We start from the raw sequence: 72,089 nt of genomic DNA, 5'->3' as shown, positions 1-72,089 counted from the left end.
CATGAACCCGCACATTTGGAAGCCCCTTGCCCTCTCAAGGTACAGTGGAGGAGTGAAAAGCAGAATGCCTGACGGGATTTTCAGCTTCACAGTGGAACTGTCTTCCTTTTGTAAAGAAACTCCTATAATAGTGTTTCAGTAGATCTTTTGAGTTGTTTACTTTCTTTTAGCCTATCACAGTGTTAAATGTAGACATTATTTTTAATCTAATACACCAGACTGAAAAGTACATATACTGTATGTCTTTGAGGTCAGATCAATAATGATCTGTCTGTAAATGTACTTTTAAGGGCTTTTAAAATGTAGACCAGGGGTCGGCAACCTATGGCACGCATGCCAGAGGCAGCACGTGAGCTGATTTTCATTGGCGCTCTGCTGCCGGCCTGAGGTTCTGTCCGCTGGACCTGCTCAGCCCACTGCCTGCCTGGATGGATGGAACCCCAGGCCAGCAGCGGCTGAGCGGGGCCAGTGGCTGGGACCCCGGCTGGCAGGGACTGGTGGACGGAACCCCAGACTAGCAGCGGGCTGAGCAGCTCAGCCTGCTGCCGGTCTGGGGTTCTGTCCAGCGCCCCTTCCCTCCGCCCCCGCTGCTGGTCTGGGGTTCTGTCCAGCACCCCTTCCCCCCCGCCCCCGCTGCTGGTCTGGGGTTCTGTCCAGCGCCCCTTCCCCCCCGCCCCCGCTGCTGGTCTGGGGTTCCATTCACCGGCCCCAGCCAGCCGGGGTCCTGGCCTTCAGCCCCACTCAGCCCGCTGCCAGTCTGGAGTTCTGTCCACCGGCCCCTGTAAATGTAAAATGTGTTAGTGGCACACGAAACCTTAAATTATAGTGAATAAATGAAGACTTGGCACACGACTTCTGAAAGGTTGCCGACCCCTGATGTAGACCATTGCCCTATTATATTCCATTAATATATCAGGGTGAAATTTTGCTCCCAGCTCTATTTTAGGGATGTGTAAGGTATCATGGAATTTATGCACCAGCTACAAAATTAAAAGTTGTATCTAAATTGTCCATGAAGCTGTCTTGTCTCCTCCATGCTCTGATTCAGATGCTAATATTTAAATACTTCTATTCTTCCTTCCTCATCTGTCCGTGGGGAATGATATTGATTAGATCCACACAATGGCTCTCAACTCTGATATTCTGCTGTTCCTACATGTGCAGAACTGCTGTGACTACTGGCAGGAGTGGGAGTTCTACACATTTAGGGTGGTGGTGGAGGGAGGGGAGACAGCTAGAATACTGGGGTTGGGAATGCGTGAATTTATTTAATCTAACTTCAAACAAAGTGAAAGATGGATCAGAGGTGGAGGAAAAACTAATGGAACTTATCAAACTAGTATTTAATGATAAAATCCATAATACTTTGCCTCTATTGATCTCAAAGAAAAGCTGCTTTCCAAAGGTGGGTATTATCACCATTTCATGGGTGGGGAAACTGAGGCACAAGGCAGTTTAGTGACTTGCTCAATTTCACACAGCAAGTCAAAGCAATGGACAGAAGGGAAGCTAGTTCTTTTGGACAAGTGCCCTATCCATTGGACAGTGCTGCTCCCCAAACATGTAGAATGTAAACAAAGAAACAGATGTGGTGAAAGAAAAATGCTAATGGAATACCATATATAGCCCATTCACTTTTGTTAGCCTTTTTCTTCTTGCAGGAGAAGGAGGTTTTCCTGTTCTCAGGGACATTTATCAGCATAACTAAACTGGAATAATTATCCTACTTGCAAATCAGTATAAATTAAACCAGAAAAGGCATTCTTATCCTGGAACAGGAGCATCCAGCAGGGAGTGTGACTCCAGTCCTATAGTTATGCCAGTAAATTTCCCCTTGTAGATGAGCACTTTAGCCATAGGTTGTTAGCACAGGTTTCCCTTTAACTGGTTAAATGTATTTTAAAGCACTGCATCAACTTGGGTGAGGAAGGGGGAATGGATTTAAATTACAAGGAAAATTTGCAAAGTCAGATAGATTGGCAATTAAAAAAGCAACAGTTGGAGAGGTTTGCAGAACCTTGAACACTAAAAGCTTTTCCCATCCCTGACAGCAGACATTTGCCCATCATATTTAAATGTGGATTTTTGATGAGATTAAGTGACCCATGGTACCTGTATGTGCATTATTGTATGTGTGTTTTATTTTTGCATTTTAAATCCATCGTATAAAATGCATGACCTATTTTAAAATAAAAAAAATATTTACTTTGAATGCACACTAAGTGCTTTTTAAACCCTACTACTTTGGGACAGCCAATATTTTTATACCTAGATAGTCTGATTCAGAATGTGCTGGTCTGCAAATCTCAGTTTGAAACCAGAAGCTGTTTAGGGCCCAGATTCTCAGCTGGTGTAAATCAGCATAGCGGCACTTGCTTCAATGTTGCTGTGCTGTTTGACACCTGCTGTGGGTGTGGCCATTTGAATTTGTAAAATCCAGTTTGCCTTCCACCCCAAAGTGAACGATAAACTCTTTAAAAATTTCTGTTTAATAGAAATGCTGAGAATCTTTTCTCTATTATTGACAAACAAATCGGTAAATAGTTATGATGTCCTGCTGTTGAAGGAAGCTTTTTGGGATGGAGTGGATGTGAACACGTCAGGCAGATGCCTGATCACTGCTAACTGAATTAGATCCCCATCCTGCAAGCTGTTCTGCATGGTGCAGGCCTCAGGGCCTGTGCAGAGTCATGGACTTCAGTGGGGCTCCATACAGGTGCAGGACACTGACCGTGCAGAGCAGCTGGAGGACTGGGCTCTTTAAAGTTTAGCCTGGTGAGTTCATTATCCACTGGATCAGGCCCACGGTTCTTGCACTTGTGTCCAAGCCCAGCATGGGGAAGTTTGCATCCTCCTCTCAGTACTAGTGCAGGGCCAGGTACAATCTGGCCTTTAATATTGAAATGTTAGCTATTTGATTTAAATATTGGAATTTCCTTTCCAATTGTTAAACTTTTCTTAAAGCAGGCTTGGAAACCAATTCACAGACCTTCCCCCCCGAGCTCTCACATTGCTAGTGGCACAAGGGGCTTTGTGCCAGAGAAAGATGGCTACTTCCAGTACCAGGCTGAGAGATTCCAGTGGTAATAAAACACTTTTTAAAAAATGCATTTCACAGTTTATTCTTAGTGCGAATTGCTTCGTACATTGTGAACTTTCATACTGAAGGGCTAAGCTCTATGGAGGCAGTTTTCCTTTAGGGCCTTCTTCCTCTGTGGAATGAATAAGGTCTCACAACAGAGCTAGGCAGACTTTTTCTCTGAACTACGGAGAATGTGAAAATGGAGTTCTAATCAGGATGCCTGTCCTGTGACAGCTTTCTAAACAGAATAACAAACTGGCCCTACTCTTGTTGATCATATACCCTTAGTTTATGCTAATGTGGTGTGTTTTGCACTTCCTTTTTAAATGCACCTGGTGAAAAGGCTCATTTGCTTTTGTGACGGATAGGCCCAGTGTTAGACTTGCTTACGGCAGCAGGCCAGCCGCTGTGCCACATCGCTGTTTGGAGGTGGATTCTTTTCCACACACATCTCCAACTCAGCTAATGAGTACCAGTAAATTAGGGCACCAGTCTTACATCAGCTAAGAGGACCATAGGTTTAGTAAGCCTGTGAAGTACTGCAGGGAGTTTGATGGGTTATGTAAATCCCACACTAGGTAACATGGGATTAATGAACTAATATGGGTTGAGGTGATTGCCCTGATACACCTGTGAGAGATGTCAGAATTGGAGAGAGACATTTGAAGGGAAAACACAGTTCAGTTGAAGGCAGAACAGGCAGGAGAGCTAACCTTCGGTCCTCCTCTCCTGGAGAGAGGGCTGACTAAAGGCAGGAGCTCCTCAAACGGCTGCTGCCCGATGGCCCATCCCATTTGGACGGGAGGGCCAGATGTTAACACACATTGAGAAGGGTCTGTTCCTTTCTCTTTACTTGTGAACTCAGTTTAGGGCCACAGCCTGATGAGCATCCTCGGAAGAAAGAGAGCCTCAACCAGCCTTGGGTTATTTGTGTTACCGTATTTCCCCTTCTTTCTGTTCATTGACAACCTGGAAAGGGCAGATGCTCTGGGGCCCAGTCAGAGGGCTGAGCCTTCTAAGTCTGGAACTGGAGCAGGAAAACCTGGGTATTGCAGAGCACTGACCTGGCTTGGTGTTAAGGCCATACCTAGAGCCCTGAGGGTATCGTGGGGAAGGAACTTCTGGTGACAGGGAGTAAGTGTTAACATCCCTGTCTTAGAGTGGGAAGCTAAGACCAACATTTGCAAACTTTGACTAGCTATGGGAATATTCACAGTGAACTCCTGGGAAACAATCTAAAGACCAAAACTTAGTTGCTGAAGAATCATTTAGAAAAGGAAATGAATCGGAGAGAGGCATGATCTGCTTGTGAAAAATTCACACACAGAAGAGTAAATATGTCAAATAAAATTGTTCATTGCAAATTACTCAGCTGTAGTTATAAACAACTGGACTCTGGGTGTGTGTGCGTTATAATGAAAATATATCAACCTTTGCTACATCTGCTGCAGATCACAGAGGATCTGTCTAAATGCTATCTAATGATGTGTGTCAACTGAACACCAGAAATATCACATACATTTATTCTCTTATTGAGGGCTGAATCTACGCCTTTTACTTCTCTTGCCACATCTCACTGGCTGGACAATCTTAATGCTATTCTTCCCCTCTGTGTGCCTAAGTAATAGGAGAGGAGTGGGTGTTGGGGTGAGGGGTAATGCTTCTCCCTCTCTCCTTTAAGAAATAGTTTTGTCTTTTAAAAAAAAAATCTTAACTCCAGGTACATGGAAAAATCAGAACTTGTCAGGAAAGGAAGAATCCACTCTGAATAGGAGTAGAAAAAATACATCAGTAACAGATGGTACAAATGTAAATAAAGTAAGTAAACTAACTGATGTTGTTGCTTGCCACTTTCACCTCTCCACAGTGGTGAGTAGTGTTTGTTTTGTTTTGTTTTTTGCTTTACTTGGTCAGGAATAACAAGCTGTTGGGTTTTTAGACTGATTGTCAAGCAGGTGGCTATTCCTCATTTATGTCGTATATTTCAGTGTTCGCTAAGGGGTTGGAGACTAGCGGGGTGAGGGGATAGGTAATGGGTTATGAATGCTTTCACATCAGTTAATTTGTATTACAATAGGCCTTAGAAGCACCAACCAAAATCAGGGCTCTTTTGTGTTATGCACTGCACAAACACTGGCCTAGGTCCTGCCAGTGTATGTGTATGTATAAACCCTGTCCCCATGTGGAACCCCATTGACTTCACAGAGACTCCATGCCAGCACATGGGTTGTGCTGTGTGGAGTTGATTTCAAGATTACTCACAGGATGTGACCATCTGTGCTGTAAATAGTTTAGTCTAAACACAAAACAGAAAAAAGATGAGAGAATGTGACAGAGCTGAGAATTGAACCTAGGTGTCCACAGTCCTAGTTCAGTGCCTTAATCGTCAAAACATCCTTCTTCTATGGCACTGGATTGAATCTAACCCAGGCCGTTTGGAAGTTGTTACCATCTAAGGCTGTTAGTCATGAAAGCAAGGTCCAATAAGCTAATATTTGGATTCATCAGGTACTTATGTTTGGGAGACTTCTTATTAAGGAATATATGGTCTTTGATTACAGACATTTCTGACTCCAATTATGGGTGCCTCTTACTGTAGTAACAATGCGCCTCATATACACTAATGCATTTACCCTCCTAACAGCTATGAGGGTTAGAGAACTATTATTACCACTCCCATTGTACAGATAGGAAACTGAAGTCTTGTGGTTTACACAATGTTAAGAAGCTCTGGGTTCAGTTCCCAGCTTGACCAGAGACTCTGTGTAACCTTGGCTTTGAAATTGTCACTTCGTTTCTCTGAGCCAGGAGTCGCTTCTGATCCAAAAGCTAGAGGATCTGATGTCACCAGAACTGGGAAGGCCAGGGGCTATGACCCCCCACTTTTAAAAATGGGAGGGACATGCCCCCCACTTTTTAACAAAAGAAAACAAATTCATGTCCCCCACAGATTTTTTTTTTTTTTGCTGCAGAGTAATAGATTCTGCCAGGGAGGTGCTGCAATTACACCTTTCACCCCCCAGGGGCTGCTGTGGCATGAGAAGAGAGGGCAGCCGGCTCACTGCTGGGAGCAGCCAGCTGTGAAGAGGGAGGGGGCACTTAGGCCTTAACCCCTCCACTTCTACAAAGGTTCTGGCGCCCTTGTCTCAATCTTCTTTTTGTTTATCTAGGAAGGGGCAGCTGATCTACCCAGTACCTGGTAATGCCCTGCTTCCAGCACCAGACTTTTACTGTCTTTACTAGATTTCATTGTGTGCCTGTCAATGCTCAGCTATGCTGCCAAAGTTGCACTAGTCTCTTCCACCGTTGCTGTAGCCTCCTGGTGGCTCACTCAGCACATCCCTTGCATACTTTTCCCATGTTTTGATGCATAGTTGGTGCTGGAATTCATAGAATCATTAGAGTTGGAAGAGACGTCATGAGGTCATCTAGTCCAACCCCTCTCCACACAAAGAAGCAGGTCCTTAAACTTGGGTTCTATAGAAAACCATAAGAGAGAAAGTGAGCACGCAGCCTTGTTGCAAAGCTGTGTAATTTGTGCTCTTTAAAAGAGTTTTGCCACAAGGTTTTACAGATTTGCCCTCTGTGTATTTGTAAAAGAAGCAGCCTCCCCAGGGCCTGGCTCTGGCTCCTTTAGCAAGTGTGACGTAGAAGTCTGGAGTACATGAGTACATCACACAGTGATGATTTGACTCCTCGCTTCTGCACTGTCACTTAACTCAGGTGTTCTGCCTCCTAAGGGCTATAGTATCTTAATCAAGCCCCCTGGTGTCCTGCTCTGTGGAGAAGTGATACAGAATGCTTTTCTTTCAAGCAAGCATGAGGTCCCCTCTGCCTCTCAAGCAATCATGGAGCTCCTGACTGAGTGAAAAAAACAAAACTGGTATTGTTCATACTTACCTGGTGGTTGTGCCTCAATCAGTGGGGTTGGTGATGGTTTGACTGAGTCTACTGTGCAGTGTAAGAAACCTGGGAGGGAAATGGGCAGGGAGTAAAGTCACAACCAACCACATGGACCTGACTTAGGGCAGTGACTAGATGACACTATATGCTGCAAAGTGGGCTTGTCTGTTTCCTGTTCCATTTATGTTTCTTGGCCAAATGTTTTAAAGTCAGAGTTCTCATTTCTGCATGTAGACTGGACCACTCGTGGAGGCCTGGGTGACTGTAGCTAGCAAACGTTCAGTTAATAGTGATTGAAACTTTAATGAAGCCTCTGTTACATGGGAAAATATAAACAATTCTACAATAAGCAATTCTACAATGTGAACTATATTTTATCTCAGAGCTTACTGCTACTGTAGGTTTTAAAAGCCACTGAGAGGAACTTAAATTCAGCTAGAAGTCCATAGGGTTAAAACTATAACTAGATAACATAACTGTGCTTGTTATAATAATTATATGATATGAAAATACTGGAAAAGTAAAGGGATTTAGTTAGCCTATAAATGTCACTGATGTGATTTGTGCTACTGATGAAGACTCGAGGAAAAATTCTAGCAGTAAGCAGAGGCAGAAACCCTCAGATAACAGATGGACAGACAAGATTCACACACCTACTGTACGTATGTAAAAGTATTACCATTCCATTTAAAAGACAGCACCTTTTTTTTTATTGTGGGTGAGCACATCTTACTTATTGTTTGGCACATTTATGGGAACGTGAATTCTGTTTGCACTAAGCATCGAGTGGACAACATCCTGCTGAGGCTTGTGGGAGTTGAGGAGGAGCAGAGTGGGTGCCAGTTATGTGTTCAGCAAAAAAGCTATCCTGCCAGCATGGGCTGGCATAGCTCTGGTTGGGCCAGGGGATGAAGAAGCAGCCAGATGCGCTGAACTGAAAGAACACTGTATGCCTCACAGCAAGCACATGCTGCAGATTGCAATCTATGCATGAACCAGCACTAACTTCTGCTCCAGCAGGCACACCATACTCCTTTAGGGACATTGAGAACTGGCAAGTGAGGAAGGCAGGTCAACTTCCTAGTGTGCTCCTTGGACATAAGGCAGAGATTCTGCTTTGCTGCATGTATAGAAACCCCCTATATCCTCTTATTGTGGCAATGCGGCACACGATGTAGCGCTAAATGTGGCCACTAAAGAACAGACTGAAGCTGAGTACCCATAACTGTATGGGTGTGTAGCCCCTGCTGATGTTACATAAGTGCTGAAGTACCAGGATTGGACTCAGTTCATTTGTGGAACAAATGTCAGAGGGCAGTTCAGGCTACACTGCTGTCACTTAATCATCACTCTGCTGCCACAGTTGCAGCCTTGCTTTGGTCCACATGCCAACTTTCCATGCTGAGCTACTGGAGGGGTCTCCCCTGGATATTCTGACTCCAGTCAGAGGGGTTGAAATCTTCTCTAATAAATCTATTATTCTGGAACAATGAGGCAGAGAGAAACAGGATTTTTTTTTTAAAACCTCCCAGGTCAGGAGACAGTACAGGTCACCCGGGGCAGAGGCAGGGGCAAGGTCAAGTACACTTTAGCACAGCTACTGTTTTGTGCTTCAGTGTGCAACACTGTTTATTCCAGAGTGGCCTTTCTTCTTTGTGGAAAAATGAATGTTTCACGATATAAATTAATCTCCTGATTTATATGCCAAATTAGTGTATAATTTCTTTTTTATTCTTCCTTTTTTTTCTTTCTTTGGTTAAATTTACACCACTTGCTGGTTTCTATGTGATTTGATGTGTTCATGGTGCCATCTAGTGTTTAACAACAGAATTATTGTTCCTGGTCTAGAATAAAATCTTTCTCTGCAGGCATGGGGGGCGGGGGGAGCAGAGAATGCAGAGACTCATTATGTGATTAAATAATAGCTCATAATCTCCTAAACACCAATTAGCATGATTGCAAAAGAGCTCAGCCCCCAACACTCACACTAAGCACTTCTGAATATCTGGCCACATCTTTAGGTGCCTAAATGAGTGCTGAGTTCTTTTGAAACCTGCCCCCAAATTTATAGCAGAGAGCTCCAGACAGTAAAAGTCAGACAACAGCAAGTCATTATTTTAAAAATCAATATATTTTTTTTAATTTTAAAATTTGCGGGGGGGAGGGGAGCCTTTACTCTGACTAAAAGGTGATACAAAAATAGTTTCCATTGATGATTTCTAAAAAATGGATACATTTGAGAAAATGCTTTTGTGAATTTCCACTTTTGAAAAATAGTGATATTGAATCGCGCGCGCGCACACACACACACACACACACAAAAACAAACTATCTATCTGGAAAATGTTATCAGAAAGGAATCCCACATTACTATTCTCTTCCCAACCATAGTTGCTCAGGTCTTCAGATCCTGGCTTCCTCCAAACATCATGGAATACTCTAAAACACCTCCTTGTTTCTAACAAATCTGTTCTTCTTCTCCTTCCCTGGCAGATGGGCAGGAGCTCCAGTCTGAGAGCCAGGAAGCCCCTCTAGAAGACAGAAGAATGTATGGCTTTCATCTGAACCTTGACTTGACTCCCAAATGACTCTATGTGAAGAAGGAACCAGACAATCCTGTGAACAATAGGCCACAGAAAATGTGGAGTAAACAGGAGTGGGGAGGGAGGTAGCAGAGCACTCGGAATTTTATTTAAGTTGCTAAAGCAGAGTGGTTGAGAGGTCTGGCTGGAATGAATTAGCTCTCCACCAGAAACAGCTCATAAAAGAATATGCAGAATATAATGTAACTGGTTATTCTATCCATATTAGCAACCTGAAATAACCTCTGCAGACACGTTTTAAACACAGCCTCTTTCTTGCCCTCTTTCTTGGAGCAAAGTGATTGCTCATAATAGCTGATCAATGTTCCTTAAATTAATAATGCTACCTTAATAGTTGCAGCGTTCCTTGTATTAGTACTTGTGCTAGGGAATACTGCACGTATGGAGATAAATGGGAAGTTTGTAAGGGAGGCCACTGAATAAAAGACAAGGAAAGATTAGAAAAGCAGAGCTGCAGAATTCAGGAATATCTGATGAAGGTTACAACTGGAGGTCAGTTGGATCATTTGTCCTTGAAATAGCTGCTCCAATAAAGAAACGTAAGGTCAAAAATAGAGGCTTAGCCATAATTGTCACTGCCTAATTACTGTAGACGTTGTAATGGTAATGGGATTAGCCAGCAATAGCAGTAGCCAGTGGAAATAGGTTCCTCTTTTTCTGTAGATCTAATAGAAGAATCTGCCCAACAGCAGTGAAGTGGCTTGTTTAGAAATAGACATGGTACAATTATGCAAGGTAGATTATAGTTTTATTGGGAAATGATTTTGTGGTACCCTCTCCTCATGACCCAGTTACATTCGATTTTGTACAACCCTTTAATGATGAGTGACTTAGAAACCTGTCTAAAAGCCAGCTACTATGTAAGAACTTATTTGACATGCACTGTGAGTTAGCAACCAGAAATTACTTGTTTATGTAGAGAAGGTTCAGGAGTTTGGGATCAGCATTCTTAATTGAAGATGGAAGGTAGATGACACTTCTTCAGTTAATGACTGAAAACACAATCCAGATGGGATTTTTTTCTCAACTATTGTGTACCTTTTTGTGTAGGGGGCAGCATTCTCATTTAATAAGAAATACTCTTGCCTTTTGTCAGAAAGATGGGTTATAGGGTGTATACTCATGTAGCCTTATCTACCCACCACTGGTTAAAGTATAGCTCTTACTGGAGGGGAAGCAAAAATAAGAGGAAAAGTTATTCGCAAGGGAGTAACTAGAATTCATTAGGGTTGCCGCTGGGAGCTTTGTCTGTAAGAGGAACAGGTAAAAAGAGTCCACTAATGGATTATTCAAAAAGTTTACTTGATGGAGTAGTCCAGAATATGTCTTAACCTTACTTCAGGTTTAGTGGACATTTCATTCAAATATGTAAACAAATTTACTTCAGTGTGTTCACAGAAATGGCAGATTTTGAGCAAATATTACAAAATGTTTGAAGAAATGAATTTCAGATTTGTAATTGTGAGTATTTGCTGTGGAAGACTAATTGTAAGTGCTACACTCAGCTACAAACAGACCATGTGACCTACATGGGAAAACCAGAGTCGGGGATGGATCACCTTGCCATGCATGTTTGTACAATGCCTAATCCAATGGGGTGGCTTGATTACAGGTTATAAGTCCCTACATGGGGAACAAGTATTTGATAATAGGCTCTTCAATCTAGCAGACAGAAGTGCAACAAAATCCCATTGGTGGCAGTTGAAGCTAGGCAAATAGACTGGAAATAAGGTGTAAATGTTTCACAGTGAGAGTAATTAACCATTAGAACAACTTCCCAAGGGTTGTGTTGGACTCTCCGGCACTGGCAATGTTTAGAATTAGATGTTTTGTGTAAAAAAAAAAAAAAAATGCTGTAGTTCAATCAGGAATTATTTTGGGGAAAGTTCTACGGTCTCTGTTATGCAGGATGTCAGGCTCGGTGAGCGAAGCTACTAAGTGAGAAAGCTTTGCAAAATTATTCTGTGAATGTTTTCAAATGATGAGAAACTGAGATTTTTGTAGCTTATTAGTTTTAAAGCATTCATCCAAATTGATCTTTAGTAGGTTGTCAATCGCAGTTAACTCAACGTGATTAACTCAAAAAAATTATTCGACATTAAAAAAAATTTTAATCGCCCTGTTAAACAATAGAATACCAATCGAAATGTATTAAATGTTTTTCTACTTTTTCATATATATTGTATTCTGTGTTGTAACTGAAGTAAAAAAGTGTACGAAAACAAAACAATGTAAAACTTCAGAGCCTACAAGTCCACTCAGGCCTCCTCCTTGTTCAGCCAATCACTAACATAAACACGTTTGTTTACATTAACAGGCGATAATGCTGCCCTCTTCTTAGAATCAGAGAAGATTAAGGTTGGAAGAGACCTCAGGAGGTCATCTAGTCCAACCCCCTGCTCAAAGCAGGATCAATCCCAACTGAATCATCCCAGCCAGGGCTTTGTCAAGCCAGGCCTTAAAAACCTCTGAGGATGGAGATTCCACCACCTCCCTAGGTAACCCATTCCAATGCTTCACCACTCTCCTAGTGAAATAGTTTTTCCTAATATCCAACCTAGACCTCCCCCCCTGCAGTTTGAGACTATTGCTCCTTGTTCTATCATCTGCCACCACTGAGAACAGCCGAGCTCCCTTCTCTTTGGAACCCCCCTTCAGGTAGTTGAAGGCTGCTATCAAATCCCCCCTCACTCTTCTCTTCTGAAGACTAAATAAGCCCAGTTCCCTCAGCCACTCCTCATAAATCATGTGCCCCAGTCCCCTAATAATTTTCGTTGCCCTCCACTGGACTCTCTCCAATTTGTCCACATCCTTTCTGTAGTAGGGGGCCCAGAACTGGATGCAGTACTTCAGATGTGGCCTCATCAGTGCCAAATACAAGGGAATAATCATTTCCCTCAATCTGCCTGCAACACTCCTACTTTTGTAGCCAGCATTGCAAGGTATTTACGTGTCAGATATGCTAAACATTAATTAGCCCCTTTGTGCTTCTGCCACCATTCCAGAGGACATGCTTCCATGCTGATGATGCTCATTAAAAAAATGCATTAATTAAATTTGTAACTCTCTACTCCTTGAGGGAGAATTGTATGTCTGCTGCTTTGTCTTACCCACATTCTGCCATATATTTCATGTTACAGCAGTCTCAGATGATGACCCAGCACAGGGATTGGCAACCTTTGGCCCGCGGCCCACCAGGGTAAGCACCCTGGCAGCTGGGCTGGTTTGTTTACCTTCTGTGTCTGCAGGTTCAGCCAATCGCAGCTCTCGCTGGCCGTGGTTTGCTGCTCCAAGCCAATGGGGGCAGCGGGAAGCGGCGGCCAGCACATCCCTCGGCCTGTGCTGCTTCCCGCAGCCCCCATTGGCCTGTAGTGGTGAACTGTGGCCAGTGGGAGCCGTGATCAGCCAAACCTGCAGACGTGGCAAGTAAACAAACCAGCCTGGCCCGCCAGAGTGCTTACCCTGGTGGGCCGCGGGCCAAAGGTTGCTGATCCCTGAGCCAGCACATGTGATTCATTTTAAGAACACTTTTTCACTGCAGATTTGATAAAACACAAAGAAGGTACCTATGTGAGATTTCTAAAGATTGCTACAGTGCTCGACCTAAGATTTAAGAATCTGAAGTGCCTTCCAAAATCTGATCAGGATGGGGTGTGGCGCATGCTTTCAGAAGTCTTAAAAGAGCAACATTCTGATGCGGAAACTACAGAACCCGAACCACCAAAAAAGAAAATCAACGTTTTGCTGATGGCATCTGACTCTCATAAGAAAAATGAACATGCATCAGTACACAGTGCTTTGGATTGTTATCGAGTAGACATGTCATCAACATGGATGAATGTCCCCTGGAATGGTAGTTGAAGCATGAAGGGACATATGAATCTTTAGTATATCTGACATGTAAATATCTTGCGATGCTGGCTACAACAGTGCCATGAGAACGCCTGTTCTCACTTTCACATGACATTGTAAACAAGAAGCGGGCAGCATTATCTCCTGCAAATGTAAACAAACCTGTTTGAGCGATTGGCTGAACAAGAAGTAGGACTGAGTGGACTTGCAGGCTCTAAAATTTTACATTTTATTTTTAATTCAGTTTATTTTGTACATAATTCTACATTTGTAAGATCAATTTTCATGGTTGAGATTGCACTACAGTACTTGTATTAGGTCAGTGGTTCCCCAACCTTTTCGGCTGGTGGGCGCCAGCCGAAGGACCACTGCGGCGGAGGAGCACCCGCCGAAATGCCGCCGAATTTCGGTGGCATTTTGGCGGTGACACCTCTCGATGACGCCGCTTGCCATCGACAAGCGACATCATCGAAAGGCGTCCCCACCGAAATTCGGGAGTGACACCTCTCGATGATGTCACTTGTTGGCGACAAGTGTCGTCATCGAGAGGCGTCCCTGCCGAAATGCTGCTGAAATTTGGCGGCATTTCGGGGGGTGCTTTCCCGGGGGCCAGGACGCAGGCGCATTAAGATGCCCCCGCGGGCGCCATGGTGCCCACGGGCACCACGTTGGGGACCACTGTATTAGGTGAATTGCATAATACTATTTATTTTGTTTTTATACAGTGCAAATACTTGTAATCAAAAATAAAATCACAACTGTATACTTTATATTCTGTGTTGTAATTGAAATCAATATATTTGAAAATGTAGAAAACATCCACAAATATTTAAATAAATGCTATTCTATTATTGTTTTAAACAATTAATTGTGACTAATTTTTTTAATCGCTTGACAGCCCTAATCTTTACTAACATTTTCTGGCTTGTGTAAGTGGATTCTTCAGTAGAACCTCAGAGTTAGGAACACCTCAGGAATGGAAGTTGTTTGTAACTCTGAACAAAAAGGTATCTTTGTTCTTTCAAAAGCTTACAACTGAACATTGACTTAATACAGCTTTGAAACTTTACTGTGCAGAAGAAACATGCTGCTTTTAAGTCTTTTAATTTAAACGAAACAAGCACAGAAGCAGTTTCCTTACCTTGTCAAATCCTTTTTTAAACTTTCCCTTTTTTTTTTCTAGTTTATGTTTAACACAGTACTGTATTGTATTTGCTTTTTTTTTCTTCTTCCTTTTTGTGTGTCTCTGCTGCTGCTTGATTGTGCACTTCCGGTTCCAAATGAGGTGTGGTTGATGGGTCAGTTTGTAACTCTGGTATCTGGAACTCTGAGGTTCTATTGTACTTCCTCTGACTAGTGAATTGTAGATGAATTAAATAAGGCTTCCTGTCTTTCAAATTGGAATTGGTTCAAATATTAGAATTATGTTTTTAATAATAATGGTAGATACCTGACTAGCATCCACATTTCCATAGTTGCCACTTAAAATATAGGCTGAGATTTTGGTGAGGAAGGAATGGTCTAGTGGTTAGGCCTAGGATTTGGGAGATAAGTGTCTTGCTCAAGGTCAGACAAGAAGTCTGTGGCAGAGAAGTCATTTAGCTCTCAGTGCCTCAGTTCCCCATCTGTAAAATGGCACTGCCCTGCCTCACAGAAGTGTTGAGAGATAAATACATTAAATATTACAAGGTGCTCAGATATAATGCTAATGAGGGTCATACACATATCTTTGGTAGGTTTTTCACAAAAGCCCACATTCTATGGGCTTTCAATAGTATTTGGGTGTCTAATGATGTTAAACATAATTTTTCTTGCTTTTTGAAAGTAGCTTCAGGTCAGAGGTCTGCACACTGTCCCCTGCATTAATTATTTAGGTCATTTCTCTAATAGCGTGTAGGGCTATGCACAAGCCTGTGCACTGGAGGAAATTTCCCCACTGCGTTCCTTTGCATGTCATACTCAGATTACTCTTCCAGTTCCCAGGTACGCCAAACTCAGGCTCATGTCTGAACTTTGGCAGCAGTCTAAAAAAGTCAGTGAATGCTTGTGCATACATGGAGCTCTTCTCTGCACAAACCATCACAACAACCTGCTCCAGTGCCAGATTGGTTGACTTTTGAACTGTATTGCTCTTAGAACTCTGCAAGACTCCACTCTCATGCCAGCAAAACGGAAGGGAGGCAATATAACATAAACGCAGGCATGCTTGTTTATATTGCACACACCATCAAACTGATCTTCTCCTTCCATGGTCTTGAAGTTTACAAGGCAAAAGGCAAAAGAGCTAGAACAGGCCATAGGGCCCAGAGAGAACAAAGAGACTCATTAAACTTGATACTTGCATGTTCAAATTTAAACCAACCTACTGCTTTTTTTCAGTGCTTTGAATTTTAATGATACATTACTGTAACTAGCGTGCATCTAATCTTGCTTTTTTGCCATTTTTAATGCAACATAGACATTTTGCAAGATTTCCTGGTATACTGAGTTGTGTCTCAATGTTTGGGTGAGACAAATTACCTCAAGAGTGATAAATGATGAAGAAACATATAGCTCCTTTTCCAAAGCATGACAAATGGCGTATTTTCTGGTCATAAAGAAAACTAACAATGTAATACTCTAAAGTGACTGACCTTAGTATTCGGCAGTGGGTTGTTCACACAGCTACATACTGGACCACATTTTCTTGTGAATATAACACCTTTATTAGTCACTGAAGAGTATATCTAAAGATACAAATGAATGCTGTTCCCATGCAGCAAAAGATAATGGTTATACTAGTCCAGTCTCCAACAAGTGCACTACATTTTGCAGAGCATTGTATTATAGTGATATTAAAATACTAGATTAATTAGAGGTGTGACAGATACCCACACTTCTGAACATGGCCATCTCTATTTGTTATATCCACACCTTTATCTCCCTCGGGAAGAGGGGGTGCACCCATACATTTTAAAATCATTCCTAGTTCCAACAGATGCGAGAGCATCAAATCTTAATGCTAAAATCTATATGGAGCATGCAATTTGCACTTTCTTACTGAGACCTTGAATGTCTTAGCTTGTGCCCTTTGAGGCTCCAGGTACCTTGGTGATGGGCACCAAATAAATGCTACTACTAATGAATAGAGTTATGGATCATAGGAAGCACCAGACAGGCCCCAGTGATTTGGTGAGGGCAGCAATGTGCTGCACAATGCATAGGTACTCATGGGCTGGGGTGCGAGTAGTTCAAGTTTTAAATTGCGAGATCTAAAAACACGACCACACGGTTTTTTCAGGTACAATGCTAAGCATCTGAAAACAACAATTTAGAAAATATGTGCAAGTAACTAAAAAGGGAGCAGTTTGCTGATTTATTCCTCACTTCGTAGTGTGTTTATTTTGGGGGTATGTCAAGTAAAGTCCCTTTGAAATTCTCCAATTTGAAATATCCCACTCAGTTCCATGGCTGGCATTATGTGTTAGAGAAAACAGAACTGTCCACAGACCTGATTGCAGCCCAAGGAAGTCTTGAAACTTATACAAAGCTTTTCATGCAGCATGTGTGATCTCCAAAAACAAACCAAAAAAACCCCAAATGGTGATTATCCCCAGTTTTTGTAATCTGGTTCCCTGTTCCTTAGTCCTCTACGTGCTCCTCCCTCCATGTCAATTGTGTCTGATACCAGATGCTGGATACAGCAGACTAACTACCTCACCATAGTGAGTGACAGGGGGATACTAGGGTGCAAGGTTAAAATGCTAACAGAAGAGGGGCCAAATTCTCAGCAGGTGTAAATGGTGTAGCATTATTGACTTCAGTTGAGACACTCATTTAAAACATTTTTACAATCTGGCCCAAGAAGTTCGCAAATAATAATAAAATTGTAATATATGCAGAACTGAACTGTGGTACTTTGGGCTACAAAATATTATTGATACAAATAGTTTAAAAGGATTCACAATGGTGTGACGGGTTGGTTCACAGAAAACGCCTTGGGAACTGCCAACTGATGTGCTGCGACTACTCCTGAGTCTGTCTTCCCTGGCAGTTTAGGACTTCAGAACCCTACGTGGTTTGAGCCAGACATGCTAGCCTGCTACAAACCCAGACCCAGGTCTGAAACCACATCCCCCAACAGCTGCAGGCTTAACTGAAAACAGCTTAAAAAGTGCTCCTGTCTTTAACGCTCAGATGCGCAGCTCCCAATGGGGACCAAACCCCAAATAAATCTGTTTTACCCGTATAAAGCTTATACAGGATAACTCCTAAATTGTTTGCCCTCTATAACACTGATAGAGAGATATGCACAGCTGTTCCCCCCCCCAAGGTATTAATACATACTCTGGGTTAATAAGTAAAAAATGATTTTATTAAATACAAAAAGTAGGATTTAAGTGGTTCCAAGTAATAACAGGCAGAACAAAGTGAATTACCAAGGAAAATAAAACAAAACACGCAAGTCTAAACCTAATACAGTAAGAAAGTGATTTACAGATGAAATCTCACCCTCAGAGATGTTCCAGTAAACTTCTTTTACAGACTAGCCTCCTTCTAGTCTGGATCCAGCAATCACTCACACTCCTGTGGTTATTGTCCTTTGTTCCAGTTTCTTTCAGGTATCCTTGGGGGTGGAGAGGCTATCCCTTGAGCCAGCTGAAGACAAAATGGAGGGGTCTCCCAGGGACTTAAATGGACTTTCTCTTGTGGGTGGAGACCTCCTCTTCTCTCCTATGAAGAATCCAGCTGCAAGCTGGAGTTTTGGAGTCACATGGGCAAGTCACATGTCCATGCATGACTCAGTATTTTACGGGTGGCAGCCATTGTTCACATGTTACCTTGAATGTCCCCAGGTAGACTTCTTATGTGGATTGGAGTCTTCCAAGGTTCCATTGTCTGTTAAATGTTTCTTGACTGGGCACTTAACTTGCAAATTCTTTTCTTAAGAAACTGACCAAATGCCTTACTAAGGCTACTTAAAATCAAACAAATACACAGCCAATATTCCTAACTTCGAATACAAAAATGATACATGCATACAAATAGGATGAATATGTTCAGTAGATCATAACCTTTACATAGATATGTTACATGGCATATCTAGCATAAAACATATTCCAGTTATGTCATATTTACTTTCATAAGCATATTTCCATAGAGCATTATGGGGTGCAACATCACAAATGGATTAGGCATTTATATGTATCACACCTGCAGCAACACTGGGTAGGATTAAAAAAAACCCTAAATTCTCACACTCAGGCCATTTCTACACTACCTCTTATGTTGGCAAAATTTATGTCACACAGGGCTGTGAATATTCCACCCCCCCCCCCTGAGGAAGATAAATCATAATGGCATAAGTGGTAGTATGCACAGCACTATGGCAATGGGATAGCTTTTCCCATTGACACAGCTACTGCCACTCATTGGGGGTGGTTTAATTATGTCAACAGGAGAGCTCTCTCCCATCAGCATAGAGTGGCTAGATGAGAGATCATACAGTGGTGCAGCTGGGCCGCTGTAAACTCACTAGTGTAGACATAGCTTTAGACTCAAGCCAACTGCTAAATGCCTCAGATTAGGTAAAACTTCCCCTTATGCATGTTATTGGATAACTGACCATTAGGGGAACGAGTGAGGGATATAAACCTTCAGAAACATGATACTTAACATATTTGGCAATTCCAATATTCCTCTATTTTCAAACTGTGTAAATACAGATCTGGGGACACTATTAGAAGCCAGGTGTGTGTATTTGGAAAAAAAATGGCGTTCTCTATGGAGAGACTTAAAATAAATATTTATTCATTATGAATTTAACATTCACATAATTGACAAGATTATGGACCTAATCCTTCACTTTCGAAGTCAATGGCCAAACTCCCATTGACTTCAACAGAAACAGGATTGGCCCCCATAAAGATTGTTTACCATTGGCTATGTAAGAATTGATTAATACTTGGATTATTGACATGGTAACATCGATAAAGAGGCATTACAATCTACTTTAGAAAGTATCCAAGATTATGAATGAACCATCATAGTCAAAACTAGTGCAGAGTGAATAAGAAAAACAATTTTCTGCGAATATTAGTTTGATTTATTTTTTTAAAGCGAATTCCCTGAGTCCAAACTCTTTGATTTCACTTTTTGTGAATATTCTGGCTTCTAGCATACACATTCACAGGCATCAATGCTTGTGGGATCCAGGGGCGGCTCTAGCAATTCCTCCACCCCAAGCACGGCGGCACTCCGTGGGGGGCGCTCTGGCGGTCGCCGGTCCCGCAGCTCCGGTAGACCTCCTGCAGACGTGCCTGCCGAGGGTCCACTGGTCCCGCGGCTCCGATGGAGCATCCGCAGGCACGCCTGCGGGAGGTCCACCGGAGCCGCCTGCCGCCCTCCCGCCGACCGGCGGAGCTTCCCCTGTGGCATGCCGCCCCAAGCACGTGCTTGGTGTGCTGGGGCCTGGAGCCGGCCCTGGTGGGATCAAACAGTGAATTTGAATGAACGTTGCAGAACATTTGTGTGCCAACAGAACAATAAGTGCTATGCGTTGAACAAATGTTACAAATTATTTGGGCAGGCCTAGTCATGGTATTTTGGAGTAAATTCTTGTTTCAGACCCTTTTGTATGAGTGGCTCCAATGGATATTTAAGGAACATTATAGATGTAAAATTTATTTCGGAAGAAAAAGAAGTGCTGAATGTGAATTTACTTACCACATAGCTTAATCAGTAATGGAAAAGCCATTAGGTAAAATATATTGGAAGAGTGTGCCACAAAAAATATTTCCCACAGCACTCAAACAGAACAGCTACAAGTTAATATGAAACAATAGCTAGCTTCCCCCCGCAAACTAATATGAGAAGATATGTTTTGAAAATGTGTTAAGATGGTATAAATTGCCATTATTTCATTTATTAAACATGCTTTGCTGCCAGCTACAAGCTGGCAAACCACTAGTAAGATGTAAAATTCATTCCCCTGCACATGAGGAGCCAGGGATATGTAGTCTATAAAGTAACACCAGAGGTGATTAGAGACTCTCAATATAGGACCATGTGAGTTAAGACTAATTGTTTTAGCAGGGAAATAAGGGCTAGTGGAGAGATGCTGCAGTGTATGGACCACAATATAGGACAGCAGTATTAACAGTAGTTATTTTATAATGCCCCCAAAGTGTGCTAGACACCTGAAAGTACTGATACAGCCCTGCCCTGCAATGTGCTGAGCAATCTGACCCTAATCAGGCAAGGCACTTAAGCATGTGCTTAATTTTAAGAATGGGAGCAATCCCATTGACTTTTGGGAGCGCTCATCTGTTTAAATTCAAAAAATTGAAATCTTGAAGATTCTCATAGCACAGTAAAACTATTTGCCAGCCAGCTCTTGTTAGAATGCTCAACCCATAATGCATAAAAGGGCTGGTCCCCAAAGATCTTGCTTAATATCACACATGTCCTTAAGGGTCAGAATTACAGCTGGTTGGGAGTTTTCCAATAAAATCTATTTTCCTCAGAAAATGCCAATTTGACAAAATCTATATTGTTCCTGGGAAAGGGTTGGTTTCAGTAAAACTGCATCAAAATTTCTTGGAGGGAAAAAAAAGTTCAAAATTGTTGAAATGAAAATTTTTATTTTTAGTTCAAAATGACTTTTAACTTTGAAATGTTAATTACTTTGTAGTTAAAAAAAAAGTTAATTTCAACCTTATTTTTATTTTTTAGCAGAATGAAACATTTCAACTGAGCCAATCCCATTTTTTTTTGGCTCATCCTTTTGAAGACATTTTGGAAACTTTGACTTTTTGTCCAGATTTTGGAAGGAAAAAAGTTTGAAATCTCAAACTCTCATGCAACGTGACAACTGTTTGCCACCCAGTTCAGTCAGAATGCTCAGCACTTTGCAGAACTGAGTCCGTACTGCAAAAATGGTCTGTTCCTCAAAGACATTGCAATCTAATTTAACACATGGTGCAATAAAGGAGACAGCAAAACAGGAGACAGTAAAACAACAGAGGAAAGAAAAGTGTTTACTCAGTGAAGGCATGTGCAGCATTGTTGAACAAAATTTACATTATCTGTCTCTTTTGTTAGTTTCTATCTATCTACCTATATAATATCTATGTAATATCTAGGTATAGAGAGAGGCATATAATATACATTTATATATAATAATGTATACATATATATACATAGAAAAATATTTAACTCATGATAAGTAGTAAGTTAAGTTCTGTTGAATTTCCTATACATGTTTTGCTTTTGTTTTCATGTATTGTTGAATGATAACTGTATAGATTTACAAGTGAATCTGAATTGAATAGCTTGTTAAAGCTATGTCCATTTAATACCAATTAGTGGGCTCATCTCCCTTTTGTGATCTGCATGCTTTCTCATTTCATTGGAGATCTTTGTTTTAGTCAGATTAACAATTTGTGGCGCAGAGTACTAAGCAATAATTTCCATATTTCCAGGAGTGAAATGAAAGCACAGTAGCCTCTTGGAGAAGTCTGCACCATGGGTAGATCAAATATTTGGGGGAAGAGAGACTTGCAGAAATCTGCATAGATTAGGTAATTTAGTCTCAGGACATCCTTCATAAAAGCACCTAGTACTTTCAGTGACATAATAAGCGTGCAAGTCAGCATGAAATTCCACATGCAGTCATGTCCTGTAGGTGCACTAGAGTATGTTAAATAATACTCCAATGTAACATTTTTCAGGTGTTTTGCAATAATACTGGTTGGGTCATGTACTCATAACAAGTGTTAACATTCCTCAGGGAAGATTCAAAGTTTGAAGTGACTTTTGCTACCATAAAACGAGGGATAATCAATGTAAAAAGGACAGCCACCGTGAAAATGGCAGTAAAATATGACACTCATGTGTTCTATAAGTGGCAGTTGCTTAACTTTTGTATATTCATAGAATTAGTAAAAGCACTACTGGAGTTTGTGTGTGTATGTGTTTATGTACCATGAGTGTATAAAACTTTTCATAATATTCCTATTTGCTTCTTAATCAGAACATGACTGTGCTTGAGTATTGCAATGGACTAGAACTGGTACTAGCTGCTTATGACACTTGAAAGCTCTGGTTAGCTCAAGATATGGTTTCCTCCTTTCTGAGTGCGGAAGGCTGGGGAGAACATTTGAGCTAGGCAAATAATTCTGATTTTTCAGTTTGCTAGTTTGGGGTTGGGGAGGGGGTAAAAGGTTCAAATCAATTTTTTTCTGAATGTTCAGCAAATCTAAAAAGTTTAAAAAATATGTTTTGGATCAAATGAAACATATTGTTTCTGGGATTTTGTAACCCTTAAAAAAATAAGGGAAATGAATGGCTTGATTTGTGGTGACACTGCTGTCACCTCTTATATTCAATAGCCCAGGGGCTAGGACACTCATTTGGGATGTGGGAAAGATAGATTTGAATCCTTGCTCAGGAGCATCTCTCTTCTTTCTGAGGTGAATGCCCTCACCAATGGGCTATATGGTATTCCAAGGTGGGTTGCTCTCAGTCTCTCCTGCTGAAGCTTTTCCATGTTGTATAAAATATTTGAACAGTCACTGCACCAGAGTGAGAATGACTCTCCAGGCATGTCGTTAGAGCATTCACCTGGGATGTAAGAGACCCAAATTCAAGTCCCTGCTCCAATGATTATTTGTACAGAGGGTTTTACAGAAGCCAAACTTCAATGGAGAACCCAATGTGTGTCACCTGCAGCATACTCCTGAGCCATCCCAGCCTTACTCAGGTCTTTCTTTCTTTCTTTGTACAGTTGGTTGGAAAGTAGCATTTTTTTCCCCACAGAAAATTTTGGCTTTTTGGCAAAATGTTTTGTCTGAAAAATGAAGTGTTTCTCATCTAACTGATGCTGTCATGCCTCATGGGAATTGTAGTTTAGGTACCTTATACTATCATTGATCTCTAAGGGCCTAGCTCTCTTTTCAGACTATACCTTCCAGGATGCACCACTTTCTCTCCTATTGGTGAGGGGGAGAGGTACATCATATGAGACCCTGGCAATGCTGAATCATGGGAGTTGTAGTCTGGCCAGAAATGCTGAAGCCTGGGGGAGGATGGAAGCAAAAGGCATCTGAATTACAATTCCCACCATTTTGAATCAAATCTTTTAGTTTTGAAGTTTTTGAAGCATTATTGAAGTTTTCTCTGGAAAAACGTTTTCATTTTACTCAAACCCCCAATTTTCTGTCAAAAAACAGTGTTGACAGAATTGTGTTGACCAGCCCCGTTTTTTATCTTCTTGTAGGGATGGAGGATCTGTGGTCTGACTTCCACTATGGTATCTTCTTAAGTCTAGGCCTCCCTCATCTCTTTCCCATCTTCCAGCTTCAGGTGGGTTACTGCTGGATAAAGCCCATTCTCTTTGCCATGCAAATCCAAAAGCGTTGGGAAGCGGAAAAAGCCAAAGTTGTAATTTATGAGAGCATAAGGCAGTGAAGAAAGTAAAATATTTATTTTCTCACTGTTGCACCTACCACCTCACAATATTTCCACCCATGTCTGGAAGTAGAAAATCAAGTAATCTACCAGATTGTTCTCATGAGCTTTTCAGCTCAATATTATGTCGAAAAGGGTGTACCTGTAAGGGGTGTGTGCATAACATATGGCTGAAGTGTAATCTTCAGTGTTTGTGGTGACACTTGGGATGTGGGACAGTGCTTGCATGGTAATCTACAGACTCTGCTTGACCCATGCAGAAGTACTATCTGTGCGTGGTTTCTTCCAGATACACTCCAGGAATTTTCTTCCTTTGCAGTGAGAAAAAGGTTGGGGTAGGTGGATGTGTTTGAGGAAGTGAGTGGGAGTTAGGTCAGATTTGTTTAGAAGGAAAGGTGGGACAGACACACAAAAACAAAAGAAATGCTGCCTTTGAAGAGTTAAAAAAAGAAAAAGAGATTGATTGACAGTCTCATGATTTTGTTTCTGCCTTTAAATAACTTGAAAGAGCAGCAGAAAAAACAGAAATGTCTGTCTTTTTTTAAACAGCTGTTGAATGGAACTCCAGGACAGCTTTATATGAAATGCATTGTACTTAGGTTTGCAGAATATACCTTCATTTACTAGACCTAGTCCTTTAGGAGATGAATGTCTTCTGCTATGGTTTACCTTTTGGTGCCCTGGGAATGTACTTATTTCATGTCTTTGGGCATTATTTCTGAAATGTTGGAAAGGACGGCCGAGTGGCCTAAGATTCAGGATTGGATTCATGTCTGATCTCAGGATGCACAGTTTGAAATCTCATCCTTCCAAGGTAGACTTATTAAGTTTCATGCAGTACCACTATGCAGTGGTCTTTTGGATCAGTCCTTAGAAACCAAGGTTCTTTTTGCTTTGTGTATATAATAAAAGCCAGCTTTTCTGAGCAAGGCCTGTTTGTGTAAGTGTAAATTTGCACCTTCACTTTTTAAGCGCTCACACCTATACATTCAAGTACACAGAAATCAGAGCTTGAAAACCATGTGCATGGGTCTTTGGTCATGCTGAGGCCCCTTTGATAATTTTTCCTGAAAGGTCCATGGCACTTTCTGGCTCATAGAATCTCAGGCTTGGAAGGAACCTCATCTAGTCCAACCCCCTGCTCAAAGCAGGACCAATCCCCAAATAAATCATCCCAGCCAGGGCTTTGTCAAGCCTGACCTTAAAAACCTCTAAGGCAGGAGATTCCACCCCTCCCTAGGTAACTCATTCCAGTGCTTCACCACTCTCCTAGTGAAAAAGTTTTTCCAATATCCAACCTAAACCTCCCCCACTGCAATTTAAGACCATTACTCCTTATTCTGTCATCTACTACCACTGAGAACAGTCTAGATCCATCCTCTTTGGAACCCCCTTTCATGTAGTTGAAAGCAGCTATCAAATCCTCCCACGTTCTTCTCTTCTGAAGACTAAACAATCCCAGTTCCCTCAGCCTCTCCTCATAAGTCATGTGCTCCAGCCCCCTAATCATTTTTGTTGCCCTCCGCTGGACTCTTTCCAATTTTTCCACATCCTTCTTGTAGTGTGGGACCCAAACTGGACACAATACTCCAGATGAAGCCTCACCAATGCCGAATAGAGGGGAATAATCATGTCCCTCAATCTGCTGGCAATGCTCCTACTTATACAGCCCAAAATGCCATTAGCTTTCTTGGCAACAAGGGCACACTGTTGACTCATATACGGCTTCTTGTCCACTGTAACCCCTAGGTCCTTTTCTGCAGAACTGCTGCCTAGCCACGTGGTCCCTAGTCTGTAGCAGTGCATGGGATTCTTCCATCCTAAATGCAGGACTCTGCACTTGTCCTTGTTGAACCTCATCAGGTTTCTTTTGGCCCAATCCTCTAATTTGTCTAGGTCCCTCTGTATCCTATCCCTACCCTCCAGCGTGTCTACCACTCCTCCCAGTTTAGTGTCATCTGCAAACTTGCTGAGGGTGCAGTCCACACCATCCTCCAGATCATTAATGAAGATATTGAACAAAACTGGCCCCAGGACCCATAGGCGCCGACTCCATGGGTGCTCCGGGTCTGGAGCACCCCAGGGCTGGAGCACCCATGGGGAATAATTGGTGGGTGCTCAGCACTCACTGGCAGCTCCCCATCCCTCCATCTCCGCTTCCTCCCATGAGCACGTTGTGTGCCCACTTTCCCCCCTAGCTCCCAGTGCTTGCTCCATGAAACAGCTGTTTCACGCGGGGAAGGAGGGAGAACGCCGCATGCTTGGGGAAGAGGTGGGGCCAGGGTGGGGATTTGGCGAAGGGATCCATTAGGGGCAGGGAGGGGGCAGGGAATTTGGGGAAGGGGTTGGAATGGGGGCAGGGCAGGGACAGGAAAAGGGAGGAGTCGGGGCGGGATGCCGGCGGGGGGGCACAAGCACCCACCAGCAGCGGGGAAAGTTGGCGCCTATGCCAGGACCGACCCTTGGGGGAATCCGCTTGATACTGTAAAATGAAGGGTTTGTCCCAGTGTCCTTGGCAAAAGCAACTGGTACACCAGTTACTGTGCATCAGTGGTCCATTTGACTGCTCTACTCCCATCCATAGTGGGAGGTCTCACAGGTCTCACAGCCAGTGCCAGGTTTCTGCTTGTTCCCACGTTTCCTTTAGCAGTGCCTCAGCTCTTCTGGATATAAATCCCCAGCAGGTCAGGTCACTCCATTTTATACAAAGATTTTACTCGTGATCCCTTGAATTGTCTTTGGTGCAGGGACTATGTCTTCTTCTGTTTTGCAAAGGACCTCATGCTCATGCATACACTTGTCATGCTATATATATGATCATCTCTAACAGCAGGTGATAGTGTACTGATAATCTGGGTTTCAGAATATATTTTATTATGGAAAATCCCACTGACACAAATCCTGTTGCAATCTAAATCGGAACGGAGCTAATTTCAGTCTACAATATGCACAGTCGAACAAGTTAACACTGATTCCAACTCTCAAAATCTTGGTTTCCTTTCTTGTATGAAATTGCATAATGGTTAGTTAGAAAAACAGCCCTCTGAATTCATTCTCTAGGTAATATGAAATGAAACTGAGATGGGGAAGACACTCTTATGGATACACTATCAACTGTGCATGAAGGGATTTAGATGGAGTCACAGATCTCCCATGAATAGGAATCATGCCATTAAATCCCTATGGATCATAAATGAACATTTATCTCTAAGTAGACAGCTAGAGAAACTCTGACAGCACAAGGGCAGCAGGATATCATTTCACAAGCTAAAAAATCCAAAGACTTGGAAGTAATTGTTCGTGCCATGAGTTACTCAAATCTGCTATTGCACTTCCTTCCTAGCTTTTCACTGTATTTCTTAGTTCTCTTTTTCTGGGGAACTTACTTTGGTTTTAAGTCATATTTTATAGTGCAGCTCTTCCTTTTGAGGCAGCAGAGGCATTTTTATAACTTTAGATTGCAAGTCTTTGGAGGATTTAATCAATTCATTAGGTTATATGACGACAGCTGTGCTACTGTGGACCCAGTCTTACTCCCACTGAAATCAACAAGTGTTTTGTGATTGATTTCAGTGGGAGCAAGATTTGGAATGAAAACAAATTTCAAAATCATGGAATTTCCCATGAAATGGAAATTTTGGTCCATACACAGTTGTACATGTGTTGAAACCCTGTTGTAACACAAAGTACCAGGAGGAGATGTGAGATTGGCACAAGGGAACCTTCCTAGAGAATTGCCTGACATTTATTTAGCCATTGATTTCATTTATAATTATAAGAGGGGGCAATTTTATAGGTTCCAATGACAGGTAGGCACCCAATTCTCAGTGAAAGTCAATGAGAGTTAGACACCTTTGTGCCTGTGCAAACATCCCACTAAGTGCCCATCTTCTGTTCTTCATTTGTGTTCAAAGTCTAAACATTAATAATCAATGTAATTGTAAGATCTGGGCTTAAATTGTAGCCAGGGAGGTTTAGGTTGGACATTAGGAAAAACTTCCTAACTGTCAGGGTGGTTAAGCACTGGAATAAATTGCCTAGGGAGGTTGTGGAATGTCCATCATTGGAGAATTTTAAGAGCAGGTTAGACAAACACCTGTCAGGAATGGTGTAGCTCTGTTGTGAAGCAGAGAAACAAAACAATGTGTGGTAGTTTTAGGGACAATACTGTTTTCTTTTTTCTTGCTCAGTTTTAGGAGAAAATGATTCTCTTTCTGAGTTCAGAGTAGCAGTCATTTAGTCTGTATCCGCAAAAAGAACAGGAGTACTTGTGGCACCTTAGAGACTAACACATTTATTTGAGCATAAGCTTTTGTGGGCTACAGCCACTTTGGGCTGTAGCCCACAAAAGCTTATGCTCAAATAAATGTGTTAGTCTCTTTCTGAGTATTTACCATTAACGCTTCTGTGTCCCATGGGAGATTTTCTGTGTACTTGAAAATTCAGAAGGCAGCATCTTGGCCCTTCAGAATTCTGGTTATGCAGCCTGAACCTTATGCTGTTCATTTAAAACACCAAAGCATAATATCTTGACAAATTACAGTAGGCTAATTTGGCTTTTACTGTACATCTAGCAGAAAAAGAACTGTTCTTTCCATGACCTGCAGTGAACATGGAATGGAGCAAATTTACAGAGAAATCGCATGAGTTTCCAAGGTTCAGATCTCTCAAGAGTCAAACAGTTATTCATTGTGAATTCATCTCTCAATGTGACAGATGTTTCTTCTTGCTGTTCCAGGAAAGCAATCCTATTCAGAAAGCTTTTGAGCACATGCGTAAGCTCCAACTGATTCATTGCTTTCCTGATTTGAAGTCTCTGGGACTAATCTCCCACTGTGTCCCTGGAGTAAATTTGAGACATTAGGGGCAGATTTCTTAGAGGTAAAACTGTTTAGTAAAAAGCTGCTGTTATTGGGTTTTTTTAAAATTGAAAACAACCTGTGATTTGCAATGAGGAGGTGCAATTTCAAGACAGAGTCCAGCAGATCTTAACAGAACATATTCAGTGTCAGTGCTCCCTTGGGGCAAAGAAGAGCAGCAATGTGGCTGTATCATTTACACGGGAAGCCTCACACTTACTGAGTGCTGCTGGTGTGCTCAGTGCTGTGCAATGCACAGGGAAAGACATGAGATTTGTCCCAAGGGAATTGCACTGTATGGGATTATTTATTTACACAAACAATCCCATAGACATCTCTGCTACTACCTGAGTAGCCCAAGAAGGATTTGGACCTAAAGCAAGACAGACAAAACAGGATAGACACAAAATATACTACCTGGCTGAATGAAGGCCCAAGTTTAAAGATTATAGTAGATCATAGAAGGGACCTTGAGAGGTCATCCAGTCCAGTCCCCTACACTCAAGACAGGACTAAGTATTATCTAGACCATCCCTGACAGGTGTTTGTCCAACCTGCTCTTAAAAATCTCCAGTGATGGAGATTCCACAACCTCCCTCGGCAATTTATTCCAGTGCTTAATCACCCTGACAATTAGGAAGTTTTTCATAATGTCCAACCTAAACCTCCCTCGCTGCAATTTAAGCCCATTGCTTCTTGTTCGATCCTCAAAAGTTAAGAAGAACAATTCTCCCTCCTCCTTGTAACAACCTTTTATTTACTTGAATGGTGATTGATGGCTATGTTGGATTCACAAAATAAGTATGTTTTAAGTAGAGATTAGAATAAAGTAAGTCTCTGTGTGGGTGTGTGTTTGTATGAGAGTGTGTGTGTGGGTCATTTAGAACATATATGGACATAAGGGGTGGCTTAGGACAAGAAACAAAGCTGAGTGAAAGGAGAAGTAGGGGGAAGGGTAGATTTGTGCTGAGCATGTACAGCAAGAGCAGGAGTAAGAGGAAATGATAGCAGTTATAAGCAGAAGCAGAATTGTGCAGAGCTTTTAAAGTGAGATGTGTGTCAGGTTGCAGGCCATTTGAACAACTATTTCTGCTGTGTTTCCCAGGTTGCCATCCACAGAATTATGGCAATTTTCCACTGTCCTCCATACAACAGGTGTGTATCACAATTTTGCTTGAAATGGACACAACATTCTGCATTCTGCATCTGACTCTATAACACTGAAAAGCTAGATGTATGTGTTTAGAAGGTACATAGTTCCAGTGGGGAGGGCCATGGGTCACCCCAGAGAAGAAGCTGGAAAAACCATGAACATGATGGCAAGTGTCAGTGAGAGATGAGTGGCGACCCCAGGGAGCAGTAGCAGAAGCTCCAAATTTGACATCCTGAACCTGGACATAAGTATCACAAAATTTATTTGGAGAAAAATTTAATGACTTTTTTTTAAAGGTATCAATGAATTTAAATAGTTTCTTCTCCCTTCTTCAAAACATCAGCACAGCCACAGGAAGAGGGGGAGAGGCAGGGCATGAGAATGTGCTTTTTGCTATGGCATTGATGTCCTCCTCAAAACCTCTGCATGACTCATGCATGCTTACTTCTTGGGTCATCTCACCATACATCTATACTTCCGAGGCCTACTCAATCCACCTAAACTGTTTATCACTTACACTCTTCCTCCTCCCATATGGCAGCACCTAACACTTGATCTTTATTACTTTTGTAATCATGTACCCATAGACATTCAGAGTAGACTTTAATAGATTTCTCTAAACAGGTGCTAAAGTGTCTCTTGGGGGAATGCATGATGCAATCTGAACTGTTGCCACATCCCACACAGCTGTGGGGCTCTTACAATTTATTTATATATTTATTTCTTTACTCCTGTGATGTGCACTTGTGCCTTGTTAACAATGTGCTTAGTTGAATAGGAAACATTTAGGTTCAGTGCTCACTGTTTCCTGAAGAGAAGGTTCACTTTACAAAGTATCACTAAAATGCTCAAAAAAATCTATCCACATGCTTTGCAATCCATTGGTGGGGACTCGATTCAAATAAAGGGAAGTCTTTCCACTTACTTCCCTGGGCTTTGGATCAGGCTCTACTTGAGATGAGGAAAAATGTCCCCTATGGTCTAGAGTTATACAATTAAGTTAGTTATCCTCTACATTCTACACCAGATTCAGTTAATCCAGTGTACATTTGGAGTACCTGACCTCCACTAAAATTATTGTACTTATTTTGGCATTACACCAGAGTAACTGAAATCAGAAGATAATCCTCTGTCTGAAAAGCTTTGAAGCTTTCTGAAAACTATTATTCCATACTTTTAAGTTGCAACCATTATAATAAATTGTCTTATACCATTCTCCCTGAATTGTTTTAACTCACACCATATCTTCATTCCACTAGCAAACCAGTGTATCTTTTAATTTTGAAACAGCAGAATAAGTGCTCTGTTAGCAGCTGCTAAGAAGCCACCCACAAAACATTTTCCTTGTTACTCAGTATTCTCTTAGTCTGGAATTCAGAACAGGCATACGTTTTCATGTCTGAAGTATGCTTGTATACACAGAGCATAAGCAACCACGGAAAATGAAATAATCAGCACTTGTTTTCACTAGATGATTATACAGAATTAGGCTACAGCCTTAAGGAGTCACGGTAACTGACACACAGTTTACTATGGCAGTGCAGTCTTTCTGCACAGAGACAAGCTGTGTTTAATGACATGTCACATGGGTAATCCTAACTGGAACAAGGATTTGCCTATGACCCACTGACATGAAGTGGAACACAACTTGTTTCAGTCTACATAAACTAAAAAAAAGTCATGGTAATTGTTTTGCTAGCTTATTGCAACTCCTTAAGGTTATGATCTAACTTGACATAAATTTCTAATGAAAACAAGCCTTCAGCTGGGCTTATGACATAGGGTCTGATCAAAATCCCGTTGAAGTTAATGGGAGTTTTTCCAATGACTGCTAAGGGGCTGGATCAGGATGGGCCAGATTTGGCTATTCTCTCCTTGAGTAGTACTCTACTCCACAAAATCAATGGAGCTATTTGAGGACTCACGTACTATTCAAGGTGAGTAAAGGTGGGAGAATCTGGCCCAATGTAAAAGCAACAGGATCTGGCCCTTAAGTAATTTGACTTCAGTGAAACTCCTCATGGATTTAGGTACTATTCAATGTAAGGCTTGCAGAAACCAGCCCTACTTTTTTGGGGGGTGGGGGGTGGGGGGGCTTAATGACAGATATTCTATTATGTATCTTGAGCTAAAGCTATTTCATTATTAGTATAAATCATTTATATCAATTTCAGACCTAAAGTAAGACCTGCAGGGTATATGGTGCAATTTAACAGTAGGACAATTCTTTGAGAGTGGCATGGGCAGATAAATATGTAAAATCAGCCAGAACTATATTGTGCATTTATACTTTACAAATTACGAAGAGCCACCACTGTGGATATATGAACTATGTTATTGGATGTAGCGTTGTTGTAGTTGTGTTGGTCACCCACCTTGTCTGTCTCATTATTCTAGGCACATCATTGCAAATGCATACAGAAAACTGAAAGAGCTTACTCCTATAATCCCCATAACCAACACAGTCCCATTGCTCAAAACAAGAGAGAAGTTCTTTAATTTTAAGTAAAATGAAACATTATCACGTATCTGATCATTTTAAATGTAAAAAGATTGGGGCAAACGATTTCATGCAACACACCAAGTAGTACAGAACATTTTATATAAGAAAAGAAATAAAGACACCCACTAAAAAGCTGTCAGTGTCAAATAATCACTTATTCTGCTGTTGTCGGCTTTCTACTATTTAAATGACAGGGTAATAGCTATCAATAGGAAAAACAAATCCATTCCACCAAATGCTTGTGAAACCTTGTAGAATTTTGTCACATAAAAAATTTTGTGTGTGGCTGTGTGCTTTAGGCTTAGTGTTTCTCTTTCACATACAGACAATCCCATAAAGGAGAAGATGATTTGGGTTACTAGGAAAACAGTGTGCCTTCTCTTGATACATGCACACATCAATGGGATTTAAACCGCATCTCTGTAGTTTGAGTGGATTTCAGGCTTGATGTCATATACCATGTTCAAAAGTTGTTTCATTACGTTTTCCATGTACTTGTGGAAGCTATTAGTGACGTCTCGGATTTTTTCTGTTGTTTGCTCTTCTATTTTAGTGGAGAGGTTACCTTGGGATCCCATTATCTACAAAGGCAAAACAAGAGAAACCCTATGAGCAAAATAAAGGTTTACATCACAGCTGTGTTTACTGTAGCCGGGGCAGCCTCTTAGAATGTCTTTCTATCCCCGAACATAAACATTATACAAACCTTTCACAATGCTCTGTAAGAGTCAGGTTTAAACTAGATTAAACCAGAAACATAATAAACAGGATTAATGGGAACTCTTTGGATACTTGTTAGCAATGGAACACATCCCCACATAGTGCAGATTTCCAATGTCACTGTTGCGTACAATGTTTACTCTACTAAGAGTTTTTTCTCTTCTATAACATTTTTTGAATATTTTCATTTTATTGATTAATCTACTATGTTCTATCACTGATGGGTTTGTTTGAGCGCACAAAATTAATGCAAACCATGGTTTTTGAAGTGTGGAAGATGGGAATGCTTCCTAATAAATAAATAAAATAAATGAAGCCTTCGTGTTTGCAAAGCACTGAAATGTCTTCAATAGTTACTAATGTATAACTCTCAATAGGCCTCATTTGAGGCCTTTTAATATTACATTTTCTTATCTGGCCAAATACCAGACAGCTTCTGGCACAGTAAATATCAGGACATTCGCTTCAAATGTATTTGTATCTTCCCTTCTTTCTAGACTAGCTGAACATTTCCGCAAGGTTATGTTATAAACAGATGCACACATTCCAAATCTGTGACTTCATCCCCCAACTTCCTGTGAGTGTGCTTTCCTTATAGAAAAGTCCTAAAGAGTTTAATCGAAAATTATATTCCCTGCTGTAGTATGGCTCAGAAAACTTGGGAAAAGAAATGAATAGAAAATGATAGCCTATTAGATCTCTATAGAATCCAGTTGTTGTCATCAGTATTAAATTCTATAGAGCTTTTCTACATGAGTTCCAGTTTTTCTCTTGGCGGTTGCTGCCGATAATTCTAAAAATAGTGCAATATATAGTAGCTACCCATAGCTAAAGAGAACACCCTGTGAGTGTGATAAAAGAGCAATATATAGTATGAATTGTAGGTTTTGTGGTTCCAAGGCACACCCCTACTATTGTTTCAGTCCTGTGGTTCTCTTGAGCAGAGGCTACTTGTTGAGGCAAATTGTGTTGTGGTTTTGTGATGTGGTCCAATGGTCACAGATACAAGGGATGATATAGGTGAGCAGCAATTCTCCAAAAAGGGTCATATTTTTGGAGTTTAATGTACACAGCCTCATCATATATTATTGGAAAGTTTATTTTATGTGTATTTAGATGAGGTCTGATGTAGAGCTGTCAAGTAGTGCTGTAAGCCTGAAGGTGAAGTGAAATAATGGTACCCAAACTGAGTGTCTTTTTTTGCACAAGCGGCAAAGAGTTCTGTGGCACCTTATAGACTAACAAACGTATTGGAGCATGAGCTTTCGTGGGTGAATACCCACTTCGTAGGATGCATATGACTACATGCATCTGACGAAGTGGGTATTCACCCACGAAAGCTCATGCTCCAATACGTTTGTTAGTCTATAAGGTGCCACAGAACTCTATGCCGCTTTTACAGATCCAGACTAACACTGCTACCCCTCTGAAACTTGTTTTGCACAGATCCAGAAATACTGTTTACGTTAATTTCAACACCTCAATGTGTTGTTTATTGGTCAAAGCTAGCAAATGACAATGTATTAAATATATATATATATATATATATATATATATATATTGGTTTTGCATGGCCAAGTTTGTTTTTCTTTTCAGAAATGATGCTACTGTTTAGCATGTGATAAAAAGAGTGAATATCAACATAATGCAATATACTTACATGAAATGTTTTTGCATTGCATATTCTGAATTGTCAAAGTGTCTCACAAGTGATTATAGTAGTTTCCTATATTTTCAATTGAAATTTGCTGACCAGGTCAGTCTCTTGCTGAAGGTTGGGCACCAGTAGATTATGTGCCAATGGTTTATACTGCATAGTGGGTGGATATAAATGCACGTGAATTCCTAATGTAATGCGCTTCCTTTATGAGCTTTTGTACATACAATGTAGCAAATAGTTTGCCTGGTAGAAGGTTTTAATTGGTAATTGCCTATGTATGTAGTACAAGCCATTGAAATATACTAGAATCTAGCTTTTTAATTTAATTATGCACAGCTCAGTATTAATGTTAGAGATGACATGCTGGGCTTCAATCAAGTGCTCACTAAGTGGAAATGGCAATTTTGATACTAATATAGATCTAATCTATATTGAATTTAGCACAAGTTTGTATATGTCTACAAAATGAAAAATGGTGGTAGTGGCTGTGAGAATACTAACAATATACCTTGGGAATTTTACCTCCACAGGGAAATACATGAAGATGTGGAGGATACAAGTCCCTTAAAGCTTATATCCAAGAGAAAAAGACTTTCCACAAACATTGAAAAATGTGCTATTTGTCAAAAAAATCAAAAGAATGCAAATCTGTCAGAAACCACTAGTGCTGCACAGAATTCTGTGATGCTGGCAGCAGAAGCCAGGAGAGATGAATTGTATTGGTGGAGACTGTATGAGTTTTCTAGTTTAGGTGATGTGCCACCAATATTCTATCACCACGGCTGCTTTTGGAAAAACACAAGCAAGTCAAATTTGCCACATCAGGGATGTACTGAACCCAGGAAAGAAAACAGACTCTGAATCTGAGCAGAGAGCATCAAATTCATGTGCTTCCATAGCCACCAGAGCACGCGCATCCTACCATGTTTGATCCTGGTGCATTGTTTACTTGAGAGAAACACACAAGAAAAATAAGAAATTTTGTAAATTAGAAACATTTGAGAGAGCAACCAATGTAAGGGAGGCAGCACTTCAAAGAAGAGATGATGACATATTGCACAGACTGTGTGGAAGACTTGATTGCTAAGGATGCACTGTATCACTCAACATGCCTTTCTTCCTACTTATGTAAAATAAATCTTAAAGCAAAACCATCTAGTTACACTTATGACACAGCATTTTATCAGCTGATTGAAGAGATGACAATGATCTTAGGTGAAACAAGAAGGCTCTTCTCCGGTCCAAGATGCTATAAAGATACAAAGCTCTACTTCTCCTAGATGTAGAAACTGCAAGCTATTCCAGTCCCAAGTTACAGGTAAGATTAGAAACAACATTGCGGTTTTTCAAATTCATTCCACGCACAGGATGGACAAGGCATGTCTACTATCATTCTATGCAGTGCAATGACATTAGCTGATGGTATCTAAGCTGCTAGTCATCTGAAGCAGGAACTTAAGTCATCCAAATTTTTATAGATATTCTTCTGGTGAGGGAGCCTGATGAACAGCTTTCAAATGAACAAGTGGTTTTGCATAATGTTGCTTCAGTCCTTTGGTCTGAAATAGCCAAAATGAAATTTTCAGCATATTATCCAAAGCCAGGTGATTGCAGTTTACAGAGGTTAGCTGCTTTTGTACCCCAATTAGTGCAGGAGTTTGTCCTTTGGTTGCTGGCTAAAGAGGCATATAACTCAGCCAGCAATGTCATACCTCAGAAGACCATCAGAGGAGTTGCTTCTCAATTGTGCAGTGCATAGTATTTAACGGTTCCAAAATTATCACACCATTACACATAAGCCTTGTTACACAGCTACACATGAGTTTGGGTCACGCAATGTAATTGACATACAACATCTTCAGGGATTCTGGATCAATTATGACGAGCTAAGGCGATTCATGACTAATGCTGCAAAAACCGAAGTAGAAGACTCCAGGGAGGTGTGCTCATTCCAAATGGAATTGAACCACTTCATGCTGGTGGAAATCTCATCCATGAAGGAGATGATAGTATAGTCATCAACACAGAGACCACTGATGGAAAGAATACCTTCCATTCAGTGGCCAGAGTGCTATTTCAAGAACAGACTGTAGATAGTCCAGCATCATGGGAAATTCACTGAACCCTGGGAAAGAAAAGTCACTTAGTCTCCCCCGGTAATCAGAGTCTCTGATGCAGTGTGCAGCATTTGAAAAACTAGAACGTGTCCAGAACTGACTTGCCATGAAAAAGTACTTGAGAAAATAAACTTTTGTTACCTACCAATGAACACTTCCGAGATTTCTCCTGGTATCTTTAAGACTACTACCTTGTGATGTCCTGCCAATACCAAATGATATTGGTAGCGTGCAACAAAGAAAAGCACCTACACAGCAGTTGCATATGCACCTATTGTGGATGCCAAGATAGCTGCCAGGGCCAGAGTCTCTCCTACAATGCTGAAATATCAGCTACTCTGGGATAGCAGCATGTCATTTACACCAAGAATCAGCAGCTGTATGCTGTTGCTCGGCAAGTGAAATGGACTCTCTCAAATGAACTTGGTACCGATATGATTTGTACTCTGTGCTGTTTTATAGCATGTATTGGGAAATTCTGGGGAGATGCAGGATTGCTAGAGCTTCTTGTTGATTCTGTTGTGTATGCAGCTTGTACTGCAAATCAAATGTTTGCAGGTAAGCAATTCAGCTGTGTTCTATGGCTTGTGATTTTTGCATCTGAGGCACTGAATGCTCTATACAAATTTATTATTACATTTGGTTTTACTCTTTAGATTGCTATTGTGATGATTTGAGGTCACAAAGAAATCTGATTTTATGTCTTGAAATAGTACATAGAGTCATTAAACTACCAGAAACAAATGCAAATATTTCGAAGTGGTCTTTTTAACGTGTTGATAGTGTCATTGTTTTTTCTCATTTCTATGGTAATGGCACCACTTGACAGGTCCACATCATACCTCATTTTAAAGTAGACATAATAAGCTTTCAAATGATGCATATGTGTGTACAGAGGGTACATGAAGTCAACCAAATAAGTGGTCTCTTGCCGCTCACCTAATATCACCAAATTCATTTTCCTTGTGACTTCAGCCCAATTTTGGCCTGCAAAGATGACTCGGTGAATGAATTAAGATTCTCCTTTAGAAGGATTTCCATTGAAATGATATTAATTTTCTAAGTAGCATCTAGTAAGCAATTGGTCCATAATATAGAATTAAAACTTTTGCTAGTTTGAGAGAAATAAAAGGAAACAAAATTTTAAATGCCGGGAAGGGATTATTATTATCTGTAATAATTATTTTTCTGAGGATATTAATTAGCATTATATGCATCTTAACTTTGGGCTAAACCCTGAGGGCCTTTACTTGGGAAAGATCTGACTCCTTCCACAGAATGAGCCATCTTCATAGAGAGAACTTTCTGCATTTTCAGGGTAGCTAGATGTTGTCTCCAAACCAAACCCATGGAAAATGCTCAAGAGCATTACTACGCACTTAGGCGGAGCCTCCTCCACACCAAGGACCCCTCCTCCTTAATTCACACCATAGGAAAAAAATACAGTATTTTAAGTTAATTAATGATTGAATTTCTAGCTGGATTTTTTCAAGTTCTTTCTTTTCTGCTACTGAGTTCCAAACCCTTCATATTATTGAACTTCATTCGATATTGTATTTAAATTATGATCTGTTTTGACTTTGAGGATTTTACACCAGTGTCAGACCAATGACTTCCATAGTGTTGCTCCTAATCTTACATCTGGTATGAATGAGATCAGCATCAGGCCTTGTATCTCCATAGGTAGGTGCCATACCTTAAGGATGTTGTGCAACCCCTTCATTGGAGTTTAAATTAACCAGGTAAATTGTGCACTTATTTACACCCCATTTCTTAGGCTTAATTCATTCATGTTTATCAAGCTCTTGGAGATCCTCCTGTGGAAGAGCCATAGTATTATTTCACTATGAGAGAGAGTCTCAAAATTCAGCAATGGATTTTGTACATCCCAAAGTTAGAATCCGTGGGAGAGATTTGATTTAGTCTGTTACAAAGATAGGCCCGTTTGGCAAATTGTGGATCCAGATCTGTGCTCAAATTTTGCACACTGCTAAAGTGGATATTAGCAATTATCACTCTTATTCAACACTAATTGTTGTTTACTGTTATTGTTTATTATGGTCTGATATGTTGTGGCTGGGGTGTGAGTCAGCGCAGAATTTAGTCCAACATGTCTCTAACAAGCCACATTCAAGATGCTAACTCTGGCTGAAGTGACAAGCTGATAAATTTGACTTCCTCTTCTCCTCCCTGCCCCATTCAGCTGTTGTAGCTTTACACGGAATCAGACAAAAAGGAAGTCCAGTAAAGCAAAGAGAATAGTTTGTGATACCCCTTCATGAAAACAGCAAAGAAAATTGCAAAATGATGGAATATCTAAAATTTACTAAATTTTAGAAATTCAGGTGCAAAAATGCCAGCCAGATTACTGTTTTACTCTGAAAAATGTAATGAAAAAAAATCAGTTTTGAACAGATGTTGCTGTGTGCATAGTTGGAAGCTAAGATTAAATTATCAGAACTAGATAAATAATAGATTTTTCATTTCACTGACAGTTTAAAAAAGTTAAAAAAAATTGTTTGGCTTGGACCAAAAATTAAAATTTTTCAACTTTTTGGCGAATCAAAAAGTTGAAAGAAAGATCATTTTGGATTTTTATGTATATAAACAAATTAAGGAAATTTTGCAATGGAAAGTCATTGCAAACCAAAAATTTTCCAAAACAAAACATTCACATTTGATCAGAATTCTGTTTGTTTGTTTGTTTGTTTGTTTTTTTGCAACCAAACTTTCATCACATAAACACAAACTTGTAAAACATTATGGTGTTGCTGAATCTGCATTTTTTACTGAAAAAAGGTTTTGCCTGTAAAATTTTGTCCAACACTATAAATGAATAAACACAATAACTTTTCAAAGGGCCTGACCTAAAGCCTTCTGAAGTCAGTGGAAAGATCCCCGTTGACATCAATAAGTCACTGCAGCTCCAACTCTTTAAATATTAGTTAGCAACCAAAATTGTACCTTACTCCAGCTTCTGCTCTGATGTTAATGGAAAATCTGCCTGGCATTAAAAAAGAGAAACTGAAGGTACTTTTTAAAAAATATGTGCATTATATATATTTCCCAAGAGACGGGCCTGAATGATTCCCAGCATCTGAACAGTCCTGAATTTTAGAAAGTTTAGGTCCAAAGTCCCAGATCCCAAAGTCCCTGAAGTCTGTGAAAAGAGCCAAACTTTGCAGTCCAGCCCCATTGCTAATATTTTCAGTGAATAAGTAAATTTAGTCGTCATGAATTTTTGGCCAGCTGATAGTGTAGCCAGAGCCGTCTCTAGGCACCAGCGTTCCAAGCATGTGCTTGGGGCGGCCCTTTTCAAGGGGTGGCAGTTTTCTAGGGGCGGCACTCCGGCTTTTTTTTTTTTTTTTTGCTTTGGCAGCGGCACTCCACACCTCCCCCCCCCATTTTTTTTTTGCTTGGGGCAGCAAAAAAACTGGAGCTGGCCCTGACTGTACTGTACGCAAACGATCTACAGTAAGGACCTAATACAATGCTTACTGAATCATTTCCTCCCCTTCTCTATTGACTTCCATAGACGTTGAGTCAGACCCTCTGTGAAATATGTATGTAAGCTTCTTACTTACATTAGATTGTTTGTGCCTGAATTCCCTCTCCCTCTGTAACCTATAGTGGTCTATCTCTGCTATGGCTTCTTCTTTGGCTTGCTTCAGTCTCTTTCCCTTTCCTGGACAGAGAGAGGAAACATAGGATTACTTTGAAATTAGCATTGTGCCTGAAGAGATGGTTGTCTCTACACAGCATAGTTTTCCATGTCCCGAATCCCCAGTAAAGTACTTGAGAGGTTTGATTGCATGCAGACTACTGGTAAGATTTTCAGGAGTGCCTAAATGATTTAGGGAACACAAGTTCCATTGAAAGCCAATAGAACTTGTGCTCCTAAGTCACTAAAGCGCCAAACCTATGATATCAGGCCCTTCTTATCCACAGTACACAACAATCAAAAAAAGGTGTAGGTTTGTCAACAATATAGCATACGGTATTTTCAACTGAGTTCTTTATCACAACATAAATGACAATTTCTTATCACTGCTTCATGTTTAAATAAAATACTTATCTTTGTTTAATTGGCAACAGTAGCAACCAGAGAACAGATCTGAGTTGTCACTGATTGGAAGAGATGTTATTCTGTAAGATTTGCTGTATTGATTCGCTGCCAGGAACCCTTCAGTCCACACCAACTGGATTCTATTAAATGCTGGCAAATTTCCAAGGCACTTTGAAGATACAGCTCAGCCACTAGCAAACTAAGTTGCAACATTTACATTTTACTGCCCGGCCCCCTTTCAATTTGTAAAATGCACAGGTGGGTGATTAAGACACAGAGGACATCAAAGCAGCTTTTGTGCACTAATGTGTGGAAACATGAAAGTGATGGCAAAATCAAGATTATATTTATTTATTTATTACAGTAAAATCTTTGTTATCTGGAATGTTAAGAATGGGTGGGGGAGAGGGGAGTGCGGTCAGCGAAGAGTTATGCTTACCAATGGAATACCAATTTTCAAAGAGTTAGAATACAATAAAATTAATCAAGTATTAAATAGTATTACAGGTGCTTACCAATCCAGTAGTAGTACTGCACTGCAGAGTGCTTGGTTTCTTGAAGCACTTAGGTGTATACGGGTAAAGTTTTCTATACAGGAGGTTATCTTATGACACTACATATCACTATGGGCAGCGCATGGCATACACCCAGATCACTAAAAATACACTTAACATTAAAACTCTACTGAACATAATTTAATCTTTCTTTGATGATTCAGAAGGCACTTCAGGATCTTGCAGTGCCTCAGGGTCATCAACATCATTTATCACTGTAGATGTAGAAAGTGTAGGAGATTGGGCTGAATCTCTAATGACCCTATGGCACATCCTGGAAGCTGCTTTTTTGAATAAATCCCTGATACCAGCTTGCTTACTTGTCTTCTGCCTCTTTTGCATAAAAGTAGAGTGCAGAATGTGCAATTGCATAACCTCCTGGGCAGTATACTAGTCCTGGTTACTAGATTGAATCTTTGTGTTGGGACATATCAGAAATGCCGGTTAATAGAGCTTTCTGGTTGATAAAGCGATGGATAACACAGCTTTTACTGTATTATGCTAAGTGGCCCTTAGGTTGTAATAAAGACTAAGGCCCTGATTCTGAAATGACTTATGCACATGCTTAACTTTACACACTGTGAGCAGTCACATTGATGCCAATGAGTACTCCCAGCATGTAAAATCATTGCAGAGTTGGATACGATATATGTAACTCCTGGGTCTGACAGGATGCTATGTGTAGGAGGAAAGAGAAAAAAATAGTAGAAACATGTTGCTTATGGAATTGGAACATGAAACAAGTGGTGAACTTGTGATAACTGCTGGAATTTGATGTTTATATGTGTATTTGTTTTATAGGATTTTGGCAAAATACCCCTAATCCCTACAGGATCCTACAAATTCTCCACAAACTACTTTATGGGAAACCAGCACTTTTCAGCTGAAGGAACCATAATTGCTGGAACTAGGGGTGCTGGTGGTGCTGCCGTACCCCCTGGCTTGAAGTGGTTTCTATCATATACAAGGTTTACAGTTTGGTTCAATGGCTCTCAGCACCCCCACTATAAAAATTGCTTCCTTGGAGGGAGCTATAAAATGCTAGCTCTAAAGCTGATCCGCAATGGGGAAAAAGAAATGGGTTTGTCTTTTCTGTTTTTATATTTGGTCTTGTCCTGCCTGGAAGGCTCTAGGATGATTTATGAATTAATGAAATGATGCTCTCACAAGCAAAGCACGATGACATTTTTCAGATGAAACTTTTTTTTTTTTTGCCAAAAATTGTAGATTCTGGTCAACCAAAACATTTTGTGAATTTGCATAACATTTGCTGGATTGTTTTGGTAAAAAAAAATCCAAAAAATTGAAACATTTCATGTTGATGTTTTTAAAACAAAATGTTGAGATTTTTATTTGAAATGTCATTAAAATTGAAATTTTACTTCAGCTTTATTTAAAATAGGTAAAAGCCACTCAGATTAAGTATTTTGTTTCAGGCTGAGCAAAAATGATATTTTTTTACTTTTTCAGTTTGCCAGAAATATTTGTTTTGGGTTGACTTGAACCAATTGATTTTCAATTTTTGTTTCAGTTAGTGATCCAAAAAATCATTTGTTCACACACACCCAAGAGCCATGAGAGTGAACATTGGGCATTTAAGAAAGCAAGTCTTAGTCTGTTTAAAAGATCTTTTTTTTTTTTTTTTTGGTTAACACCTATTCACAACTTTACACTTAATGCTTTGGAGCAAAAGATTCATCACATGCATACCCCTTCAATTAAAGTGTGAGAGTTTAAAAAGTTCCTTTTCTGAAACCCCCAGAAAAGTTCTCCAGCAAAAGTAGAGCGCTAAGAGTTGATGTTCCTCATATTTCTAAGATAAAACCAGCCAAACCCACAACCCCTCCCCCACTACCCTTAAATATGCCAGGCCTTTATACATTATTAAGCATTTTGATCAGCTTTAATCTGCTCTTACAGTGAAACTTGCCAAGAGATGTGCCACATTTTGAATCTATCCTACTAAAATTCCCCTGCATATAACCCTTAAATGCCATTTCTCACAGAGTCTGCTAGACACTAAAGGCCTGGTTCTAATGTCAGTTGCACCAGTGTAAATCAGGAGTAACTCCACTGAAATCACTGTTGTAAAACTGGTGTAAGTAAGAACACATTCAGGGCCTAACTATCCACTTTTGGTACATGATTCAGTTCAGACAACAGCATCAGACTTGAGGCAATTGTTCATTTCTTCTGTTTTACAGCATGCTACCCTGGATTTGTTTCAGTTGTTCTGTACATATGAAGCCATATCAGATGTAACCAAGTAATATAACTCTCCTAGGGATAGCTGAAAAGCTAATCTGAAGTTTTCCAGAAAAAGTTATTTTAATGGGTCTGGAACTCAAGAAAATTCTAAGTATAAATGACTGATCGAGGTAAATTATCTGCTCAGTGGGCAGGCCAATCCCAAGTCACTACCAGTATTTCAGTGAACAGATTTAGAAGCAGAGAAATACCAAACACACTAAATTTCTTTTAAAGCTTCATATTGATTTATGGGATACTTGACTCACTGAATGTGCTTATTGTAGGATTCAAGGAGAGATCAGGTGTGATTATATAAAGCCTTTATACAGAAGGAGCAATACACAATGTATAACCTGGTGGATTTACTGAACATCAGCCCATCGTATGGAATGTTTTTCTGTTTACTTAATTACACTTGTCAGAGACCACATGTCACTGGAGATTGCTAGGAGTTTGTAGAGAAGGACAGAGGATGGACTTTTTTTATTCATTTAAGCATAGATTGAATGACTCATGTAAATGCTTGAGATTGGCCTGAGGAACAGAATTTGGAGCTGGGATTGGGTCTTTATTTTGAAACACGACCTCTCTAAATTTGAAGGTCTTCAGGTCTGGGTTTCCAGTTAAAGCTTTATAGAGCTACCCCTTAATAATTAAATGAGGGTGCCAAATTCTCAGCAGGTGTAAACCCGCAGAGCTCCAAATGACTTTGATGGGAGCTGTGCTGATGTACATCACTCACAGTCTGGGTTTGGATCTCGAGAACAAACTAAGCTACCCTTAAAGTCTGGGGGAGTTTCAAATTTGGGGTTCCACCTGGGGCCCATCTCTAGTACATTTGTTACACATTTGGTCACAAACAATCCCTCCTGACCCCATATTAAATAAACTAAGACACGTTACAGAATTGGATTTCTCTGGTTTTGGCAATTAATCTGATGAAGAAAAAAAAAAAGCTCTGACATTGTTTTACTGGGTTCTAGTAAGTAAAATGTGTAAATATATATTGTATCTGCTGCCACACACTGGTTGTCACTTAACAGTGGCAGCCATTTAGTTTCTCCATGATACCATTGGTCATGACACGCCAATGACTTTGTTTTGGAAGAGTTTTGGGTGACTTGCTGCTAGTGTACATTGCTGCCTATGGATGTGATTAAATTAAGTATTAACTAGATCTAAACCTGCTGTTTCACTAGAGGCAAGAGAAAATGAATGAATCAGTTTGTCTAACATTAACCTCTTGTGGGCTACCCTATCTGCACAACAAGTCTTGCTTTTCAAAGTTAGGCCTATTGTTCAGGGATACAGGAGACTTTATGGGTCAGATTCTCATCTGGTGTAAATCAGTGTAGCTCTGCTCAAGTCAGTGGATCTGGTCCTACATGTTTAGTGGTGGCACAAAACTGAAATTCAGTCAAGACTACTGAGAAGCGTCAGCTAGAAATAGCTGAAGGCAGGGAGGCCAACTTGATGACAAAGAGAGATGTGCTATATTCATTTCAGGAGGTGCAAAAATAATCAATGAATATAGTGAATATAATTTTGACATGGTGTGTGTGTATGTGTGTGTGTGTAAATGTATAATTATGCTGACTTGAAGTTTTGACCAACAACCATGGCCACCAGCTTCAGCAACAACAAACAGATCTTCCACCAAGAGAATTTCATTGAAAGAGCACATTTACTGCGGGTGGGGGAGGAGCATAGGCAGCAGAACAGAGCACTGGCTCTGCCCACTCCCCACCCCTTCTCATCCACCTGTATGGGAAGGGACATAGCAGTTCTGCTGAAGCTGCTTCACCTTCTGTGATGCTCCCATCCCCTGCAAGGTGGTGCAGAGAGGGGGGCTCTCTTACCCTTCTGCACTGCCATCATGCTGACCAGGCTGCAGTTTCACCTTTGGTGATTTGGTAGCCCTTTATTAGTCTTCATTTCCTCTATTCAGCTGGAAAGTATTGTTAAATAGCGTCAGGAAAAAAATGTACTCTTGGTGCAGTAGTTCTTTAATAGGAATATACTAGCCTTGATTAGTAAAATATTGATGAGATATTTAGGACTGCTGCAGGTTTGTGAGGTCATGCATAAAAATTAAATCATGGTAAATTGGTTATTTCTGCAAATGCCACATTTTACTTTTGTAAAAAAAACCCGTGTATCTCACTTTCCATTAAACTAAAGCTGCCTTGCTCAAATATGCTTTGAAATTTCAAATACATAATTGAGGATTCTCTGGTAAGTTTCTACATGTGAATGGCATGACTGTAATTTGCCAAGCACTAAACTGTTATTCTTTATATATAAATATATATATTTATATTAATTTCAAGACCTCATTAAATTGCCTGTTATGTAGGTATTTGGAATACTCATTTTGAGGTATTGAGGTATTGAGGTATGCCGCACTTTATAATAATTTCATATACGTTAGTGGATCGGTATATGCATTTTTTATATTACATGAAATATATACCAGATATTAACCAAGAAAAGGCCAAATACATCATTTGTTTTTAAAAACTTATTTCTATTAGTGTTTCTTTTCTCTCTTGTTTTGTCCAACAGGAGCCTTGGTGGACTGACATCCCTGCTCTGACAATGCATATTTATTTTTGAGAGTTGGGTAATTATTAATGAAAATAAGGGAGGCAAGGCGGCAGAATTTTAAAGGGAGATTTGGGTTCAAAGGTCGTTTCTGGAATGTATGAAATGAGTTGGTAGTCTCATTCTAGGCTCCAGTGGACATTTGTTTATCCCCTTTGCAGAATCCACTGGAGCAGTTGCACAACAGCTGTTTTTCAACGTAGGTCATATTTACAGTTAACATAGAAAGGGTTGCATTAGAACAGATAGGACAAGTTCACTGTTTTACTTTGCAACTAAGATTTGCTGATTGCCAACCTGTGAGCAGGATCTTCTGATGTTAACTGGTACAAATTGGCTTACAGCTGGTGTTTTCTGAATTGAAACAGAATATGCTTGATTTGCTTTACAAATGACTATGTGCACAGGTTACCTGTTAAGTGATAATTATAACAGATACATTAGTATTTTTAAATGACTGTTTCAGAAATATTTGAGGGTTTTTTGTTTACGTTCTATTTTATTTATTTCCAACCATGAGTCAAATTCTGCTGTCATTTACATAGGTCTAAATCCAGAGTGATTCTTTTGAAGTTATTGAAATTATTCTGGATTTTGACTAGTATATCTGGTCTGTGTTAAATTACTGCTATGAAACCTGGACATTCAAACAATGAATAAAAAACATAATGCTTTAAATTATGGTTCATAGAAGAATTCTGAAAATACCATGGGTAGACCACTGTTATATCAGCAAAAGCCCTAGTGTAGATGCAGCTATATTGGCAAAAGAATCTGATTGCTGGTATACCTTATTTTGCTGGTATACCTTACTGTGCTGGTAAAAGCACATTTTTGCTGGTAAAAACGGTGTCAATTCTAGCAGCAAAGAATCCTGTGGCACCTTATAGACTAACAGATGTTTTGCAGCATGAGCTTTCGTGGGTGAATACCCACTTCGTCGGATGCAAGAGGGTATTCACCCACGAAAGCTCATGCTGCAAAACGTCTGTTAGTCTATAAGGTGCCACAGGATTCTTTGCTGCTTTTACAGATCCAGACTAACACGGCTACCCCTCTGATACTTGTGTCAATACTAGGAAGTTTTTCTGGTATTGCTACACTAATAGAGCAACCTTTTCTAGTGTAGACTATACCTACACTACTCTAGCTATTCCTGCAAGGGAAGGAGAATACATTATACCCGTATAAAGCACCAGTTATACTGGTATAACTATGTGCACACTAGGGGCTGTCCCAGTTTAATTATTACAGTAATAAAAGCATCCCCCTAACCAAAATGACCATACACAATCTCTTTGTAAACTAGATCTTAGAAATCCCAAATGGGAATCTTGCTAAGGCCTGACCTTACTTGCATTTAAATCATTGAGAGTTTTGTCATTTACACTAATAGGCACAGATTGCAATATTTAGCATACAGACAAAAATCTGTCCCACTTCTTTAGATTGTGAGTGAATCTGGTACTTCAAATTTGTCCTTTTTAGAGAAAGGTCTTATCTTTTGCCTTGTTTCTGATACTAAATAATAAAATAGTTCATGACAGGGACAGGTTCTAGTTGTTTCCGCTTCACCAATAATTCTTAAAGAGAGGAGATAAACATAATTTGCTTAAAAATAATATAGATGAAGCAGGTACTTGATCAATATATATGTTTTGTAACTTTGACAAAACAATTGCTGGGTTTCTGTATTTCCAGACTCCAACGCTAATCCCAGTGCCTCAGCACTGTCAGAAGCACTTAGCTTTCTGATGTCAGTTTCTTGCTCCAAGGGGTTTGGAAGGTGTTTTAAGCTAAAAAGGCTCTGCGGATATCCCATGTGGTGTGGCAGTGGTTGAGGTGATGACAGTAAGAATGTATGTTCATGCACAGCAGAGTAAGTGCACCTGGAATCTTATGTCCTGATTAAGTCTGGGCACAGTTTAAGTGCATGTATATAATTATCAATTATCTGGGTTCCTGATTTGGAAATATTCCTTTTGGCTGACTAATTTTTAAAAAAATGCCTCCAAATCAAAAGTAAGCAGCCACAAGCTTTAAGTTATCAAAATTAAGGGCCTAACTCTGGCAAAACTCACATTGACTTCATTTAGGGCTAGATAGTGGCGTTGACAGGTACAATACTTTTCCTGCTTCCCATTTGCTTTGCGGGATAGTAATTTGCATCTGGGCTAAACCAGCAGCAAATTGCAATACCTTCCAGGGCACCTCAGCTGCGTTGGCCAGGAAAAAGAACCCAAAATTTAAAAATAAATACTGCAGTTTTTATCTAATGAGTATTCAGTGGGAAAATACAATAAACCCAGGCCAGATACTTACTCTTTTTGGCTTCTTCTAGTTTGTCTTTGGCGCGTTTTTCTGCCTGTAAAAGTTGCTGGATTCCCTGAGACTGGCTGGTCATGCTGATTTTTGGGTCTGTTGTGCCTTTGTAATAACTGGGAGTGCAAGGGAATTATATACCATCGCCTTCCTCTTCATTTTGCGTTTTGTTGTGTCAACATTCGGTACAAGACCCACCCAATTTGCACCAGTCCAGCCTGCTTTGGGCAGATTGTTGTTGTGCAAGAACAACGAAGGGTAGAATCTGGAAAACCACACTGACTGGTTTTAGAGATTCTCTCCTTCTCTAGGTCACACAATACCTATAATGAGTTGATTAAAGCACTGTAGAAAATAAGGGAATGATGCTCCAAACTTACAGTACAGGAGGTTTATTTAAAAACAAATCCGCTGCTGAAGCAGAATTTAGTTGTTAAACTCTTGTTAGTGGGATCAGGAACAAAAAAGATTTTGATTTTCTGCAGTTTTCTTTTAATAGCAGTTTCCATAGGCACTATGTCAGGGCCAACAAAGTCGACCTGGGCCAATAAATAGAACTGTGCTTGTGCCTCTCTTTGTGTTTGCGTTCCCTGGAAATTTTAGCTTTACTGGCAGAAAATGAATTTCAAAGTTCCAAGCACAAGAATTTGCAGACATTAAAGTTTAAGCAGGCATGTGTAACCCACTGTTCAGAGTATGCCTTGCTGTATGCCCGGTTGTGTCTGATCCATAGAGACTGAGTGTGCTACAGCTACCACTGAGGTGATTCAACCCTGTAGCTCGAGCTAGAGGCTTATGCTCATAACTTTGGTGGTCTTGGGTTTGATTCCAGTTAACAAGCAAAATGATAGTCACACCCATGAGTGCCAATAGTGCATGCATGCTAATCTGCTTAGATCATGTGCCATTGTTTCTGTTCCCCATTTCACCAGTCACAAGCAAGCCACACAGCTCAAATTTGGAATCTTTACAGTCAAGCAATGTAAAGTATTTGAAAAGATATTTGAATAACCAATCCTTCCATGCTTCCTCCATTCACCTGTGTAAGGGCTAGGGATCATTCGACATTGTTATTCCGTTGGTTTATTTAGCTGAATTAATGTCTCTGGTTCTTTCTGCTGTTGGCTCTTGCTCCAAGGCCCTTTCTTCTCTGGAGCTCCCCAGGGCAGCTGCTCTGTACTGCTTGCATGCTGCAAGGCTGTTATCTGGCCCTTGTTAGAAACTGCCTATTGTTGCTATGCAGCTCTCTTTTCCAAGGGGCTGCATGCTTGAGGGAGAATGGAAAGAGAGAAACCTCTTGTCCTATTTCTCTCTTTCACTGGGCTCCAAATGGCAGGAGCCCAGGGAGAGTGAAAAGGAGGTTGTTTCCTTTTGTCACTGCAATAGTGTAGAGTGGCTCTGCACACTGAATCTTACCCAGGGTGACCAGATGTCCCGATTTTGTAGGGACAGTCCTGATATTTGGGGCTTTGTCTTATATAGGTGCCAATTACCCCCCACCCCCTGTCCTGATTTTTCCCCCTTGCTATCTGGTCACTCTAATCTTACCCCGGGGAAGTACATATTGCCATGAACAAATTACAAATTACAAATTACAAAATTCTGTCATGTTGTTCGTAATTATTTACAGATTTCCTCATTGGATGTGCGAATTTCAAATAGTTTAAGTAATTCAAATTTTGTCTGACCCATATATTAAAATTTATAATTTAAATTGTAATGTATATAACTAACAATTAATACAGTGTGAATTTCTGAATTTACAATTGTAATATATTCACAATTCTTTTGCCTAGACCCACTTCAAATTTTGTAAAGTTCTGTGGGAAGACCAATAATGCCTGGCTTTACACTTCAGTTGTGGGTAAAGCCTACTGAACATGTGATTTCCCGAACTGCCTGCACTGCAAATTCCAAAGATTACCTGATGGTGATGACAAATTCAGACTATTTTGAGTGGGTGCTTCTGTGCATTCCATTTCACTGAAAATTAATTAAAATAAAGCATATTTTATCAAGAACGACAAAAACATAATGAGTAGATTCAATGAGAAACTTTTATGGGTAGCAGCCATTCACCCATTTCAACTCAGAGAGGGTTCCAGCTTCTGTCCTGTGAATGGAGCTGAGTAAGAGAAGATGTTGTCAGGATTAAGAGCTTTATTTGTGGTCAGAGGGAGTTTAGTTTTAAAAAGAGACTCCTCTCTCCATGTAGCTGCCTGAGTCCTTTTCATCCATCTCTCTTTGCCTCCAGGACTTACTGCAGTTGTGCTTGTCTCTCCCTAGTGACAATGAAGGTAACTGGATCCAACTCTAAGGGTATGTCTACACTACCCGCCAGATCGGTGGGTAGCGATCGATCTATCGGGGATTGATTTATCACGTGTAGTGTAGATGCGATAAATCGATCCCCGATCACTCTCCTGTCGACTGCTGAACTCCAGCTCGGCGAGAGGCAGAAGCAAAGTCGCCGGGGGAGCTGTGGTGTGCCATGAGGACGCGAAGTAAGTAATTTTAATTAGATCTAAGATACGTTGACGTCAGCTATGCTATTCTTGTAGCTGAAGTTGCATATCTTAGATCGATCCCCCCCGTTCCCCGTAGACCAGGCCAAACACTTCCTCACCCTCAAATAGCCATTATGAAGAGTTATGTGAGGGATGAAAGATCTTGCAGTGAATGCTCCGCTGCTCATCTTCAGGTTAACCAGCAGCAACAGACACTTAGACATTTCCAGTGTAGACACACGCTGTGCTGCTGATGTGTTCAGCAATATCTGTCTGCACCCAGGAGGTCAGGGTGTACGTTACACTACAGATGGCTAACAACTATTTTATTTTCAAAAACAATTGGCTTGGCCTATAACTCCTACTGAGCTTTTCAAATGTGAAAACGACAACCTTTCAGTACAGCTGCCCTTTAAACTCACTGAGCAGTAAAGGCAGGGCTGTAGCATCCTTTTATAGTGGTCTGTATCAGGGCAGCTGACCCACGAAATGCCACCAGGCTCAGCACTCCTGTTCCAGTCCAGGTGCTCCTTGTTTGGGCCAATTAAGAGTGTGGCTGCACGCGTGGGGGGAGGGGGCGGTTATGGGAGACACGGTGAGAAAGAGACTCAGAAGGGCAGAGCAGACTGGTTCAGTCAGGAAGAGCAGGAGATGAGAGCTCCGAGAGGGACAAAGTGGTTCCTGGGAGAGGGCTGAAGGCAAGAGAACAGCAAGAGAGGTTTGTTGGCTGACATCTCCAAGCCAGAACTGAAGGCAGCAGTGGCAGCAAGAGCCCAGGGCCAGAGAGGGCTGAAGGAAGGGTGAGCAGAGTAGCAGCTTATTCGCTGAGGTCTCCAGAAAGGTGGGTTGCGGAGGAAGCACGAGAGGGCCCGGGGCAGTGAGAGATGCTCCCCAGGCAAGGATGCTCTCAGCAGAGAGGCTGTGGGAGTTCCTGCTGGGAAGAGTGGGGTTGTACCCCAGCTGGAAAGGTTGTGGTTGTTGTCCAGCAGGGGACACAGGATGACTGAGAGAGCCCAGCTATGGTGAGTACAAAGCTGGGTTTAAAGACTACGCATGCTGGGGGTAGGGGATAGGGACTGTGTTTTGGGGCTTTTGTCAACCAACTGTGATGGAGTGGAGGATAAACTCATATAGAGTTAGTGGGAACCCAAAAAGGAAACTGAGGCGAGGAGTCACTTGCAGGACTGGCACAAAGGAGCACCTAGGACAAGGCCACTCTTTTATATGGTCCAAGTATGCACGGACCGGTCTACATGCAAGAGGGTGGCAGGCAACACTTCTGCTAATGCAAGTTTGGTCTGACGGTCACTAATGTATTGTCTGTCTGCTGTGGTGGTTTCCCTGAACACATGCATCTTTAAAAAAACAAAACAAAACAGAACCCCCCCCCCACCTTTTTATATACTTTGAAAAAGCTTATTTAAAGAAAAAACAACCCAGCTACCATGACTACCAAGTGGCACACTTTGTTCAGGCTCTGCTTCAAAGCACCAGCCTTGATACAATGATGAAGCGCTAAAATCAGCGGTGTGTCAAAGAAGACAGCTGGGATGAATTTGTGTGTGTGTGTGTGCACTTTTTGTTATGTTTTAAAGAGGTCTAAGCAAGGAAAAGTGCCATGCACACCTGCATGCCTCGTTATGCCACAACGAGGCCACCATGAATATTGTTCTAACAAAAAAAGAGCTACTTCAAATGGGTTAAGACCTATCCTATTGAGAAAGGATGCTGCAAATTTCTGCTGCTTCTATCAGCAGTTAATGTCAGGGGGACCTTGTGCATAACTTTAAAACAGGCATTGGCAACCATGATGCTTTTAGCAACAGCATGAATTTAATTTTCTCTCATAATAAAATGGGTTAACTAACATTAATAGAGGAAAATGCTGTGTTATATCTGCAAGTTAGAGAGCATTCGTTAAAAACCCTAAGGATGAAATCTGCCCCCGTTGAAGTCAATGAGAGTTTTTCCACTGACATCAGTGGGGCCAGAATTTTATCTTTAGAGTTTACATGTTTAGAAATGAACAGTTGAGAAGATAATATAATTTCTTAAATAGATCCATGTAAAATTCTTACATATACACGTGTAATACATTGAAAATCCCAAAAACACTTCTCTAACTGCCCATTAGTCATGTTTCCATAGTTTTTTATCTTCAAAATTTTTCTGGTGTAAATTGTATGTACAACTGGATTTATGTATGGAAACTGGGTAGTTTGATGGCTGACTGCATTATCTGCATGTGGAAATGCCATTTGCCTGCACAAATCTGAGCTTTTATGCCTGAAAGAACTGGATCTGGAAAATTATGCTTGCAGGTTTAGCTGGGTTGCAGTCCTACGGAAAATGTGTTATGTGCATTTCTAATATTTTATAGTGGACAGACAGATTGTTGCAGGTTAGCCTTTTTATATATCATCTGCATATCTAAAGAAAATTGTACATAACCCATTGATTTCATACGGTCCATTATATAATCGTATATACTGTAATTTTGGCTTTGTGTTATGTGAGCTTATACTGGTAAATAAAGACAATAGGGAGATTTTTAAAGACCTAAAGGATAGTTAGCTACCCAACTCCAAGGAAAAGTCAATGGGAGTTGGATACCTCATTCCTATTAGTGCTTTTGAAAATCTCCCCTAACGTCCTTCAGAAAGCATCCTTTAAACTCTCTAGGCCAAACACTAATTCACATCCATGTAGTAAATGTACATTCATTTGAAGAAAATGTACATTAGATTTTGTTGGTTTCTACTTGTAAACTTGGGACTGATCTCAATTGCAATAGGTTCTTTAGTGACTTTGGAACTGATCGTACCATTATTACACATAGCCCTAAAGAACTCTTTTACTCTCAAATTCAGTGGTTCTTAACCAGGGGTGCAGGCACCCCCTGTGGGTGCGAGTTGCCTTTTCTGGGGGTGAGACATGCCAGATTTTTTTAGACGGTAAATCATCGAAAACACAAATTAAGCACAGGCACGTAAGTACAACTACTTTGTTCATCAAACCTATGTATTTATTAACATTATACATTTTTAATGATTACTATAATATACAAACAAAAATATATCTAGGTTTAAGGGGTGCGAGAACATATTTTGAGAACCAAATGGGGGTGCAGGCTGCAGTAAAGGTTAAGAACCACTGCTCTAATTGAACTGTTCCTCATCACTTAGGGCCTGATCCAATTCCTATCTGAGTTAATAGAAAGACATCTATTGATTTAATCAGGCCCTTATTGCTGGGGTGGATCACATGTTAATGATGAGATTGACTTGTGGACCTTCTCTCCCCTTATTTCTGTCCAGTGGACCCTTTCTCCCTCCCACTCACACTCATATGACAGCCCTGTGGCAACTACAATTACCAGCATGGAAAGTAATACTCTTAATAACTCTTAGTAATAAATTATTTAATGTAATTTAGCATTTTTAAAAATTCAATTGGGTATGTTGAAAAAAGGAGAAGGGCCAACAGCCTGTGACCCTTCTGTTCTCTACAGACTGACTGGAAGTGCTCTCTGGAGAGTGAACTACCGTCTACAGTGTGGGAAACTGTCGTATTGCGAAAGAGTAACCTACACATTGCGTGTTGTGTGTCTACAGTCTCTGTCTCAATTAGACCTCTAGAGGGTGAGAAGAGTAGGTGGAGACAGCGGGATCATGATGGACAGTGAGGGTTGGTCTTTACACATATGAGCCCCATAAACAGCAAAATCCTTCTGTCAGACACTCCTCCTAAGTGTCTGGCTTTGATTCATTCCTCAGCCTAGAAAAAAAACTTTCTATTGTAAGATTCATGCTGAATTGAAAATCACACTAAACTATGTTTATGATCAAACTTTTTTTTCTCCATTTTCTGTTGCAAAATCCAACGTATGTGGGGGAATTGCAGTGCACGCTATAAATAGCTCTGCTGAGAGCAACAATGGCCTGGTAGAGAAAATAATCCAGCTTTGTGTTTGCAGCCCAGCTGAATTCTTACTTACTGTTCTGTTCATGTGCTTCTTGGCAGGGGCTCAAAAGACAGTTAATTAATTTCCCATCCTCTGACAAAAGCTTTGCTTGTGGTTCATGCATTTCATTTACATTTTGCAAATTTTGAGCAGCACCCAATTGTAAGACAACTGAAAATGGACAGTAGGTGATGAGACGTATCACCTTTCCATTTTTCCTAGTGTTCAAAGAAAAAGGGAATAAAGTAGATGCGTGAGAGGAGGGCATTCAATACTGCTGCAGGGAAGAAGGGAGAAATTGGCATAGTCTTCACAAAGCAAAAAAAATGTTGGGAGGCTGAGGGGAAGAAAAACCAGGGGTGGGCAGTGATTGGGTACTAACTCTTCTGATTTTATTGGAGAGTACATAGAAATGTGACCCTTCAAAATCAGGCATGTGCTCTCATTTTGCAGCAGGATGATAAGGATCTTAGTGTGCAAGCTCTCTAAGAACTGTTGAAGGCGTTGTTATCTCAAGTTTCCTGGGCTGTTAGTCTTTCCTCTTGTCACCTCCTAAAATGCCATTTGCAGATCATTGGTTAGCAGAAATGGCCCAAAGGAAACTTTAAGTCCTGAGGTTTAGCTGATGCTAGGTTTCCTATTTTATACAGAACTTCATTTTGGAAGAGGTCCCCAAAACCAAAAACAGAGAGAATCTCTATAATAGCTGCCCTCCTCTACCCTGTGCTAATTCTATACCTACCAGTGCCCTGCTGGCTTCTCAACAAAACAAAGAACTTAAAAAACACTTCAGAACAAGTAAACAAGCTAGCTAATTTTGGTCTCTTCATCTCTTTACATCATAGCCTTTGTATTTCTGTTCTGCTTCTTTTGGTTCACACATGAAAGCAAGCACCTCTTTTCAAATTGGACAGTTCCTGTCGTGGGGTGATTACTTAATGCAGGTCATCAGGACTTACTGCAGCAAACACACATTGCACTCTGTCCTTCCGGAACATTTCAGGTTTGTTTTTGCTTGGTTTGTTTAGTTTCACTGGTGAAAGTAAGGTACACAGAGCCAGTTTTTTAAGTTGCTTTTTTATACACCTGGCAAAAAGCCCAAATTCATCATCAGTTTTGCTTTCCTTGAAAATTGCTTCACTTAGCATCAATTACAAGAAGTCATTGCAGAGCTTAGCTAAACTCTGCACAGCTACAGTAAGCTCCAGCAAACTGAACATGCAGTGACTTCTAGCATCATGTTTTGAAACATAATATGGTAGGGTCATTTCTCCCCAAAAAGCTAGGAATGTGAGAAATGCCATAAAACAGGAAGTCTGTGCTTAAAATCACTGCCATTTTGGACTGGTACAGTGAATAATTTTACTAATGGCACAAGGCATATGTGTTTACCAGGGACCTGCTGAATGGAATGCACTTGTATTCTTATGCATGCTGGCACAAAGCCCTATGATCTGATGCTTGTCTCAAATCTACCTCTGGCAAGTAGTACGTAGGGAACTTGCTAAAACAAGGGCATAATTTTTTTTTTGAAGCACTACTTTAGGAGTAGCACTTTCCAGATGAAAAAAAAAACATCAGCCCCCACCCTGCAGTGGTACAGCAGCTGCAATTAGAAAGTCAGCATTAGCCAGTGGTCATTGTACAGGGGTATCTGAGATTGCCACAGTCTTCTCCTGTGTTTAGGTTGGAAATAAATGTGCTCCAAATGGTCCTCTTGTGATTCACCTGCAGAGGGTCCTTTCAGTGCATGTCCCACCCACCTCATATAAAAAGCAGAAACCCCTCCTTCGACTGGACCCCATGGAGGAGTTTGGGGTATGGGGATCCACATACGGCAGGTAGCTCAAGAGAGACGGGGTGGGTCAGACATGTAGCCAAGATGACATGCATGGCTTCCCCTCTATGCTCGCAATGGAGAATTGCCCTCAAAGTGTAATACAGTCAAAGGTCCCCTTTGCTTTCCTCTCCGTGGTGGGGACTCCCTTTTGAATGGGGGTCTTGGGCAGCTGCAGTCAAGGATGTCCTAGGCTAACTGGCTCCAACTGCGCTACGCTGTGGGGAACTAGTTCTGAAGTTGTGAAGGCACAGCGATTTGTGGCCCAGGCTTTTGCGTTTTTCTGCAGGGGCCAACCCTGAAAATTGAAGAGAAAAGTGCTCTTTGAGGGGATCTCATGGGGTTTCCTTCTCCCTACACATAGGGGTACAATCTGGCTCTGCATGAATGATGTAATTTCCATTGGCAATGTTGATTTTTTAATGGAGAACATTCTCATGATCGATGCACGGAATTCTAAGGCCATAGCAAAGAGGTGGGCAAAACAGCCCTTGAATGTTAAACTGAACGCCATTAACATGGAGCATAGTATGAAAAAGGATCTCAGGTTAATATAAACCCAAACCTACGGTACCTTAAAGAAACTGATAACAGTGACAAATTAATAGTACCATTCCGGCAGTTATGAAACACTGCCTAATCAATCTTTGAAATATGATACCAAAAATTATTAGAAGGCTTTAGGGGTTTATGCGTGCATATGCAGTTAGGTTTGGATGGTTACTATGCAACCAGGAAGCCATTCTTTGCACTGTAGCTCCTCTTTCTGAATAGCATGAATATTTGCATTGCTCTTTCTTGACATGATAGGCAGCAGCAGCAAAGAGTAAACCCTTTTTCACAGGGCATGGCATATGCTGTAATGGAAGCATTTCCAAAGGAAATTGGTTGCTTTGAAAAAGCTCAAAAGATATATTAAAAAAAGAAGCTTTATGCTTATGATAAGGTAACCCTTGATAAAAGGCTACACAGTGCTGGCTCTTGAAATCCTCTTGAAATGAAATTAAATCTATTGAAATACTTCCTCTGTACAGGCCCAAAATGTAACAGCTCTTTATTGTGTCAGTTTGCCCCACTGGATCTTTTCTTCCAACCCTCACTGAGATCTTCCTCCTCTTCCGATGTCTTTATAGCTAATACAGGTTATTATAGACATTCATCCTAGAATGCATCACATTATAGCAAATGGGAATCTGTTTAATTGTGCATTTCACGTCTTTCAGTTTGCCAGGCAGGAGTGGAGATTTTGCACCAAAATATTTGTATTTCCAGAAATAATATTTCTGCCTATATTCATAGCTTGGTCTGCTCTCGATGGTGATGTTCATTCTTCTAATTAAAACCAGGAGAGCTTGGATTTAACAATTACATCCTTTGTGTTCAAATAGTACATGTCTCTAACACCACAGCCACTGGAACTTGCACTATGTGGCAGCCAGTGGCTCCCTCTTCGGTCCCTGAAGTCCAGACCCTAAAGTTTAATATGGTCTTTTGACCCTTGCAGCTATGCCTTATTTAGAGACACAGCAGTTCCATCCAAGCAAGCTCCCACAGGCCAGGACACACCAACTCAAAGTGGCATCAGATCCTGCCAGAACAACGGAGGTAAAACCTGCTGCTATATCTCCACTGCTACAATAAGCAATATCCCCCACAAAACACCTTTCAATATCCATGGGTTCTACACATGCCTATCACAACATGTGCTGTACCTCATCCAATGCACTAAGTGCCCCAATAACAACTCTGTGGGTGAAACCAGACAATCACTATGCTCTTGAATGAACTCACATAGGGTGCTTTTGTCTTTTATCATTTTCCTATCATGTGGGGCGAACACTTTTACAAAGCAATCGCTCTATATCTGACCTATCAGTCAGTCCTCCTCAAGGGAAACCTACACAAGATTTTCAAAAGATGAGCCTGGAGCTTAAAGTCATAACTTTGCTAGACACTAAGAATCAAAGTCTTAATAAAAACACCGGATTTATGGCTTATTACAACAGTCTGTAACCTACTAACCCCCATTCTTGTCCTATGAGAATAGGAGTGCTAATGGGCCACTTCACCTTGAATAGTCCCTTAGAATATGTGCTAACTATTCATGCTAACTTATCTGTTCAACCTTGTATGTAGCTGTGACACTCTAGTCCTGAGGAAGAGCTCCATGTAGCTTGAAAGCTTGTCTCTCTCACCAACAGAAGTTGGTCCTATAAAAGATAATACCTCACCAACTGGTCTCTCTAATATCCTGTGACCAACCAGCTATAACAACACTGCACACCAATCCATTGTCCCAGTCCTATTTTTACGAATCCATATGGCACAATTGGAATCCAATCGAAGACTAATGTGGAAGGCTAGATTCCTGGTGAAGTGTCCTTTGTGTGCAGTGATCGTTGCTGGAGAATGAGAAAAAAATAATTCTTTGTTTATTGTGAGATACCAAGTAACCATTGTGATTGTGTTAAAAAGGCAAGTCATGTCCACAATATATTTGATCAAGCTAGCTGGGATGGAAACAGGTTGGTATGCTTTTCCTGTATATAAAAATGGATAGCCCCACAAAGATCCAAGTACACCCATCCTTACCTTTTTGGGGGATGCTGGAATCTGCCCACAAGCAGAGAGGGCACTGCCTCCTTTCTGCAGTGATGCCTTGTCACTTATTTCACTGTAATGTCATGAAAGAACAGCATTTCCTCCGATGCTATCACAGTTCTATTCCATTCTGCTACAGCACACGAAACACTGGTTCATCAGAGCTGTGATGTTATTGAGGAACTAACAAGAGTCTGTGGTGTTGCTCTCCGGAATAACAGCACAGAAAACTGTGTTGGTTGGTATGTGAATGAAAGAGTGGGAGGGGAGCTGGCGGTAATAGATATAGAATCCTAATACTTACAGTAATTCTGACTTCCTCTAGATGCCTTTTGGCTGTTTTGAAGTGCCCCAGACAGTTTCTGAGAGCCTTGTTAACAACAACAGGAAGGCCCACCTGAAACTGACCTTAGACCTGTAGTGCAATAGGCTAGATATTCTATGCCACTTTGAGACTTACAAATCTTAATAATTTAATGTAGGTTATTTGACGAGGAAGTGAGTTTGCCTTTTCAGTAGACTGACTCTAAAAATAATCAGCAGCTTACAATAGAACTGAGCCTACCTGTGTTCACAGTATAACACTGCCTGTTTTCTGGAGTTACTCTCACAAACCATCTACAGGAGCATGTTGGGAGTGCATCCCACTCTGTCCTTTACCTCTGTAATCTTTATCTGCTAACAGTGCAGTTGTACCTGTCTGGCATAGTTTCATTACCCCAGTGGGAGCTCTGGGAGGCACTGCCCCATGATACCTCCTGGAGCTCCCTACTGCACAGGGGGAGCACACCCACTTCAGCACCCTTAAAAGGGTCCTGTGCACAGACAGCCACCGCTGCTGGCTGGTTTGGAAGGGGTGGGCTACAGCCCTGCCAACTCCCTCACCTTCATTTTGGCCTTCAAATTGTCCAGTGTCTGTGGGGGCACAAGTGGGGAGCAAGCACTGCAGGCAGGTGAGTGGTGTGACTGAAATGGCTGGCCCCTGCCTGGGGGGGGCATAAAAAGGAAAGCTTCTTGTGCTCTTCCCACCCCACACCTTTGCACACCAGGCAGAACTCTGGCCACAGTCTCTCCTTCAGATTGCAGATTCAGCGTCCATGCGGAAGTGCTAAAGCATGTGTTCCCCACTAATTTATCAGCTAGAGGCCAGCTAATGTTTTCTTGTCCTATGTTGTCCACATGATCTTATTAAATCACAATCCCTGTCACAGAAACGCTCCACATACAGTTCGCTTACTGAGCAAAGGGAAAGTTGAAGAAGGTAGAATTGGGAGTAGCATCTATTGGAAGACCTACATGCCTTAATAGTTTGTTTTAATAGACACTTGGTACTTGTAGAGTATATTTAGGGCTTCTGATTTTAGGTTTTAACCGATAAACGCTAGTAAAACACCCTTGATTTTTTTAAAAAGAGGTGTTTCTCCAATAAAAACTGGAAATGGTTACTTGTATCTAAGGGCTTGACTACGCGGAACAGTAATGTAGATGATGGAGGTATGATTTCTAAAGCGCGCTAATGTGTTGTGCATTAATTGGTCCTTGTGGAACCTGCTGGTGTGTGCTAACAGTTCCCTAGTGTGCTTTAACCTACTGTTGTTTGAAACAGTATTCCACTAATGCACACTAGGGAACATTACAAAGGGATTACTCACTACAGTATGGCGAAAGAGACAGCCCAGACCCTTCCCCCGCCCCCTGGATTTTTGGACATTGCTAAACATTGCTAAAAAGGAATCCTGAAAAATGAAATTAATAAAACCTTAAAACCAGAAGCCCTAAGTATATTCTTAATGCTTGTATCCTTAATTCACTCCTGCCATGATGCCTACAAAACATTCATGATGACTAGGCACTTGGAGTGAGCTCCCATTGACTTCAGTGGGGCTGGATTTTGGCCTTGGTGTATGTTACTGCTGTTTAAAAGAAGGACCATGATCTTTTCACTGTAACCTTGTCCTCTTCTCTCCCTTCTGTCTGTTTATTGTCTCCAACTGTTGTCTTATGCGAAGATTGTAAATGGTGGGATGGGGTCTAACTCTTTTGTTATCTGTGTAGAGTGTGTAGCTCAGTGGGGCCCTGCCTGTGGCCTCTAGGTGCTACCAAAAGACAAATATAATAATAGCAATACTGTAAGTGTGTGAACTTTGGAAATTAGTGCTGAATATACTTTAATTCCCAGACCAAAATATCATTAAGCTGCAAAATATCATTAAGCTATCATTAAGGTTGTAAATACATATTAGTAACTTTTGAGAAAGTCCAGCACCCGTGTGCCAGAGAAGGTGCCCCCAGGGCCAGGCAGGCAGCACATAGGGTCTGTAAAGGGCCAGGGAGAGGCTCAATGAGAGGAAATCCCTGAAGGAAGCAAGGAAAGAGGGTCCCAGTGAGTCAGAACAGACTGGTTCAGTCAGGAAGGGCAGGTTAGAGCTGCCAGGGGGCTGCAGAAGGTCCCAGAAGGAAGCAGAATGTGTTTCTTGGGAGAAGGCTGAAGGCAGGACAGCAGCACGATGAGTTTGCTGGCTGATGTCCCCAAGTCAGAGAGCCAGGGCTGGAGAGGGCTGAAGGCAGCAGCAGCAGTGGAGGGAAATGCCTGCTGGCTCTAAGCGGGAAAGCTGGAGCCAAGAACTGGAGAAGGTTGAAGGCAGGGAAGCAGAGGAGGAGTTTATCCATCGACATTTCCAGGGGTGGGAAGCTGGATGCAGATGAATTGTGAGAGGGCTGGGGGAGTGAGGGATGCTCCCAGCAGAAATGGTGTAGGGGTCCCCACTGGGAAGACTGGGGTTGTACTCCAGATGGAAGGGCCGGGGTGGCTGTCCTGATATAACAACAGGAGAAGACAGAGCTGGGGTATTGGCAAGGGGTGCCGGGGCTGTGCTGGAGAACTGGGGTGTTGGGGCATGGACTATTTGGACCATGCTGGGGAATTCTGGATTATGGTTGTGGGACTCTTGTCATCATTTATGTGCATGGGGCTTTCTTTTTTAATAAATTAACCCCCCCAAGGGCCATTTGTCGAAGCTGCTTTATGCTCAGTAATATTAATAAATTAGGCCACTTATTTTGGTGCCTAGAATAAGGATTTAGAAGCCTAAGTTTAGGAACCAATTTTGGAAAATCTTGGACATTTCCTATAGTAAGCTCTTTGGGGCAGGGACTGGCTTTTTGTTTTACGATTGTACAGTGCTTAGCACAGTGGGGTCCTAGTCCATGACTGCAGGGCCAGATCTAGGTTTTTTGCTGCCCCAAGCAAAAAAAAAATTCCATCCCCCCACCCCTTTTACACGTGTTTGCACTTTGCAAATTTTTTTTGACTGTTTAAAATTAAAAAAATATGAAAACTGAGAATTTGTAGTTAGTGAAATAAAACAATTTCATACTAGTGTACTCATTTAATGTTAACAAAATCACAATTGCAAACAATTTGGGTTCAACTATACATTATAATGAAAAACATTAGTGTCTTCTGGTGCACCCAGTTTCTCATAAATTAAAATAATGTATATGAACTGAATTTTTCTGGTTTTTAGACTTGCATAGTCTTTTAATAATTCAGTGAAATCTAAATTTTTTGCAATGGTACCTTCAATTGAAATTCATGTGAGGCTTGACAAACAATTTTGAGACATGTTGGACCTCAAATAATTTTTTAGTAATTTCAGTTTTGAGAAACTGCCCTCACCAGAAGCCACCGATACTGGTAATGTCAACTTTTTAAAAATATTTATTTGAAGTACGAGATAGTTTTTCTAATTCTTTTTGCCGTTTCTCTCTTTGTTGCCAGTAGGCAGCACCGGAAAGTCGTTTTCATTTTGTCCAGCATTTTAGCCCTATAACCACTGGCACCGGCGCTACATGGAAATTGGCGCAAATGGTGCCGATAGGGTGGCACAGTACACACAAGTAATCGTGATTCTTGATTTAATTAATCAATAACCATTAACATTTACACATTTATGCATGTTCACATTATGAATGACTGTGTCACAACGTGACACAATATTTTTCACGTCACTCTCCTATTGCACTACTGGAGATTTTTTTTTATCTTGATGTATTATTTTTTTCATACATTAGTGGATTTTTCTGAAAAAAATGGATGGCCGGAATGCCACCCCTGGAAATGTGCTGTCCCAAGCATGTGCTCGCTTTGCTGGTGCTTAGAGCCGGTCCTGCATGACTGGCCTTCCTAAGCACTATGATAGTGCAAATTAATGATAATATTAAGGGTAGGGAACCTAAAGGAAATAAATACTAGACATAGGGAGATAAGATTATCTAATTTGGTAGGCATAATTGGCATGTGTACTAGAGCAATGACAGATTGCAAAAAAATGTTACTCAACAAAAAGTGTAAAATATTCCTGCATGTAGATCAAGCTTTTTGAGAAGGAAAATTAATAGTACTTGTACTTACAGTAATGGCAAGAGACTTATTAGAGGAAAAACACGGAGAAACTAGCTGTTATGTGGAAATATGATACATTTGTTCTGACTTTTTCAGCAAGATATTCTTTATTCAGTCCTGAATGGCAGTTACACATCAGGGAAGAGACCCCAGCAGAAAAAGTGCAATTGTGCAGCATACTGTAGGGGTGTGTGTGCATGATTCTGGCTGTTGGGCCTGCTGAAACTGTTCTAGGAGTCCCACTGAGTGCTGGAATAATAACTTCAAATGTCTTTCTTTTTTATTCTCCCCCCCTTCCCAATGTCCTTGGGCTATGCCCATGGAACACGAGAAACAGAAAATACTGGAGGCAGAAGACAGGAGTATTTGTATATAAACAGAAAAAAAAAGTTCTTAGTTGCTTTTATAAAAACAAAAGATATAGTGATCTCTGTGAATGCTCTAATCAGAAACTGCTGTTCATCTACATCCTTTATCTCTTGCTTCTTTCTTTTTCTGAAGTACTATTTCAAATGTGTTCAGAAAGGCATTATAGTGCATGTGACAGTAAGAGACCACACAGAGCTAACTCAGAGAGCCATCAGCTAATGATGCCAAAGGATGTGGTGGACTGAGGGAGCTATGATTAAAATAAAAAAGCTTGGGCTTTTTATTCTGGTTAGGTACACTTGAAAAAAATGTCCTTTTTTAAAAAACAAAACAAAACACACTTCTGTGAATGTCTGCAAAAGCTGTGTAAGAAATTCAAAGCAGTCCAAATATAGTATGAAAGGTCTTTATTGTTCATTTGTCTCAAGTTTCTAGTATAATCTCCTTTCCATTTGGAGATAACTGGTGTGTCTTGTGTTATATCCTTGGGGGCAGCCGGTTTAGGAAGAAATCACTTGAGGCCAGACAGCAGACAGCTAACAAAACTACCATTTTATTTTACAGACACAGAGCTCACCCAACCGGCCGAAACCGGCTGGGCTATCACCTAATAATCTAACTCAGTTGCCGTAGGAACAAAAACCAAGACAACCAAATACACAACATATTCCTCCCCCCCTAATAAGAACATCCCCTAAATAAAACACACACTAGACTAGAGAAGGAGGGTAGACTGCCTCCATTCCCGGCTAAACCCTGGGGATTATTTTGCCCCATAACCGTGGGTTCGCCCTAGCTAAAGATTCAGCCGACGAGGAGGCCTTCTGTCTCTAGGTGGATTACGGCGAACTTCTGGTGTTGTTGCACCTGAAAGTACCATGGGCTCAGGGTCCACGGCACGAACAGGTGAGGAGGTGGTATCAGCTTGTGCTGGGCAAAGGGGTATCTCAGCCGCCGGCAGTAATGGAGGAGAACAGTCAGAAACAGGTGATTTGTGATTCGGTGTCTCACCAGAAGTGGTGAAGTCAGACCACTCAACTGCAGATGTGTCCTGAGGACTGGCATGACCTAGCAACAGCTGATCTACATGTCGCCGCCAGGTAAGATTCTCTGCAGTCCGGACTGGGTAGGAAACAGGTCCTGTTTGAGTGATGATTGTGGCAGGGACCCATTTAGCTCTGGAAGTATAATTCCGAGCCAAATCTGGCTGTCCCGGGCTAAAGGTTCGCTCTTTTGCTCTGGGTGCCTGTCTGATAACTTGATTTTGCTGCTGATGTTGCACAATTTGTCGGGGTTCAGAAGGTTTCAGCAGATCAAAGCAAGTGCGCAGCTGTCGTCCCATCATTAGAAAGGCCGGAGATGCCTTGGTCGTAGCATGAGGTGTGTTTCTGTAGGAAAGTAAGAAGGTATCCAGACGCTTTTGAATGGGATGTTGTCCCCTTGCTGATTTTAAAGCGTGTTTCATTGTCTGCACAAATCTTTCAGCTAATCCGTTGGTGGATGGATGATATGGTGCTGATGTGATGTGGTGTATCCCATTTGCCTTCATAAAATTTTGAAACTCCTGAGAGACGAACTGCGGTCCGTTGTCGCTCACAAGTTGTTCTGGCAGACCAAAACGACTAAAGAGTCCTCGTAGTTTTTGGATAGTACTCTCTGCAGTAGTGGACTGCATTATAGAGACTTCTGGCCATTTAGAATGGGCATCTACTGCCACCAAGAACATGCTTCCTTCAAGGGGGCCAGCAAAGTCAATGTGAATACGTTGCCACAGGTTTTCAGGCCAGTCCCATGGGTGTAGGGGTGCCCACTGGGGTGCATTCCTCACACCCTGACATGACATACAAGCTTTTGCCTTCTCTTCAATAGCACTGTCCAGTCCAGGCCACCAAAAATAGCTTTGTGCAATTTCCTTCATGCACACTGTTCCACAGTGACCGGAATGTAGCTGTTCTAACATCTGTGATCTCAGTGGTGGTGGAATAATGACACATGTCCCCCACAACAAACAACCAGATTGGACCGATAACTCCGTCCTCCTGGACATGTAGGTAACAAGGTCGGGTGAGACTGGAGAGGTTTGTCAAGATTTTCCATGCATCACCAGGTCCATAACTTGGGACAATACTGGGTCAACGCGAGTTGCCTTCTTTATCTGAGTAGCAGTGATGGGTGTATTCTCTACTTGTTCAAAGTAGAAGATTTCCTTTTGGGCACTATCTTGATGTTTGACCGGCAAAGGCAACCTTGAGAGGCCATCTGCATTGCCGTGCAGAGTGGATTTCCGATATTTGATTTCATATGTCTGTGCTGAAAGTAACAATGCCCAACGTTGCATACGACTAGCAGCTAAAGGGGGAATGCCTGTGTAGGGTCCAAAAATTGACGTCAGAGGTCGATGGTCTGTGAGAAGAGTAAACTTTCGCCCAAACAGGTACTGATGAAACTTCCGAATTCCAAAAACAATTCCTAATGCCTCACGTTCGATTTGGGCGTAGTTAGTTTCTGCTTTGCTTAGAGTGCGTGAAGCAAAAGCAATAGGTCTCTCTTCTCCCGAAGGCATAATGTGTGACACGACTGCTCCCACTCCATAAGGGGAGGCATCGCAGGCCAATTGTAGGGGTAAGGATGGATCAAAGTGCGTTAGAACTTCAGAATTTAGCAATGCTTCCTTAGCTTTGTTAAATGCAACATCACAGACTTCAGTCTACTTCCAGGTCTTGTTCTGCCCAAGGAGTTCATGAAGTGGTTTTAGCAGTGTGGCTAACTGTGAGATGAACTTTCCATAATAGTTCAGTAGTCCTAGAAACGAGCGCAGCTGGCTCACATTTCGAGGTGGGGGAGCCTCCACAATAGCTTTAACTTTTGCAGGGGCCTTATGAAGACCTGCAGAATCAATGATGTGTCCCAAATATTCAACAGAGGGCTTGAAGAAGTCACACTTGTCTTTGAGAACTTGTAGGCCATACTCTTCCAGTCTTTGTAGGGTAGCCTCTAAATTCTTTAAGTGATCCTTTTCATTTCTTCCAGCGACCAGGATATCATCCAGATAGCACTGAACTCCTGACAAGCCACACAAGATCTGGTCCATAGCCCTCTGGAACAGGGCGGGAGCAGACATTATTCCGAAGGGTAGGCGACAGTATAGATAAAGCCCCTTATGAGTCACAATAGTCAACAGCTCTTGGGACTTTTCATCAATGTGCATCTGTAAATATGCTTGACTCAGATCAATCTTACTGAACTTTTGTCCGTCAGCCAGGCCTGCGAAGAGGTCATCGATGCGGGGAAGCGGGTATTGCTCTGCACACAACACTGGGTTGACAGTGACTTTAAAATCACCGCAAATCCGGAGAGAGCCATCTTTCTTCACTATTGGAACGATAGGAGTGGCCCATGAGCTATGGGTAACTGGTATTAGGACTCCATTGGTGACCAGGTGCTCCAGGTCCGCTTTGACTTTCGGCCTGATGGCATATGGCACAGTTCGGGCTTTCAGATATTTTGATGGACTGTCAGGTTTAATGTTCAATGTCACAGTGATTCCCTTCATACTTCCCAAATCATGTCCAAAAACAGCAGCATGTCCATTGAGCTCCACCTTAACATCAATAGTGCCCAACATGGGCACAGCTTCTCCCGTATATGTCTTTAGAACAGTTTTTGTTGCCTTAAGCGGAAGATGCTGTAGCTTTTCTTTATACACCAGCGAGACGGCTGCACAGGTGTCCAGTTCCATGCGTATAGGTTTGCCATCCAACAATGGGGTTACCCAGTACTCATGTGAGCCCATTGCCAAAGACAAAACATGCAGTGGCACTTCCTCTTGCGATGAGGTGTCACTTTGATCATCCTGGGTCTGCTCTAGGGTATGCAGGGTTCCTCTTTTTGTCGGCCAGACCACAGGCCTCTTTTTCTTTTGTTTACAGGCACACTCAGTGTCCCTTTTTGCCACAGTGTCGACACACCAGGTCCTTACACCAGCTTTCTGATGCCTGGTGACCCGGCTTACCACAGCGGTAACATTCTTGACTCTGCACAGTTTTGTGGGTCGGTTCTTGTGACACTTTTTGCACCCTAGGGGATGCACCGATGTATTGCGCCTCCCTTGTAGCCAGTTCCATGGAGACAGCAATATCAACAGCCTTCTGTAAGGTAAGTTGAGCTTCTGTCAGTAGTTGCTTCTGTATAGCTTCACTGTAGAGGCCACACACTAACCTGTCACACAGGGCATCATTTAACATCTCCTTAAATTCACAGTGTTCTGCTAGCTTTTTTAAAATTGCTACAAATTGTACAACTGTTTCATCTTCCCTTTGGTCTCTTTTGTGGAACCTATATCTTTCAGCAATTAGCAGTGGTTTTGGGGAAAAATCAGACCTCAGGATTTCCACAATGTCACTGTAAGATTTAGTCGCTGGCTTAACAGGGTGTAGTAAGCTGCGTAGCAGGGAGTAGGTTTTAGCCCCTACAATGCTTAAGAATATTGGCACCTTCTTCGCTTCTGTAATGTCATTTGCAATAACAAAAAGCTCAAAACGCTCAGTATACACATGCCACTGCTCTATATTCTCATCAAAAGGTTCCAGTGGCCTGGTCAGAGTAGCCATGATTTTTAGTTTCACTTTCACAGTCAGTGCAAACAAGCAGCTTTTTTGTTTGTTTGTTCTTTACCTTGACTTCTTCTTCCTTCTGTTACTGGAGCAGCACCGGAATCCCATCCTCGTCGCCACTTTTTTGTTATATCCTTGGGGGCAGCCGGTTTAGGAAGAAATCACTTGAGGCCAGAGAGCAGACAGCTAACAAAACTACCATTTTATTTTACAGACACAGAGCTCACCCAACCGGTCGAAACTGGCTGGGCTATCCCCTAATAATCTAACTCAGTTGCCATAGGAACAAAAACCATGACAACCAAATACACAACACTTGTAAACTCGTCCCAATGGGTGTATGCTCCCCTATGGAGAGGTCCAGGCAGGAGCGGCGCCAGGGTTTTTGGTGCCAAAGGTGCAGGACCGGCTCTAGTGGCACGCTGCAGGGGGCGCTCTGGCACTCGCCGGTCCCGCGGCTCCGTGGACCTCCCGCAGACGTTGCTGCGGAGGGTCCGCTGGTCCCGTGGCTCTGGTGGACCTGCCGCAGACGTGCCTGCGGATGTTCCACCAGAGCCGCGGGACCAGCGGACCCTCCACAGGCACGCCTGCGGGAGGTCCACCGGAGCCACCTGTTGCCCTCCCAAATCCTGGTGCCCTAGGCGACTGCCTAGGTCGCCTAAATGGAAGCGCCGGCCCTGGGTCCAGGGCCTAGGTGGGACGTTAAGTCTCAGTGCATAGGAGTTGGGAAACCAGGTGAATTCTTCTGCATATGAATATCACCCAATAAGCACACACCTGCTGTGTGGCATTTACCTATAATTGTGTATGGTGGTGTTGTGTGGGGAATGGATGACTATACCACTCTAGTGAGAACACTTGGAAACCATTGCACCTCCCACCCATGCAAGAGGAGGACATTCCCCACTACACACCTTCAGGAAATGCAGTGTTCACTCTCCTGTTCTGTCGGGCACCTCTGCTGACTTGCATGGGCGGGGGCAGGGGCAGGGGCAAAGCTTTTAGTGCACCCTTCCTTGAACCTCTGCAAAGGAGCCAGCCACAACCTGCCCATAATGAGCCTTATTCTACAGTCCTCTTGGGAAATGAATCTTTGGCTGAGTAAGGACTGCAGGCCTGGGTCCTATGGTTTTCATTTATGTAAGAAGGAATATCACATTTGTTTGAAAAAAGGAGACAACATTGGGATGTTATGTTCAGTACATCAGAGTTTGGGGTAATTACCTCATAAAATGGAAAGACTTGTAAAATGTGTATAATTATGGTAGCTTCTCAAAAAGCCCTCACATTTAGTGGGTGAGGCCTTACTAAAGAGGGATTCTTTTGAAAAAGCCCATGTCTCTTAAATACAGTGCTTTTTTTTTCTTTCCTTTTTAAGTATTATTTGTAGATTCCCTGTCACAAATCTCCCTTGTCAGGAATTCTATTGGAAGAGTCTCTTCTTCATGAGGGGATTCCCGTGAAAGGAGGTATGTTATGGAAGAATCGGGGTAAAGTCAATTAAATGAAATCTCATCAAAGAACAGCATGCATGATTAAACAGATGGGACGGGTGGAAAGACTAAATAAGACTTTCAAACAAGTTTAATAAACTCAGGACAATTGTTTTCTGGTCAGTCAATGGTTCATAACATCATAGGAATTGCTATACTAAATCAGACCAACTCCCCATCCAGTACAGTGTCCTGGTTGTGAGAAATGTGTAACCCCCCGCATCATGGATGACTGCAATAACACACCCATGTGTAAAGTAGTAAGATCATAACCTGGGGAAATGTACTGATTCCAAAACAGAAAAAAATATTTCATTCTAAGTATTGTGTCACTGGCAATGAACACTAATGTCAACGGCTTCAAGCCTGCACTGAGAACCATTCAGGGAGACCCCTGTTGCCTTCAGTGGGTTCTGTGTAGGCATGGGGTCCATCTGCATGGATCTCATGAAGGGCTGAGCCCTAAATTGTTAACAAGTATTGAGCTACTGAAGTTCACTCTACTGATATTTAATGGTATTTTATTTGACATCCTCATACAAATAATTCAATATACCAGAAATACTAAGGTTTATTTTTATCTGGATTTAGGCCTGAAATTTAGCGGGAGACAAAGATTTTATAAAGCTGAATATGGCTAGAAAGAATTTCCTGATTAAAAACCCCAATATTTAAATGAAACCAGGATTTTTATTCAGTCATTGTACAATCTGGGAAATAGAGAAAAACATACAGCAGCTTAGATTTAAAGCAATAGGTTGCAAATTGATTACATCTGAATAAATATTAACATAATTCTTGCCTGGTTTCATCCCCACCACTCTAACGTGATTGTTTGGGACCATCAGATCAAGGACACCATCCCTGTGCAAGGAAAACCCGAAGTGCCTTCCCAAGCAGTTTGCCACTTAGCCACTATTTTTCTCTCTCAGGCTCACCCATGAGTAGGAACCACAAATCTCTGCACAGTTATAAGATCCTTCCCCCGCTACACAAAGTCAAGGTTTAAAACTAAGTCACCTCTTCTTCCATTTTTAACCTATGGTTTCTGAAAGCCTCTGAGAAGGAGCTCTCTGGGTACCAGTCATAGAAACTTCAGCAGTAAGCAGGAATGAATGTTACCTTCCCCTTGCTGGGGAGTCATGAATTGCTCATTCCAAACCCAGAGGTCTGGTACAAAGATGTCTGTTTTGGTTTCAAATGTCTGAACATCTTTCCCTGAGTAACTGGGGGAATATATAAATGATCTTGACTGCCTGATAACCTGTCAGTCTAAACATTATAGGAATTTGCCACCTTTCCCCTTACTGCCCTGCTAACACAGTCTACATCTGGACTACTGCAATCAACATTACCTAATGGGCTGTGCCAGTGTGACAGATGCTACAGAATGCAGCAGCCTGCCTCCCAAGTGGAGCTGACCATCGTGAACACATCACACCAGTGCTCTGGACATTGCTCTGCTGCAAATGAAATTCGAGACCATTTCAAGGTCCTTGCCTCTGAATGGGGTAGTTCTTTCTTACCTCAAAATCTGTTTTCTTTCTTTGTTCCCCACCAGGCTTTCTACACTCAGCTGGAACACTAGAGCACACAGAGTATA

General features: G+C 41.4%; 1 protein-coding gene across 1 annotated transcript; it reads right to left on the bottom strand.

Moving 5' to 3' along the window:
• Positions 1-32,429: 32,429 nt before the first annotated feature.
• On the bottom strand, positions 32,430-48,812 carry ATP6V1G3 (ATPase H+ transporting V1 subunit G3). The gene is made up of 3 exons (XM_045028477.1): positions 48,698-48,812; positions 40,486-40,586; positions 32,430-32,985 (listed from the first exon to the last, which is right to left on the bottom strand). The coding sequence occupies exons 1-3, from the start codon at positions 48,777-48,779 to the stop codon at positions 32,812-32,814; spliced, it is 357 nt and encodes a 118-aa protein (XP_044884412.1). The 5' UTR covers positions 48,780-48,812; the 3' UTR covers positions 32,430-32,811.
• Positions 48,813-72,089: the final 23,277 nt, after the last annotated feature.

This window comes from Mauremys mutica, chromosome 8 (genome assembly GCF_020497125.1).
Source record: "Mauremys mutica isolate MM-2020 ecotype Southern chromosome 8, ASM2049712v1, whole genome shotgun sequence".
Taxonomy (NCBI): domain Eukaryota; kingdom Metazoa; phylum Chordata; order Testudines; family Geoemydidae; genus Mauremys; species Mauremys mutica.
The sequence above is the reverse complement of the archived record's forward strand: the minus strand, read 5'-3'. Positions and strand labels throughout refer to the sequence as shown.

Coding starts and splice junctions, on each gene's coding strand:
- ATP6V1G3 (XM_045028477.1), bottom strand. CDS start 48,779: ATGACCAGCCAGTCTCAGGGAATCCAGCAACTTTTACAGGCAGAAAAA. Junction 40,587..48,697: donor ACTAGAAGAAGCCAAAAAGA/GTAAGTATCTGG, acceptor CTCTCTGTCCAG/GAAAGGGAAAGAGACTGAAG. Junction 32,986..40,485: donor TCAGGCACAAACAATCTAAT/GTAAGTAAGAAG, acceptor TTGCCTTTGTAG/ATAATGGGATCCCAAGGTAA.